The 72,089-nt window shown below is 40.1% G+C and overlaps 2 long non-coding RNA genes across 2 annotated transcripts; one reads left to right on the top strand and one right to left on the bottom strand.

The window, feature by feature from the left end:
- The first annotated feature begins 40,314 nt into the window (after positions 1-40,314).
- On the top strand, positions 40,315-68,910 carry LOC118213721. The gene is made up of 4 exons (XR_004762500.1): positions 40,315-40,339; positions 45,474-45,498; positions 48,472-48,515; positions 68,700-68,910. It is a non-coding gene; the product is annotated as an uncharacterized LOC118213721 (long non-coding RNA).
- Positions 59,704-71,189, bottom strand: LOC118213720. The gene is made up of 4 exons (XR_004762499.1): positions 69,552-71,189; positions 69,095-69,143; positions 67,202-67,320; positions 59,704-60,698 (listed from the first exon to the last, which is right to left on the bottom strand). It is a non-coding gene; the product is annotated as an uncharacterized LOC118213720 (long non-coding RNA).
- Positions 71,190-72,089: the final 900 nt, after the last annotated feature.

Here is a 72,089-nt window from a genome sequence, read left to right as displayed (position 1 = left end):
TTTTATTTCTGATGGCACCTGCTCATCATTCTCTAGTAGCCTTGTCTTACAGCTCTTTTACTGTACATCATACATCATTCATCACACATACTGTTTGTAGGTTTCCCATGAAGCCCCTGTGATATACCTCCAGATAAAAGCAACCGGAAAAAAGAAATTAATCAGAATAAATAGGAAACAAAAAATTCTAATTCTAAACATACCAGCTGAATGCACTTTTCTGAAAGTTGAAAAAGATAAATTTTTTAGTAACGTGTTGATGAAATCAGTGATTGGCTAACATTGTGAGTATAATTAAGACCGCACATAACTCAAAGTGCCAGCCAGCTTGTTACAATGATGGGACAGACTAATGGCTGCAATTGTCCATTCCAAATGGAAAAAATGTGATAAAATAGTATTGTAGTAGCATTAGCAGTTCCAGCATGTCTGTGCCTCCAAGGCGTCCAAAATGACTAAATCAATACTACCCTGACCTTGGTCAAATACTTTATTTGAAATACTGTAGACATTGCATGTACAATACTCTTTAGACACCAGTAAAATTCCAGCAGGTTACTGACAATTTTAGAAAAAACATTTCCACCAGTATTAAGAAAAAAGTTATTTCATTCCTCTCGGTTGAGAACATGGCTTGTTCAATTCTCAGGGATCTGCAGGAATATCCTGAATTTTTTCACCCATCAGGGTAAACTGACGGCTTCGCCTTTTCTGTGACAATTATCCTCTGAGCAGACCCTCCAACCTGAAAGAGAGGGACCAGGTGAAGGACAGACCCATCTCCCAGGAGGACGATGCTCCACACCACCACGGCCCCGTGCTGCATGTGACTGAACAGACTGACCAACTCCCCTGGGAACCGGTAAGTCTCACGTGGGTCTTGCTGATGTTGCAGGAGTGGGAGGAGCCAGGGGAGAGAGCCCAGGCGGCAGTGGGAGGAAAGTACCAGGCCGAGTCAGGAACGCAGATCTCAGGCCATTTTAATACCAGTTTAGGGGAAGGCAGCACCTACACGGAGTTTCAGACTTATGTATAGGTCCTTACTTACATTTTATATTTAAAATGTCTCATTAGGTGGGAAAAATGCAGCTCTTTACTGGCAAGCTGCATCGGTTATCTCTCGTACTCTCTTCTCCTTCCTGTTCAAGGCCTGCAGGGGTGGGAGATAGGACACAGAAACAGCTGGGCACAGATGCCCCGGTAATGAGCAATGGAAAAGAATGAGAAGCGAAAAGATGGGAGAAAGAAGGGCATTGCCATAGAACTGCAAAAACTATCCAATTAGTGCAATAAAATGGGGTTAAAATCATGTGTATGTATGCATTACTAAAGGAAGAGAGATCATTGATTAGCAAAGTGAATGTTCAATAGCATGCATTTGTGTATGGCTGGTTGCTTAAGTTTCTCCTCTGCTTGCACCTGCATGTGAGAAGGAATGTATTCAGCGACAACCTCTCGCACCGCAGTTCAGTAGCTCTCCTGTCAGGAACCAAGCTGGAGTGCAGACTTATACATCATAAATCCAGTATTTAAGTTGAAGCATACAGCATTGCATGCTTGTATGAGCAATGGTGAAGGGCTAATATGTGCCATTCACACAGACATGCATACCATGAGGTACTTAATACAAATACCTGTGAGTGGTGGATAGATATTAGAAAACACAGTGAAATATCATGAATTAATATATATAAGAAGGGAAACAGAAGCTGGCATTCTAGTCACAGACACAAAATCACATTTAGGTTGTTTATGAATGCATTTGAGATTTTTTCTGGTTCCTCTTTGGCTGTTGAATGCACCAGGCATATATTTTAATGCAATCACTGTGATGTGAAGGGATATACAAATGTAGGTCAGATACAGTACAAATATATGATGTACTTGCACTGTATAGGACTCACCTATGGAACAGTGCCACAGAGGTCCTCTCCTGTTTATCCACAAACTGAGGACTGGAAGGGTAAAAGTTATAACTATGGTGAACAGGCAATTTTCCCCTTTTCTCTCCAAATGAGCAATTCATCATCTATTTACAAGCCTTTTTACAGTCAACATTTTGATTCAAACCTCCACCCCCTAGTCACTTTCATAGTGTATGCGAGCAGCCAATTAAATAAAAGTACGTTCATTTGAATAAACAAAAGCTGTGGTTGAATGACCTTTTTCACATTAATGGCACGGTGACCAATTAGCTGTGGTCTGGTCAATTAATTATGTTTTCTTTTCACTCTGCAGTAATACAGTTGTTTGCTTATCAATGCCATATTTTGCTGTTGTTTTGTTTATTAACTTGTTTTGCATTAGATTTATTGGATTAACAGAATCGGGGAACTTTGGGAAATGTTATTCATAGCCGTGACAGGGTACCAGCTTGTTGCTTTCTACTGTCACTCCGAGACTGCTTATGCAGTATTAAGCAGGCTTTCCTTACTGTGACCCTCGTAGCTTCAAGCTCTCTCTCTCTCTCTCTCTATATATATACATACACATACACATACACATACATATCTCAGTCTCTGGGTGACCTTGGGCAGAGACTGAAGCTGAGATAAAGGCATAGCTCTGTAGTGTAACAGAAGGGGGAAAAAGTGCCGTATTATTATTAACCTTTCCTCACAGCGATACCTATTTATCTATTTACATTGCGTTTTTTTTCTGTTCAGATGTAACCGTACTCCATCTGACACTCATTTTGCATCATGCCTTCATGTGCTCATTGAACACTCACTCTCACAGTCCTCCTTATGTGGTGCAAATGTCCTCAGAGAGATACCAAAATTTAGATAAGCTCTAAGTTATGATAGTGTGACATCTATTAAAAATAAATGTTACCCCCCAGCCCCCAGCGAAAAAAAAGTTTTGACTTATTTTATTTGCTACAAGACTTATTGTCCTCATTGCCTGGCTGTCTGGCAGCACACAACAGCGGAACTGGAGAGCATGAAGAATGTGCAAGTATTGTATTGTTAATGATACAATAGCTACAAGGGTGTTAATGACATCAGCTTAAAGCACTCTTCTCCTGAATAGATTATGTGATTGGGCTGTTTCAATGATCTGCTGCTGATTCAGAGTTCCTTAAAGACACTCGAAGGCTTACAGTTGACTGATTGGGTAGACACACACACACACACACACACACATAAACACGGTTGGATTCAATAGTTAAGCAATGCATTATTATTATCAGTTAATCATAACACACAGTGCAAGAAGAAATGATATCGCAACAAAAAAAAACAAACATTTTCAACGTACTACAATGCCCAGTTACTCACACACACAGAGCACTTTATCAAGTCATTACTTCGTATGGCAGGCATGCCTTGGCAGGGTGGCATGCCCCATACCTATACAGCACCGAGAGTTTGCCAATATTCAGGGTTTATCCTACAGAAATAACCACAATGACTACAGACACTCAGCCCTAAAGAAAATGATCTGCACTTTCAGACCTTGTATATATTCTGTACACACAGAATTCAGCTACAGCTTCATGCGTCCACACAATGAAGCTCCAAACCTGTGTTATTTAGCATTTTCTCCTTATTTTCCCTGCCAATTTCCTCATCACAAATGCTCCGGTGCTACATTCAGTAATTCTTCCCTTTGGACATTTAGCTGGATCTTCTGCCAATAATGCCATCTGATGAAATTAGGCTGATCAGAGTAACCAGTTGTAGGATACTCAGATACACTGGCAAAACGGACAAATGCTGCCTGCCCTGAACTGGTCGTCTACCTTCTTTCAAATAAAGAGCAAACGACGACATTAAAGAACATATTTTTTAATGCAATAGGCTAAGTTATTATTATAATTTACTCATAACAAATATGGTACAAAAAGAAACGATATGTCTGAACAAAAAACATTTTCAACATACAAAAATGCCAAGTTGGGGCGACATGGTGGTGCAGTGGGTCGCACAGTCGCCTCACAGCAAGAAGTTTGTGGGTCCTGCGCCTTTCTGTGCGGAGTTTGCATGTTCTCCCCATTTTCGTGTGGGTTTCCTCTGGGTACTCCGGTTTCCTCCCACAATCCAAAGACATGCAAGTAGGCTAACTGGAGACTCTAAATTCTCCATAGGTATGAGCGTGTGAGTGAATGGTGTGTGAACCCTGCAATAAATAGATTGCCGACCTGTCCATGGTATGTTTCTGCCTCTCGCCCAATGCACGCTGGGATAGGCTCCAGCACCCCCTGCGGCCCTGCCCAAGATTAGCAGAAGTAGATAATGGATGGACGGAAAAATGCCAAGTTACATACAGAGCATTGTCTGTAAGATATAACAGTATATTTAACTTGATAAATATGGGCCTGCATTTAAAAGTATTTATATCAAAATGAGGGGTCTATTCCAAAGCTGTGCTACCCAATGTTTCCTAAATTATTTCTCATAACTTGGCCCACACACCATTCACTCACATACTCATACCTATGGGCAATTTTGAGTCTCCAATCGGTCTTTGGACTGTGCAAACCCACGACCTTCTTGCTGTGAGGCGACAGTGCTACCCACTGTACCACCGTGCCGCCCTACCATCTGAAATGAATGTGGTCATTCAAATGTTTTTTGTTGAAATATGATTATGCTTAGTGGAAATGTGTTTTTATTGAAGGTCATGTACCTACTTCCTACCCATTTTATGTTTCAATTACTGTTTTATTTCAAATCCACTGTGCTCGAGTACAGAACCAAAGCAACAAAAATTGTGTCACTGTCAAAATATACACTGCACAATATTTGTGTTCTGTGTGTGTTTGTGTGTAATCTATTTGTCCAGAAGAAATGTTTTTATTGTAAATCATTCCAACAGGTTAAGAGAAAAACAGTATGCAATATATACTGGCTGTTTTTTAAAAGGCTTCAAACCGTGGGATTGAAAATAAATAGAGCAGGAGATTAGTGTACAAACACCAGCTCGATTTTCATCTTTCTGATCCAGGCTCTCTGACCCTTGCTGCTTCCTCATCAAAGTACATTTTATATTCTGCAAACTGTTTCTGCAGGATTGCCTGTGGAGATGCAATATCTCCTTCACAGGAACTGTGTCAATATCAGCATGCTACAAGAAAACAAATGCAAATTAATAGCGGAATATATTAATATTTTCCAGTGAGAGGCTTATCCGTATGGCCAGGCGAGCCAGTTTCTTAACAGCACAGTATGTGGGCATCGGCATTGGTCAGAAGCAGCTCTCTTTGTCTATCTCTCTCTCTGCCTGTCTCTGTCTCCCTCTTTCTCTCTCTCTCTCTTTCTGCCTGTCTCTCTCTCTGTCCCCCTCTCCCCTCTCTCTTCTTTCTCTCTCACTCACTCCCTCTCTCTCTCTGCTCTCTCACTCACTCCCTCTCACTCTCTCACTCTCTCCCTCTCCCAGTTCTCTCTCTGTCTCTCACTCACTCACTCTCTCTCCCCCCCTCCCAGTCGCCCTCTCTCTCCCCCCCTCTCCCCCCCTCTCTTTCCTTGTCTCTCTCCGTCTCTCTCTCTCTCTCTCTGTTCCCCCCCCCCTCTCTCTCTTGCGCAGGCCAGTCTGTCGTTTTGGAGATGCGACAGCCCGCGAGGCAGCTGCCTCCGTGGGCCCCGGTCGTTCCGACGGGAGGCTGGAGCATCTTTTCTGAGGGCTGCCTGCTGAAATCTCACCTGCTGTTGCATCCCGCCGCTCCACATTCGCATTCCTCGCGCGGTGATCAGGAGTAAGCCCGCTGCCTCCTGCTGTTTGGACGGGACCCCACCATGTCCAACTCTGCTGCCTGCGGAACTCAAGCTGTTAAGTCTCATTTTGCTGTCCGTCCACTCTTTGAACTCTGGACTGCAGGTATTCAGGACACAAAGGTGAGCAGCTTCTTCTGTTCACCGGAGCTGGAGGAAGCACCGGAAAGCACAAAGGCTCCAATTCTGGCCATGTCCTGCAAGTGCAAACACACACACACTTGGGGAGGCATTTATCTGTCCTCTTCCAAAATGAATGAATATATAAAAAACTGTTCCTCCTTTAACCTAGGGAGCATATGCATTCTGGACTGCACTCTGAATCAATAATTAATACAAATGAATTAATACTAGCTCACCCGTTTTACTTTACAGGTCTCCCATGTTGTGGCTTCATTCACTCACACTGGATATTAAGCTGTGTCTGAATATCCCCACTGTGAGTGTCACTGTGAGTGTAGCTGTGAGTGTCACTGTGACTGCCACACATCACACCAGGGCCAGTGAGATCAGTCTGGTTTGTGCCCAGAATGAGCATGCTGACTCTCATGTCAAGGCTTGGCCAATCACTGAGCAGATTCGGTAGATGATGTGTCGTGTGTGAGATGCTCCTAAAACACGTCTGCAGAAACTCCCTCCAGTGATTCCCCATTTTCCTGATACAAACAAATTTACTTTCTGGGTTTAAAAAAAAAAAATTTTCAGTTGGCTCAGACTGTTTTTAGGTGCAGTGAAGGATATATAGATACTTTTTGAGAAGTTTCTGATGACCAGCCAGCTTTCAAGTGAGTAGTATAGCTTATACAGTGCCTGTACTAGGTGCAATACAGGCCATTCTCCAGGCTATAGTCATCATAATCCCCTCTGTTGATTTCGGTGGAACGCCTGCGACCATAGAAACAAGCTGCTACCTCTGGGTGTCACGCTGACACCTCTTGGCTGTTGGATTTTTTTCTTCTCAACTTTTGCCACTTATTGGTCGCTTGACCTAACAATACACCACAAGATTACTCTATCAGATGTAACTGCAAAACCATCTTAAAGACTCAAATTCTACCCTTCCTGTTAATGTTAGCTAACTTTACAAAACAAATATTAAGAGGTCATGAACGAAAATTGACTCTGTCATTTGTTTAGGATTTTAAGATAGTGGTCAACCAGCACAATTGCAAAGGCTTTTAATTCTCTCAAATGTTTTCACAGTCATCTGTTGGGGATGTCCTGCTGGTATCATCACCATAGAAAAGCTTTCGGAAGCTATTTGAGAACACCTCCTTGGAGTTAATTGAAGTGTATCGTCATTCTTTTGACCACAAACCCCCAAATGACCCTAGGCTAGCCATTGTAAAGCAGGCAGATTATCAATGTTTAATTTTGGATTCATATTTATCTGATAATTTGGAGGGTATATTATGGAAATATTGTTACTCTTAATTAACATTGAAAGACACTGCTTGTTCAGTCTAACAATACAGTCATAACACACCAAAGTATCACCCCAGATAATTATCTGTTTTATTGAGATAGAAACACAACACAAATTCAATTCACTAATAATAATAATTTTTGTATTATTATTATTAATCGGTTGAACTATAAACTATCATAGCTGGAGACATTATGAAGGGAGAGAGCGCTTTAATGTGCTGGGCTATGATGTAACTAATGTGGCGGTAACAGCGGGAGCTGGAGCTGGAAGGCCGCAGCAGTGGTGCTTCAGGGAAAGAGGAGAGTGATGGTCTTGGAGGCAGGGGGTCCACAGTGGACCACTTACTGGTGAAATCAGCCCTGCAGATGCAAGCACCTCTTTTCTCTCTTCTTTATTTGCTTTGGGCACCATACTAGAAAGGTGTGGCAACAACTACATATATATATATATATATAAACACACACACACTGTACTACTTATATTATTAGGATAATTATAGTAATTACTGTGAAATACTGTTATGGCCTTTCACAGTGTTTTTCTACATTGACTTTTCTTAGACTTTTGCCAGATCGCAGTCTTCTGTGCCGTATAGTCTTTAATTGTGAAATCTCAGGTTGACATGGGGATTTACTGGTTAAAACCCCCCTCTGTTCCCTCTGTTGTATTAAAACATCCCAGAACATTTGCTTTATGTGTTGAATCGCAAATTCACATTGACCAGATAACAATGGGTGGGATATGGGGTGGTGGTTTTGGTAGATGACTCCTTGTCAGTCACTTTCTAGTGAATTCTGGAAACCTTTGGGAGTAGGTGTAGGCCTCATATTGCCATCATGGTGTCCCATCGGGGCATTTCAACCACATAGATAAACACACAACTATTGCGCTTTACTATGTTAGATATTTTGAATATACGTACTTCAAGATAATAGATCTGAAATCCAATTGTTTTAGAAAGGAAACAATTAGTAATAAAGGGAAAACAGCATTTATAATCTCCCCTTGTTTAAAAAAGCTAAACAGAAGTTCCTGGCCAAAGGCAAATCTCCACCCAGAGATAGGATTTTGGGCAGTGCTACAAAGTGAGGAATGTTCCGGTAATCCATAAGAGATTAAATGGGATCACCAAACGATGTGGTAATCACATTTTATGCTGTTTTAAGTGCAATCAATACTTAGGATCTTGGCACTCAATGATTTTTGTTTTCAGGCTTAACATAAAGCAGTTCTCGCGGTAGCTTCTTCTGGTGCTACCAGTGTGGTTCGCTTGTTGATGACCCGTCGGGTCAGGCATCTGGACACAGTCCAGAGGAACCAGGAAGAACTTTGATGCCAAGTCAAACAAACAAGCAGTGCGTGGCAGCTCAGGTAGTGCTTCCTTTCGACCATACGTCTGTGAAGAGATGTCTTTCAGCACAAACAAACAGGGTGCTTCCTGTTTTATAAAGGCACTTAAAAAGGGTATCATTATCAAGTTATCTGCAGAACTCTCCGGAGGGATGGAATGTTTGCGTTACACACTTCCCTTTGTCTCTCTGCACGGCATTGTTCCTTCTTCCTTGCACGGAGACACCTTTTCCTGTTTGGGGCAGGGCGTGCAGGTTCATTTCCTGACTGTCATCATTCGGCACACTTGCTTTCAGGTCCGCATTGTTTGGCCAGCATTCCTAATTCCTCCCCAGTTGCTCCCCTCCCCTCCTCCCCCCATCACCAGACCGTGACTCATTTGGTATTCATGTAAATGGCATTCCTGCTGCTTTGACTCCTCCGGTTTCAGAGGGAATATTATCGGCTTGAACGGATGACAGTGTTTCTGCTGAACCATCCGGGAAAAAACATTTTCCCTTCATATGTCCACAAGGCTGAGATCCTGTATCAGGCTCCCCCCACCCCCCCGCCCAAAGAATCATGCTTTGTTTCAAACGTTGACTAATGCTATTGCTTTCATGTAACATCTCAAGCAGCTCTGTCAGGTATGTTTTTTTCTTATTCTTTTGTTCAGTCAGTTTTCATTTTTGAAACTGTCACTGTAAAATATTTAGCTGCCACAATTACAGGAGTTACATTACATTACATTTTATTTGACAGATGCTTTTATCTGAAGTGACATACAATGAGTGCATACCGAAGGTCACTGGGACAAATACAAACACAGATCAGATAAAGTAGAATTCCATCACAAAATAACAGCTATCATAGCCTTGAACATAAAGTCTAGTCCAGGCAGTTAAGCCATGACTACGTCTTAGGCTAAAAGTGAGGCACGGTTATAAGAGATACAATAAAAGAATTAGAATGTCAAGAATTACAAGGGGTTCTAATTAAAGCAGAATGCCCATTTGCCCAAGGCCTCATATCATCACCGGTCAGCACCGCTTCAGAACAGGCTCGTGAGAGCTGCACTGTGCGACGGAAAGCTAGACCCATATCTTGGTGGTCTAATTACCGAACTACTACATGTGACAGTTTTTTCCTCTGCTCTTCAGACACTATTAAGCGACTGAGGACATTTGTACCAGGCAACTCCTGTTAACCTCACAGACAGTTCTGCAAGAATTGGAAAGAGATAGTTTGTATGGTCATAGTGTTCTCCCCTGTTCATTCTTTTGCCTGTGTTTTTTTTCTCTCTCTTCCTCCCTTTCTCTTTTCTCATTTTTTCTATTTTCTTGGCTCTCTCCTCTCTGAGTTCTCTTCGATTTCAGAACACAATTGTTCAACTACTCTCATTTCACTTTGAACCACAATAAATGCTGCATGTTGTTGCCCTAGAAACCCCTGTTCTCCTCTCCTCCTACCATAGCCCCCTCCACCTCCCCACGCCCCCTCCCCATCCCCTTCGTCCCCCCCTTGGCATGTGTAGGTATGCTCATAAACTAATGCGCTAATCTAATCAACAAAAGAGAGCGCTGCCTTTCCCATAATCCTGTGAAACGAGCGCGGCTGAGCAACGGCAATGTCAATGTCGCCGTGACTACGGGCGGAGCGCCATTCGGTTTAAAAGTCATTTGTTCGCAGGGGACGTTTAGAAACACCGGCACCTGTGATAGAGACATTAATCCAGCCGGCAGCCCCGGAACATTCTGCGCCGCCCCCCCCCCCCCTCCCCCTTTCTTGTGCAGGTTGCCAAATGCGCTCACGGAGAGGCTCTTCCTCGGGTTACAATAGAGGCCCCAGCTGCGGGTCTCAGAGGTGAGGGAACATGACGCGCTGCCTGTGTGCCGCCCCCCCCGGGGGCTGCCTGAGGAGCCGAAGCCACCGCTGATTATGAATTAATGAAGCGCACAGCGCCTCGCCACTCGAGGGGAATTCATTACGGAGGTGATGGCATATCATGTTGCGTACAGACAAGAGGTGACTTAACAACAATCTCGGCGGGAAGCAAACACTGCTTGTTTTTTTTTTTTGGTTTGTTTTCTGCTACAGCTTGTATTCTCAATGTTCTCTTCCTCTCTGCCTCTCTGTTTTTCTCACTCTCAACCGCTATCTGTCTCTTTTTTTTCTCTGATACCACTTTCTCTCTCTCTCTCTCTCTCTCTCTCTTTCTATCTCCCTCCCTCCCTCCCTCCCTGTCTCTTCATATCCATGTGAGAAATGAATGTGTGATATTGGCGGATTTGTCTGCCCAGTCCTGGTCCTCTCATTGTGGATTTTCACACTTAACTCCATATGTATCGATCTGTATTACATCAGGTTAGCGATTCGGCTCCCAGCCTCAGACTGGTTCAAGGTTGGCGCGTTCACAATTAAAGGAAGAGGTGGGATTTTGAAATGCTCTTTGAATGTAATTAAAAATCTAGGCTACCCCCCTCCCTCCAAACTGCGTCTAGGGGAAGGGGTTTGAGGGGGGGGGGGCATTTTATCTGAAATAAATAAGCAGAAGATTATTATGACGGGCCAGATTGTACGACCTGCATTGGATTTAACCACTTGTCAAATCCCCTGCTTTTACAGAAGAACGGGAGAAAAACTCAATAGGATTATTTAATAGTGTGATCGGGCAGAGAAGATCAGCTTAATATCTGAGGGAAAGGAGGATGTGTGGATGTTGGAATTAGCTTGGCATCTCTGCCTTTGCTGATATTTCATATTTGTGTTATTTACATTAATTAAAAAGTGCTTGCTGTTTCTTCAAGTGCGTATATAGTGTTTATACACATTTACGGATCTGCAGGTGGTACACATATTTATGGATAACACCAATGTGAAGTCGCTTGAGAGGGCCACCCTTTTAAGACACACAGACAAAGACACACACACACACACACACACACACACACACACACTATTGCTGGGTGCAACTGGGCTATCCTTTCCACACTCTTATAACCACAATAAATAGATCTTAACAGCTTAAGGTTTTGTGAGTAATAGCAACGCCTGCCAGATGTTACTCCGTAGACTGATTTTTCTCTTCCCCAGGAGAATGTTTACACCTGTTTACAAGAGGCTCTTCACGTGATTGTTTTGCTGTTGCCACATGATTTGTATGGTTGATTCATGATTTGTAAGATTACAGCTGGAATGAGGGTCACTCACCCTTAACACGCGAGCGAAACCCATCGTATTATCGAGCTGGAGTGTCTGCCACTACTGAAGGACCGCCTTGGTGACCCTTGAGGCTCCCTGTGATTGGCTGGTTTTTGGAGTCTTTTGGAGATCTGGCAGTGACAGGTTGAGACTTCACCTTTCTGCTGTTACTGGTCCTGGTCCTGTAAGACCTTAGCCTTGTTATTGTTGTCGAACGTAATAGTAAATGGTTTTCATGACTTTAAGAAAATAATACTTAGAGAACAGACTCCCCAAACTGATATTATTTCCTACTCTGATTATTGGGTATAACACCAAAAATAGTACAGCAAATCAAAGTAAAAAAGAATAACATCCACACTTACAGCTTAAGCTTTGCCCACAATGTGTAAGATGACCCTGGTGCTACTGAAGACAATGAAGTGAATGTTTGAAGGAATTGGTGTTGCTTGGCCAGCAGTCAAACCTGGTCTAATCTGAGATGGGATCTCTTTTCGTTTTAGACAGATAGAGCAGTGGGCAGACAGACAGACATAGAGACAGACAAACAAACAGCAATTTTATTAATCCATAAGAAGACATTAAGTTGCAATGTAACAAATTAAAGTAAATATTAAATACATTTTTTAAAGTTTAACATTTTTTTTAAATAGGTACAGAAAGAGAAAAAAGAAAATATATATATAATAGATATTAAAAATATAGATATATGCCATTAATGTTCTTGTAATGATGGCACCACCTGGGAGCACGGTGACATCAATTGCCGCCTCCACAGCACCTTGGTGAGTAAATTCCCAGGTTCAGGTCTCGAGGTGTAACTTTGGGGAGGTTATGAGAGGACATAAAAGTGAAAGGTCACTATGAAGCTAATGATAGAAAACAGTGGAGGGACATTCTCGCAGGTACAGAAAAAACAACAAGAAGAAAGAATGGTATCAGATGTCACCATAGAACCAGGTGAAATATGACAAGTGTTTAAACCATCATAATAAATTTAAACGTGCAAATTGAAATTTATATAAAAGCCACCTGTCTAATGAGGTATGACTTCAGGGTCTAGAGCAGAGGGCTAATATTATCTGTGTGCTATTCTATTGAGATATGTTTCAGATTTAAATTTTGAGATATGTTGCATAAAAACAAGCATAAACAGAGGATCTTAATCACTATACTCAGACAAAATGTATACAACATCTACACTTTTAAATGGCTTCAATTTCCTTGGGAAGAAGCCTTTTCTGTCAAGAAAGGATTAAAGTGCATTCAACAGCAGTGAATTGCGCAATGGCTGAGATAAAATAAACTGAACGGAAGACCACTATAGCGGATGACTGAAGAATACTTTCAGTTGTGAAGAAAAACCCCTTTTTAACTGTCGAACAGATCAGGAACACTCTCCAGGATGTAGGCATAGATGTGTCAAAGACTAAAATAAAGAGAAGACTACACCAGCCTCAGAGGTTCACTGCTAGATGCAAACCACTGGTAAGCCTCAGAATGACCAGGTTGGTCTGTACATAAAAAACTCACCTTTGAAACATGGTGGAGATTAGGGCTTGAGCAAGTATGGCTGCACTTGGAATGGGCTCACTTGTCTTTATTGACGACGTGACTGCTGACAGCAACAGCAAGATGAATTCTGAAGTGTGCAGATCTGCTCAGATCCAACCTAATGCCTCAAAACTCATTGGGTGGCTCTTCAACTTACAGCAGGCCAATGAGCCCACACACAGGCTGCTAATGCAGCCAATGAGTTTTTCCAGGGCCAAAAACATGTAATGTCATTGGCCAAGTCAGTCATATGACCAAAATCCATGATTTTTTTTTTTGATTGATGAACAGAGGACTGAAGACAAAAATCCTCTAAAACAAACAGGAACTGAAAATGGCTGCAGTACAGGCATGCAGTGTTTCCTAAATATTATGACTTTATTTATTCCAATTACTTTTGGACCCCTAAAATTTGGAGAAAAGTGGCTATAAATCCTACATGGATTCCTGGATACAATGTTTTGCCAATCTCCAGTGATCCAATTTTGGTGACCCCATGCCCACTGTACCCTCATCTTTCCATTCTTACCTGAGAGGAGTGGAACCCGGCATGGTCTTCTGCTGCTGTAGCCCATCCGCTTCAAGGTGCGACATGTTGTGCACACCGCTGTTGTAAACTGCTGTTACAGTATTTCATCTGTGGCCTTTTTGTTAGCTTGAACGAATCTGCCCATTCTCCACTGACTTATTTTCACCCATGTAATGGATGTTTTTTGTGCCCTGAAATGGGGGGCTATGTACAAAAAGTGTTGTAATTTCTACATGGTGAAAACAAAATGTATAAAAATACCATTTAATGAAAGCTGAGAATCTGCACATTAACCAGATGTGAATTTATTAATTACGAATCTAAAATTGCAGAGTACACACACACACACAAATGCAAAAAATGGGCATTAGTGGGCAGTAGAGTAGATGACAATCCCGTGATACATTTTACCCTTCTCTGGTTTTGTCAGCTGCTATGTGCTTTCCCTCCATCACATGTTGACACGTTATTTACTCTCTGATGGTCTCTCTCTCTCTCTCTCTCTCTCTCTCTCTCTCTCTCTCTCTCTCTCTCTCTCTCTCTGTCTCTCTCTCTGAAGATGGACTATGTTGGTGCAGTTCTCTCCATTATGGCCATCTTTCTGCTGTCAGTCTCACAGCTGTGATAGCATTTCATGCATTGACAGCATTGTAACTCACAGAGGTTAATTACACATTCTTAGAAAACACTTATTGTGTGCGTGCGTGCGTGCACAGAATTTTGATGGAGTGAAGGCAGTTAGAGAGGAAGCTGAGGTTTGGGGTCAGAACGTCCCCCTTTGTTCTGGCTTTTGGGGCAATGGGGCAGGATAATGTGCTCAGGGTGCTAGATTGCCATGCCAGTCGCCATGGCAGCCGGTGTGGGTGCCTAGGCGATGGGAAGAGAATGGAACAGTCAGTCAGCGTTTTATATCACATCAAGGACTAAAGCTCCTAAAGGTCTGGGCCTCTAGAATACTCCCCGCTTTGGGGAAGACCTAGTTAATTCATTAAAAGAGAAAAAAGAGAGGAGGATTTCCTCTACTGATGAGGAGGAAGGGGCCGGTGAGTGAGACGAAGATGAAGGGTAGATAGATGCAGCTGGATTGAAAACACATTGGCGGTGGATCGATGACAAAGTCCTTTCTCCCCTTTATCCAACAGTAAGGGGAGAGGAATGAAGTCTGCCATGCAGGCGATTGGAGTATGGCTTTTAGGAGTCGCACATCGGAGCCCGGGGGGCTTGCTGTGGCATTTCCAACCAGGTCGGTCTCAGAGGTGCGTTCCAGGGTCGTTGGCCAGGGCCAGAATCATCGAGCGCTTTGCGGCTGGTCAGAAGCGTAATGGGGGAGACATACCGTGCTCTGATGGATGACTCGTCCACACACAGGAGAGCAGGCTCTTGGCTCCTTTTGTTTTTTTGTTGTTATTGATGATGGACGCATGTACAGTCCATATGCCTTGTCTAAGAATTTAAATGTTTAGTGGTTTTGTTTGACTTTACAGCTGTATCTTTGTTGGTTCTTGCAGCAGGACTTGTTCTGTAGTGGCACTGGAAGAAAGGATTTATTTTGTTATGTTTGCAGCACTGGAGCACCAACAAACAAACAAATTGACTGCCCTATAATAGCTCCAATGCATGCATAACTGCATGCCACATAAGTGTAGTCTTCAGAAGAGTGCATTCACCCTGAAATTCCTATTTCTCAAAAAATGAGAAATACAGTGAGAGAGAGAGGCAGGCAGAGAGCTCTACTAAATTCAAACAGTGATTTCCCTGGTTACAGAAGTAAAAACTGGGTGTAAATGTGAAATGCTCTCTTACTGATATGAGATGGCAGCTGAAGGAACTTCACATCACGGAGTGAATAGTTGATTGCACAGCACATGGTGCCACTACAGCACTCTTCAGAATTACACAAGATTGCGTTAAGCACCTTTGGCTCAACATGTGGACTGCCATTTTCAAGGAATCCACTTTGAGCTTCTGCTTACTGCATATTTCAGTCAGAGATCAGATTTGTGGGAAACGGCTAGGACTGCTAAGGCTCTCAGCACAGAGACAGGCTGGCTCTGGATCACAGGCTCAAGGCTTAGTCTGGGCTATGTCTTCAGTTGACTGCAACCGTCAGCCAACAGCAGCAGGGTAAAATTGGCCTTGTCCTGCCAGAGGTGGGGTGAGATTTAATCAATCAGAGTGTCTCGGGTTACTACAATAATTCTTCAAAGCAACATGATAGGTGCCCACAGTGTACCAGATTTCATCAGTGGAAGACACACCTCTTACGACTGTCACTAGCCCTCCCCTGTAGTACTATGTGGACTGTAGGGTATACATAGTCACTGGCTTTCCTGTAGTACTATGTGGACTGTAGGGTATAAATTGTCACTGGCTCTCCTGTAGTACTGTGTGGACTGTTGGGTGTGAAATAGTCACTGGCTCTCCTGTAGTACTGTGTGGACTGCAGAGTGTAAGCAGTCACCGGCTTGCTGGTGAGTGTGTCAGAGGAGTGCTCATGCTTCAGCTGCAGTGTTCCTGGTGTGGATGCAGGAGGAATAGCAGTAAACAGGTGCAACTGCAGATTACAATCTCTGAATAGTCCATGACTGAGATATAAATCTGAGGTTCTACTGTACAACATACTCATACACATTCAGACATTGTACAGTAGAACTGTACATGAGAACTGCGTCACCAGTTTACATGGATGTTTTTACATGTACCCAGCTACAGATTAATTCATTGTTGTTCTGTAAACACAATGCACAGTACATATCCATTTGTATATCCATTTATTTGCATGTACACAATCTACAGTTAATGCAAATGCAATTAAATATGCACAAATATTTTTTAAAAGACCTCTAAAGGTTTGTGCAAACAGTATCCATGAATATCCCAAGTAATTCTTCAAACAGCTTGTGCTATGATTATTATTTTTAATCTGCATCTATTTACATAAATCAGAACTCTGGTATGCAAAGTCACATATGATAAAAGTAATTGGCTCTCTCTTTCCATGCCACTGTGCTTTTGTCTAAGAGTACTTTCCAAAGTGCTGTTTTTTTCTCCCTCCCCCTCCCACAGTTTTGTCGTTCTTTATTCTTTTGTGTTTCTTTCCCATGTGGTTCTCGTGAGAGGCTCAGCGGAGCAACACTAGTGCCACGGCACATTACTGCCACCCCCCCCCCCCCTCACTTCCTCCATAAGCCTGTCTTCATGACTTAGCGCAGCTCCATATAAGCTTCCCCCACCCCCATCATTACATTCAAAAACAAAACTGAGTGGCTGGGAACTGGGGGAGGAGCGGTGGGGTGGGAGGGTTGAGTCTGCTTTTTTGACAATCCCCCCTCCAATTTGAAAACACTCAGACGGGTGCCTAGTCATCCCAAATGGACTCAGACTTGTTTGTGGGGGTGCAGGGTGTGTGTGTGTGTGTGTGTGTGTGTGTCTGTGTGCGTGTGTGAACACAGGTGGTTTTTACTTCCAGCTGAAAGAGTGAGTTACGAGGTTGTCTCCAAAGGAATAAATAACAGCTCACTCAGCTCCATAGTTTTTATTTTTCATTTCAAGAACAATTTCATAACCCCCCCCTTCACTCCTGCTTTGGAATGTCCAGTTGTACTCGTAGGCCCATCTCATTGTTGTCATCCAAAGATTCTACACAGCACAGAAGTTCACACTCACACCAAAAACTGCATGTGCAACCGACCAACAAGCCAGAGGCAACTTATCACTACCAGCCAAGAAGAGGACGAAACGATACACAGAACGATACCCACCCACCATGGTTTTTACCACAGGCAATTATTTGCAGCAGGGTTCAAATTGGATTTGAAATTCACTTCATGAAAAAATCCTATAATGTTGGGCTATGTTAATTTTTCAATTAACTAATTGAATTTCAGTTAATTTCCTTAATTGACTAAATTGAAATTGAAATGACCTCAGCTCTGATGTGCTGCCCTAAGGGTGTGCCAGTTAACATAAAACTAAAATGGAATTTAAAAGCCCTAAATGAGAACCAAAAGGATGGTTTAAAATAGGACACTGCCTCAGGTGTAACTGTCATGCCATTGTGCCCACCTTTAGTGCGTAGGGTGTACTTTTTGCATTCATTCTGTGGATCAAATAAGCTCCTCTGACAAAAAGCAGATGGCAAGTTCTTAATGAATGGTCTCACATACATATTCAAATTCTTTCTCAATTCAATTAATTTCAAAGTACTTTATTGGCCTGACAATTACTTATACAATTTACTTAGTTTTGGAGACCATATGATGCTGCAGAGGGAGTCTTCTGTACATCTATACCTCTCTTATGTTGTGGCGTTTGGTCATATTTCTGGCTGCTAGTGGGGCTGTTGACCCTTCTGTAATTATTGCTGACTTTTCTCGCTGTGTAGTATTTGGTAAGTAGGGGAGAACAGTGGTTCATCATGGAAGATGATTTCCTCTTCCTGGAAGCCTTTATTGCATTGTAACAGGAAGTGAATCCCTGTCTCAGCTTCTTCTTTCACAGTGATCTCATAGTCTGGCCTCTTGGGGCAGCCAGCTTTGCCTGTGTCAGCCCTTTTCAATGGCCAGGCTGTGATCTGTGTGGTGGTATTTGGGTAGAATCTTTGCACTATATTTTTCTCTTTCTGTCTCGATCTCTGACAGCTTGCGTCTGTAAAGCCAAGGAGATAGTGTGTTAAGGATCTGTAATGAAAAAATTGTTTTAAGAAAAACTTGAATTCACAAAATCCAAGTGATACAAAGAGGAATCAATGTTGGGAGTGGGTGGGGCTTATGTCTGCTCGGATGTAGAGCTGAATCCTCCCCTTGGCGACGGCGCATGGAGCCTGTGCAGACACACATGGAGAGGTGTTGCCATCTGAAAAGGCACTTTGCCTCCTCTCCTAACGCAAACTCCAGCGAGGAAACGGCAAGCCAAAATGCCCAACGGAGCCAGTATGGTGTTAAAACCGATCTCTAGGCTTTTACAAAATGTCAGAAAAAAGACAAAGGCAGAGAAGACAGGGATGGGGACGGCGGCGATGGAAACACACTGCTTCTCCCTATGGGCTTTACATAGTAATGAAGTAGCACTGAAGTAGGCAGGGATGAAGGGGCTAAGAGTGCCGTGATGGAGAACCATGTCTTCCCTGTTGCCACAGAGACTGTTACTCATCACAGCTCTTAGAATATCATTACACCGCTGCTGTGACATTTTCTAGCAGTGTTGTTATCAAAAGTGGAGGGAGGGAGAGGGGGGGATGCTCAGCTCTGCATTCACAGTGATGTTATGCACCCCCCCATACCCACCCCCCCACCCCCCCACCCCCTCGCCACTGCATCAATACGTGATATCAAAGGTCTTATATTTACAAATGGTTTCTCTCCCCCCATCCCTTTCATAACAATTCTTGCTGTTCGTTAAAAACATTATGCTAATGTACTTAGCAGGTAGCAAACAATATGGTAGGAAACACCTGGGTACATGAGTACACTCTTTGTAGAACTCATTTAAACAATTTTCAGCTGAACTGAGTAAAATTTAGTGTGATCATTACAAAGACATCATATTCTGACTTTGCTTGTAAATTGCATGATTGGCTGCACAACCTAGAGCCCGAAATGCAAGAAAATGCTACTTATTTTGTTAAAAGTTATGTTAAAAATTGTTAAAAATGAAAATATGACTCATAAGACTTATGAGATATATTTAAGTGTGTGCCTGTGTCTATTGTTTCTTATGAGCTGCATTTTCATTTGGAGATTATGATGAATGATGGAGATATGGAAAAAAAAAAAACTTTTAATTTATTTACTAATGTCTATTTCATAATTAATTCATCCATGCCTTGTAACACTGAATAATGTTTTTTTAAATTTTATTTTATTTTTAAAGGGAAAGGTAGTGGAATGGGAAATCTAGGTAAATTCTTATGTTCACTGCGGGCGTGGGTTGGGATGAGCTAATTTAATCATATTCGGTGCAACTCAGCATGGTTCACCCATTTCAGAGTAAAGCAACTGGGTATATCAAGTGACGATGATCGTATCTCAGAAGTCCTGCCTAGCTGGGAGTGCGTTAAAACCACTTCCATTGCTCAAACAGGATCAGGCCCATTATGAAGAAGACGGGGCTAATTGGTGATATGTGAAGTGCATCCTCAAACTGAAAATGATTAATTTTAACAGGCAGAGAAAACTCACTACAGTGAGATAATCTGCATGTACTATAGGATAATTCAATTTTACCCCTATTTCTTTTGGCACCACACATGGTTACACATACATGGATACAAATACACTTGCACATATATAATAAAACAGGGCATGCACACACGCCCGCGCATGCATGCATGCGCGCAAACTTGTACGCACCAATGCACATAAGGACCCACATAAGCATACACACACTTTCACTTTCACACACACACACACACACACACACTTTCACTTTAACACACTTTCATGTTCACACACACACTTTCACTTTCACACACTTTCATGTTCACATTCACACACACACACACACTTTCACTTTCACACACACACACACACACACACACACTCGCACGTCAGTCATCAGCTTTTCTAATGGCAAAGCTCTTTATTTTTCCCCTTCAGAGCCAGACTGGAAATTAAGGTGCCTTTCTTTTAACTTCAAAAGAAGGTCAGACGGTGGTTGGATGGATGCTCTTCAAAACATCACATTCTTATGCAAGAAAGAAAGTAAGAGAAAGGAAATGGAAGAGAAAGAGAGTGAGAGAGAAAAAGAACCTTTCCAAGTGCTGGTCTCCAGCTGACCTCTCATAGCGAATTGTCTCCCCTGTCAGGGCTGTCATGTTTCCCAAATCATATGCCTTCTGCCACTGCCAAAAAGGGCTTAAAACAGAGCGCTATAACTGAGGCTATTTCTTTGCCTCATGCTGTGACAACAACTTAAAAAACCACAGTCAAATTTGCCTTCTCTTCAGCAGATATAATGTCACCAGTATTCCTACACAGAAGGGAAAAGAAATGCACGATGAAGGCAGTCAAATTTTTTGTGTTTACATTGTGAGAAGGAAAAAATGAAAACTGGAACATTTTTATAATTAAAAATAATTGAGATGCTAGCTGGTTTTATAATTCAATATTTCTGATGGGCTAATTCTCCGCACTGAACAGAGGAAAAAAATTTAAAGCAAGTCAGGAATGCTGAATGGGATGTGTGCAGAAGTTTGTACTATGTCATGAAAAACTTAACTGAAACAAAGACAAATTAATTGAATTGATTTATCTGTTGTCTCAATATTCAGTCCCTGAAAAACCCCAGGACTTCAGGCAAGAAATATAAGTGTTTTCTTCCACACAACTTACAGAATATATTCAAGATAGCACTGCTAAATAAATCTCAATTAATAGCAACAAGAGTCCAAGTACATGCGGAACACTTTCTTTTAATAGTTACTATAAAATAGAGCAACAGGAAAAATATATTATGGGCAATATTCCTTTAGAATGGTAATTGTTGTATAATGTCACAATCCCTAATATTTATCTCTGAAGCAACGGTATAATGAGCCAGGTTTTCTGCTTTACAGTAGGAAGGAGGTATCATGAGCCAGCCTGGTTCAGTTCTACAGTGGGAAAGGGGTATAATGAGCCAGCCTGGTTCAGTTCTACAGTGGGAAAGGGGTATAATGAGCCAGCCTGGTTCGGCTCTACAGTGGGAAAGGGGTATAATGAGCCAACCTGGTTCAGCTCTACAGTGGGAAAGGGGTATAATGAGCCAGCCTGGTTCAGTTCTACAGTGGGAAAGGGGTATAATGAGCCAGCCTGGTTCAGCTCTACAGTGGGAAAGGGGAATAATGAGCCAGCCTGGTCCAGCTCTACAGTGGAAAAGGGGTATAATGAGCCAGCCTGGTTCAGCTTTACAGTGGGAAAGGGGAATAATGAGCCAGCCTGGTCCAGCTCTACAATGAGAAAGGGATATAAGGAACCGGGGTATAAAGTATGATTCAAATCTGTTGTGGTAAAAGGGGTATAATAAATCAGCCTAGTTCCTACTCTACGGTGGGAAAGGGAAATCATGAACCAGCTTGGTTTATCTCTACAGTGAAAATGGTGAATTAGTGTTAAGAGGTGCAGGGTTTGTGAACTAACATCTGGTGACTCTACTCCTGTAATTTCCAACAAATTATTGCTGAATGCGGCACTCCTGTCTTAAAATGAAGACACTAATCAGCAGACAGAGACACACTTGAGCTTTAACCTCATCTCAAATTATAAATGAATTTATATCTAAATCTGAGTACCAATTAATTACTACTTCCTCTAAAAGAGAGGATCTCTTGAAAATGATAATTTGTTTGGGTCTAAATGCTGAGGCAGGAAAGTTCTGCGTGTTTAACCATTCTGAATGTGACTGACATAGCTGCCCACAGAGCTCGCGGAGGCAGGCTGCTAAATGGCAATTAATTACCTTTGACAATATTTAAGGATTAAGGAGGAATACATCACTGTCGTAAACATGTGTGTTGTATTCAGTAGTTACAAATTGGATTGATCAGCCCACACAAAATATGTCAACCAAAAAAAGAACATTGCTAACAAACAACAACTTGGTTATAGAATGCACGGTCGCAGTTCTAAGAAAAATGGTGACAGGAAATTCAAATGACATCTTAAGAAACTGGCCAAACAATGCATTATTTCAAAATGAATTCTGATGAAAAAATGAAGTCAAAGGGTAATTGTAGCGCAAAGGTATTTTCACATTGGTATCAGGGTCTTGGTGCAAATGAGTCAAATGTTTTATATAGAAACCTGAATCTGAAAAAAATCAATATTTGTCCTTAGGTTTTAGTTACAAATAAATGTAATGTATTTTTCTCTCACAAACAAGAAGTTTGGCTAATTCAGTAATCTCCAAAATGAATATAACTTTAAAACAATTAATAACACAAGTCTTTGAAATTAAATGTTAAGAATGAAATGTTCTTGTACAGTTAAATGCAGAAGTATTAGGACAGTTCAGTCAGATTGTTTTTGCTCTTTACTAAGAAAATGAAGCGATGACAATGAAGAAATTCACAATGTCTGCATTTATTTCATGTGTGCATTTAGTAGACGTTCCCATCCAGAGCAACACAGCTTACATTCTTTTTATGTACAATCCATTTATACAGGCAGATATGTATTGAATCCGTCCAGAATCTAAGCGGTCAGATACACATTCATTGACCTGAGGCCTCACCTTTCGCTCAGCTGTAGGCAGTCATCAACACCTCTGTTCATAAAGTGTACGGCAGGAGTGCTCATGGTCCAGGATCAGTTATGTCTTTGAGCTCTTAATGGAAAAGGTTATGATACTGGCAGGGGACATCTAATCTTAGATCATTACTCCTACTCTGAGATGTTTTTTTGGAATACAGGCCCCTGATCTAGGATCAGTTTCGCTTTGTTGCTCAGAATAGATAAGGTTAGGATATGCACGGGGGAAACCTGATTCTAGATCAGCACTCATACGCTGAGGTTCTGATTTCTTTAACAGCTGAACTGTTGGATGCCCTGTAGTTTGCTTACAAAGTGTGCATTGGAATGGAAGCCATCCCTCTGACCTTGCAGAATACAAACTCCCAAAATGCCCTTGCTCATGTCTTATTTACACTTATATTAGATATCAGTTTTATATTTTAGTTCAGCATTTTTGGACTCTTTTTTTTTTTGGTTTCACCATCTCAAGTAATCAAAGAAGCCTGTTTGGATCACATATTTTCTCACCAATTTACAAAAAAGGTGTTTTTTTCCCCCAAACATCATCTTTGTACATGCACTTGCATTAAACACAGGCTGTATCCCAAGCATGAGCCATGTTTTTAAAGTAGTCCTCTGTCTGGATAGAAAAAAAAAAAACTTCCTGCATACTTACTCTGTTTCTCACAAGGAGTGCCCCTGGAAGTGGCACTTTGAAGCAACGCTAACATTTTGGTCGGTAGACCTAGCGTCAGAGCAGAGTTCTCCATCTGCACACACCACAGACTCAGGGCGATGCTCGTTTGTGACGGCTGTCTGACTGAGTGAAATAACACGACTTCAAGACGGTCACGGCTCTGCAGGAACTGCTGTGGGTGAAGTGCTCTGGAAATGAAATGTCTGAGAAGGGGGAAGATCTGGTTATTGCACGCACACCATCGGCTTCAGCCCAGATGCGTTTCAGCCAGAGAGCACACTGGCTGACTGATAAGATGTTCGGATATTAAGCACAGTTATAAACAACACACTATGTTTCACAGATAACACCACATACAGATAACGCTGACTACATTACGGATATAAATAAATAAACCGTATGGAAAACAACAGTTTTGTAGTGAGCCAAGTAAATTTGACAAAAGGTCTTATGGGTGTGCTCTCTTTCAATATGTTGCCATAGCATGGTTGTTTACGGAAAATTAAAACAAACTAAATGATAAATAAGTCTCTGACTTGCTAGAGAAACCACCTACCCCTTAAATCTCAGTCCTGACTATTACTAAAGACATGCTTACCACCTCAGATCTCAGCCCTGAATGTTGCCATAGAAACCTCCAACCCCTTAAACCTCAGCCATGACTGTTACCAGAGAAACCTTCCCCTTAAACCTCTGCCCCGTTTGCTACCAAATAAATCTCCTACCCTCAAATCTCAGCCCTGACTGTTTCCAGAGAAACTCCTACCTGAATCTGGCTGAAATCCTACTCCTTAAATTTCAGCCTTGTTACAGCAGATGCCTACATCCTAAAATCTCAGGCAAGATACTACTCTGCCAACTCTGAAAAAGGTCCCCTGAGGTACTGCTATAAACAAATAAGTATGAAAATAAGTAAATAAAAGTTGACATCCAGTCTTTCTCTTCTTTTAAAAAAAACAAACATTTTCTACGCCTCTGTATTTGAGTTTTGAGCAGGTTGTTTTAATGTAAGTAGATGTCAGTGATTTTTGATGTTTTAATTAATTAAGGTTTCTGATTTATGTTCTAATGTTGAACTTGTTTTCTCAAAGATATTGTGAACAATTTTTATGCATTTTTCTTAATTATCACTCCATTATATGAAATCATATTTTATTCTATATTTAAATGGTAACTGTATAAACAGTTTAGTTTCAAATGGCAGTACCATTATTCATGTATTGAACACAGAGCTTTATTTAAGCTCCATATTCAATACTAGCTCCTACTGAAACAGGCAGTGTAGATATTAATTCAATTTGTTTGGCTGATACACAAGAACACTGCTTGGGCAAACTGGAACTATCCTACACAATGGTAACACCTGTGAATGGTCCTTCATAAGCTGTACATAGACATTCATAAATGCTTATCCAGATAACCACAAATAGGCCCAGGGTGAGTCTATCGTAATGTCACTTGCTATTCAGGTATGACATAATATGCTATACACATTATGAATGTCTGTGTAATGCTTAAGATGGGGCTGTTTAGAGCTTATTGTGAAGTTACATACTATAGCTCGTATGAAGGACCATTCATAGAAAGTTGGCTACAGCCGTTGCCTTTTCCAGTTTAGCTACAAGTTGCAATTCACGTATTTAAGCATTCAGTACGAGCCCCGTTGGAGACTCAAGCATCAAATTCAGAAATTAAGTTGCACTTGTGCTAAAGACACAGACCAGGCATTCACTGAATTATTGTGAGTGTGTGTGTGTGTGTGTGTGTGTGTGCGAGCAATTCTTACAGTGAGCTCAGGTAAATTGTGTACATGTGCGTTTGTTGAATGTGTGAAACTGCAGTGTGGTGGGGTTTGTACAAACAACTGAGAAAACAACAAATTTTTAAAATACTTTTCTTAATTATTGATAAATGTTATATTCACTGTTTCACATGATTTACACATTACATTACACAAGCTAACATACAGCTAAAATACCACACACACATGCACAAAGTTGTACTCTGTTTATATATTTATTCTGTTTGTTGTACTCATGCTTTGCCAATATGTATATATATGTCATGCCAATAGAGCCCATTTGAATTTGAGAGAGAGGGAGAAAGAGAGAGAATGAGACTGAAAAAGACAGAGAGAGAGACTGAGAGGAAGAGGGAAGAGAAACCTGACACACCATTTACTTTGTTGAAGGATCTTATCAAACTAAAAACAAGCCAAACAGATATAAAATCACTGCTTCCTTAACAACACTGCTGCCAACTGCAAAAAGCAATACATACAGTAGATCTGTATCTGATGTTTGCTTTGAGCTGCTCAGTCAGAACACGGAGGGGAACAGGATGAGCAGAAAAACAAAAAAAAATCATCCCAAAAAGTTATCTAAACCTGATCAGAGACTGCTATAGGTTTAAGACATCACTGAAAACATTTTTTGAGCAACAGGATAGTCTCCTGCCTGCTCCATTGATACTTATTGAAGTACTCCTTTGCCCCTGTGATGGCTAAATAAGAGTGGATTGTAATGGATTGGAATGTTGGCTCCCCCACCTCAGTCCTCCCTCGCTGCAGATGACTTTGCAGTTTTCTTCAATGAGAAGATTGCAGACATCGCAGCTCCTTTGCGACCACCCCCCTCTCTGTGCCCTCCCCACTCTCCGTGCCCTCCCCCTGTTTCTCCACATTCTCTCACCTCACAAAGTCTGATGTTTCCCAGCTCCTGCTCTCCCACCACCCTACCACCTGTGCTCTTTGACCCTATCCCCTCACCTCTCCTCCAAGCAATCACACCAAATATCCTCTCATTTGTCACCTCCCTCGTGAACTCCTTGTCTTCTGGATGTTTCCCCTCATCCTTCAAGCGGGCCCACATCACCCTGCTGCTGAATCCAGAACTACCGCCTGGTATCTCTCCTTCCTTTTTTATCCAAAATGCTTGAACGAGCTGCATCTAACCAACTCTCTACTTTCTTCTCACAGAATAACCTGCCTGACCCCCACCCCCCACTCCGGTTTCAGGCCTGGCCACTCGACACAGACTGCACTCCTCTCTGTCAGTGAGTCACTTCATGCCACATGAGCAGCCTCCCTCTCCTCTGTCTTGATTCTGTTAGATCTCTCGGCTGCCTTCAAAACTGTTGAGCACTCCATCCTCCTGTCCTCCCTGGCAGCAACAGGGATCCGTGGCACAGCTCTTGACTGGATTGAGTCCTACCTCTCCGGTCGCTCCTTCCAGGTTGCCTGGGCTGGTAGAGTATCACCGCCTCGTCCCCTTGCCATGGGAGTTCCCCAGGGCTCAGTCCTTGGTCCCCTTCTCTTCTTCCTGTACACTAGATCCCTTAATCTCTGCCCATGGTTTGTCTTATCACTGCTATGCTGACGACACGCAACTCTTTCTCTCCTTCGCCCCATCGGACATACAGGTCTCTCCTTGCATCTCTGCGTGCCTGAGGGACATCCAGAGCTGAATGGACAATCACCACCTAAAGCTCAACCCAGGTAAGACGGAGCTAATCTTCATTCCTGCTCTAACCTCTCCCCTCCTTGATTTCTCCATTTCCCTAGGGGACACCTTGGTGACCCTGTGCTATGAATCTCGGAGTGGTGATGGACAACAGGCTGTCCCTCTCCAAGAACATCACAACGGTAAGCTGGGCGTGCAGATTCTTCCTGCATAACATCCGGAGAATCCATCCCTTTCTCACCACCTACTCAACCCAGCTTCTGGTCTAAGCAATGGTACTGTCCCGCCTGGACTACTGCAGCTCTCTTCTGGCTAGCCTTCCGGCATCTGCCATCAGACCCCTGCAACTCATCCAGAATGCTGCAGCTCGTCTGGTCTTCAACCATCCCAGACACAGACCAGTCACCCCCCTGCTCACTACCCTCCACTGGCTGCCTGTTATGTCTCACATCAAATTCAAAACATTGGACCTAGCATACCAGGCATTCAAGGGGTCAGCCCCAGCATACCTCCATAAGATCTTCAAACCCGACATGCCAGCCAGACCACTCCATTCTGCTACCTCAGGACACCTGGCACCTCCCCCTCTTCGCACTTGCGCTTCCTGGTCACGTCTCCTGTCTGTTCTGGCTCCACGATGGTGGAATGACCTTCCCGTGAAGGTCAGAACAGTGGAGACCCTGATCACCTTCAAATGACGACTGAAGACTCACCTCTTCAGGTTGCACCCCTCCCCACCCCTCCCTACCTCCCTGTAGTCTCTAATTGGCTATGTAAGCTTAGGTATGTAGCTTAGTTATTGTACTAGTGCCTACTTGTTTAATTATTGCCTGTATTATTTGCATAGACTGCTTTGTTGCTGCTTTTGTTTGTGTTCAACAGATTAAACTACAGGGTCCAAATTAAACTATGTGGTCGCTCCCTGCACTTGGAACTGTACTTCCCTCTAGGGTTTTCAACACACTTGTCCCTGGTTATGGTTATACACTTTGTTGTACGTCGCTCTGGATAAGAGCGTCTGCCGAATGCCTGTAATGTAATGTAATGTACCATGAACCACAGTAACATACTAGAAGCCAACATCAATGTCCATTATGAGCCAGGATATTGGGTTGCAGTCCTGAAGCCAAACCTCTTATGAAATAGTCTGTCAGCACGCTGTGTGCGAGTTATTTGCGAGAGAACTGTCTACTTTCTGTGAGAGGGAAAAAAAATAGAATTTTGGGTAGTCATTCTTTCAGACCCAGAGGATGGCTAAAAATAAAAACCTAAAAGAAAACAAAAGCCATTCCCCTTGTTTTTGGATACTGGCTTGCTCTGGGAACTTTCAACATTATTGACTTACCTCAAGGAGTGATATTGGTGTCATTTTTAAGCAAATTTTAATACCTTGAATGCTATGCTTACGTTGATGATGCCACTTCCTTTCCTTTTCTGGTTTCCCTTAAGGTGCCCTAGATCCTTATTAACTACTTTAATTAGCTTCAAAACAAATGCAGAGGCATTTAACCCTGTGAACCCTTCAATGCATCAGCAATTGTTTAAAATAGTGGTAATGCACACCTACGCTAGCTTCTAAGCCATACAGTAATTATTATGATGTTTACAGTCTGAATGCACAGCAAAGCAAATGTATGACACTGACTCCTGGTTCATAGGAATGCATTGACATCTGTCTGATTCAGTTATTATATACTTTCTGCTCTGCATTTTTCCCTCCCACTTTGGAACTTCATCTCTGGAACCTTGGTTATCAATTCACGAGAATGCAGAAAAGCACATGGTTTCTAATGCGGTCATGAATAGACATGAGCTGGAGGAAGACTCTGTACGTGCTGCTTTGTGCAGACTGCAGGAATCCCTTCGGCCAGCAGGGGTCTCTGATGAGCAATGAGAAATGGCCGTTCCACCAACTGAATCCCTCCCATCCCTGGGTGTCACAACAACCAATTTTATGTGATCCAGCCATAGTCGGCACTGGCATGGTCTGAATTCGATACCAGACTGTATGGCTCACCCATACCCTGGAAAAGTGCCTGAACGCAAACAGGATAAGTCACCCAGCAGCCCTGCACCTGATTTTTAAAAATTAATCACAGAAGCTAAAGAAAAAGCAGTAGCACAACAGTATCACATTCTCCAGGCCTACTGAAACAATACAAGAGATTGCTGGACCCCTGCTGAATAGCAGTCGGCCTCTCTGTCAGGGATATGGGTGAACTGGCTGGGAGTTTCCAAGGTCAGTCAGAGAGGGCTCATGGCTCACAGATTCTGTTGGATGCTTCTCATTACCAGAGAAGACCTATCCGTTAATGTCAGGTTATGAAGCCAAACTACTGCTGCTTCTAGGTTGGGATCCCTCCAGAGACTATTCATGCCAATTAAAACTATTCACAGGACTCATCTGAAATTTTGGTGCAAAATTATAATTGATATCAAAAAATGACCCCGGTTATCCCCCCTCCCCCACCACTGATTCTTTCTCTGCTTATTGGGTGAATGAGGGCCTACGGAGCCCCCAAAGGGACAGGAGTGAGTAAAAAATGAAAATAATTTGACTCGCAAAACTCTGTTTTCTTGAGAAATTAATATGGAGTATTAAAGTCTCGCCTACAGCAAAAAGGTGACTGGATATAGGAATTGGTTTAAAACAATGGGATTTCCCATAGAGGAAAACTGAAAAAATAGTGTCTTCTCATAGGCCAAAAATTACACAAGCTTGCAGCAGCATTCTACGATGTTGGCTAGCGAGAGCTCGATGACATAAACGTCTGTTGTGTAGCTTTCCTGCCGTACTTAAATACCAACTCGGCTGCGGCTGTGCTCAGTGACATAACCAGTATTACCCCGCCAAATATGCGCCGATGCATAATTTTGTGGCACTGACAGTAATTTGTGGCATGCTTATTAAATATGACCCTAAGTCTCATTTTTATTAACTTTTCGGGGTTATTTTAGGGGTGGTTTTTGCAAAAATACCCCCCAGACCCCTCCTTTTGAATCCCCCCACTGTCTTTTTTGTGTGAGGAGGCTAGAGCAAAACATTTCCCATGCAGGCTCTCAGTGCCCAATTGGTAAGGAGGAAAGTTCATCTGATAGGATTTCAGTTCACTCCGCCACTCTCAAAAGTCATTTTTAAATAGCAGACAGGCACAGATACAGCCAGTACTAAATCAGGAGTTGCCTCCATTAAGGTGCGTTCGTGTTACACGTTATCGTAAAACAAGATCTTAGAAAATTATAATATTTCTCACAGACAGGGATTTATGCTGATTGTTTTACAGTTTGAGGCAAGGTGGAACAGAAAAACAAAGTCAAAATGTAACCACAAGCCTGTCCCATGCTTTAGCTATTTTTAAGGTACTATACCATGATTGAGCATATCCTAGTGTATAGAGGTGATACAATGAAATATGAATCCTTTAAATCCTTTCATATATGTGACGGATGCCAAAAGCTAAAGTGCTCACACATATTTCAGATTTTTCCTTTAATTTGTCACCCATCTGTACATATGTATGTATATATATATATATATATACATATATACATATATAATATCGAGAGATATGGGTTTATTTATTAAAATGCAGCTACAATTTCTAATCCCTTTGAGACATTACTGTAGTCTGTAAAACATTTGAAGTGCAAGAGTGAATGTTAAATCTTGCAAAAGATTCATTTAACAGAATACTACTTTGAGATGTCTGCATGGCAAGCGAAAAGTCTGTATTCCAAAGGTTGGGTAAATGATAGCTTTGCAGTATTAATAGTATAAACTATTATTATTTTCATCAATTATTAATATGGCCCTGAATGGCTGGCATCACATTAGTCTTCTTTTTAAAGCCCTGAAGTCTTCTCACGGCTGTCTTTCTGTCCTCAATAAGCAAACCAATTCAGAGAATATATGGAGGAAAGCACATCACTGACAACTTTTGTGGTCTGACCAATTTGAGCATTTATTGGATGGCATCGCTGTAAATAATTTCAGCATTTTGTAGCCTGTTCTTTCCTCGTGAAGTGCAAAACGAAGGTCATTCTGAGATAAACTACTCCCTAGACACGATGTCCTCCCAACCTGATCTCAGAATTCAAGCAGCAGTGATTCAGAAGGACATTAAACCCATTCTGATGCCTTACAACTGGGGTTCCTAACCCTGGTCCCGGAGAGTCACAAGGCTTGCTGGCTTTCATTGTTACTCACCACTTTATTCATCTTGTAAAACAGTGCGGATTTCTTGCAGATATCTTATCTCACCTGGTTTATTGGATTTAAATTTGTTGTTCTGATGTGAAAACACAAACCAGGAGACCCATTATGTTTTTCAAATATTTTCATTTCAAGATCTTCAAAAAATGTTTTAACCCTCTCACTGAAGTCCTCCTCCCCAGATAAATAAAAGGGTCCGTGTATTTGTATTAATGCAATATATCCCAAAGCTATCTAGAACCATGCATAAGCTATTACCGGCTCCACATGAGCTACTTCATATTCATTTTCTGTTTCAATTATGAAATGCTTCAATTACTGTAGTCTATGTGGCCAGGTCCATTTTATAATTAGCACCAACATTATCAAAGACATGATAAACTAAACCATGTTTATGTTGTCTGAAAGTTGAGGGCCTTAATTTATGAGGGCCTAAATTCTAAAATATGAAAACATAAGTTATCCTGTTCAGTTTTCCTTTGTCGCCATATGCCACAGTACTATGGTAGTATGGTAGTATTAGGGATTTTAAGCATCAACGGCTGCGGGTACAGTTACGGTGACTGGAAATAGATCTGTGCTCTTTTGCACATGCGTGAACCTGACTTGCTCTTGTCTGCTGTCATAGCCTGCAAATCTACTATGTGAAAGTAGTGTTTTCCCTGTAATAGATCTGGCAGACAAGAGCAAGTCAAGTTCACACATGTGCAAAAGAGCACAGGTTGGTGTCTGTGTGAGTGTGCTTGTTGGGGGCATATATTTCAAGCATTATCATTTTTATGGAAGTACACAGTAGGGGCTGTAATGACTCTTGTAAATATTGTCAACTACAATTGTTGGTGTGCTGTACATTGAAATAAAAATGAAATTGTTAAAACGGTATTTTTTTCAGAATTCAAACTTGCTCAAAAATCCAGCCCAAAGTGATCAGACATAGTAGATTGAACAAGCTCAATATCTATAAATAATGTAATAACAAGAACTAGAAAATATTCAATCAATGTTACTGAATTGACAGAACATATTCATTTTTGAAACAAAAGTTCAGAAAACATTCTCATTGCTGCTTTTCATGGAGAAGGCAAAGGCATTGAAACTTCAAATAGCTTTCATTTTGGAATTCATTTATACACATTTATTTACCTCTGACAAAAAAATAAATAAATACACAAATCCCCAGTACAGATTGCCTATAGTAGTACATCATCAATTCAATCCTGAACCTGAACTCATAGCCCTGCAGTCACAACCACCTGTCAGAGACTAAAATACTTCACACGGCTTATAAATATGAATGAATATAATACAGAACAGCGTCGCAGCACCCTGCACACAGCAAATAAGAAATGGTACACGAGCAGAATGCGCTCAGGCTTCTCTGCAGTCCGCCACAAACCGCTCGTTCGTTTTGGACCATTCAGTGCAATCAAGCTTCCCCAGAACCTCAGGTGCTCGTCGAAAGAAGACCAGCCGCACTAATAGAGGTGCGCGCTGGCTTACGTCCTCAGCCAGTAACGAAGCAATCTAATATTTATGGAAAATATTAATGATTCACTGGCATTAACGTGTCAGTTTTGTCTTGGAGGTGAAGTCTCTAAGCAGCTCGGCATCGCTTCTGACACTGATTCCATCCTGCATTTTCAATATTTTAATAATCACAACACAGCGCAAATTCTCCAGGGAGACGCGGCCGCACGAGCATCGTCTCTCTTTAAATAGTTCTGGGGAGATCAAGGGCTGCTCGCAGCATTTTCTATTCAGTCAGGCGTAATTGCAATCTGAATTTCACAAAGATGTACTGTGGGCTTGTGCTAAAAAAACATGCTTTCCACAAACCACGGTCGAAGGGAGTCGGATTATAGTTTAAAATCATTTTTATGTGCAGACCAAGGGGATTTTGCATAGCTGCATTGAGTGTTGGTCTCTTTGGCCTCCAAATAGAAATATCGGACATTTGAGTGTGACATTGTCCCACTGAGGCGCACATCCGACTCTCAAGTATATTCTGATAATTACCCAATATGCATTATCCTTCACTGAGAAAAATAGAATTACTGTGCTGTTTATATGCTGAGTTGTGTGCTATAGTAATGTAGTGGTACTACTAAAACTCTGACGTTGTATATTCAAATGTCCCTTTTTTCTATTTTTATTTTATTAGCTGAGTTATAAGAGCTGATTCAGCAGTCGTCTGTCCCATCTCTCCGACTCCATCAACAGGCCAAGACTCCATGCCAAGTTCTACAACCCTGCTGCAAGCATCAGTCAATTCATCCTGTGCAGGAAAGTGCACTTAGTGTATAAAAACAATACTTAAACCTGCGTCTTTGGTGTGTCCGCTCCTTTGTGAGGGCATAAATGTTTTATTTCTGAGACGTGGCAGAGCTGCAGTCACCTATTGTTTATGTTTGGCTCTCCCCTGTAAACGGGCAGACGCTGAGACCGGGTTTGTGGCTTTATTGTCATTGGCAGGTTGCGCTGCTTTGATATGCATAATGAAGTTGCGCTTTGTTAATGATGTTTGGGCTTGTTAAGAAAACCCGCCACGGGCGCCTCTGGTGATGGCCTTGCGGTCCGCACACTTCTGCGTAACGAAGGCTCAAGTCACCCCGAGGCCTGAAAATAAAACTCCTCATGCTCCCACGTTAATTAGGTACCAGACGAAAAGATAAATAGAAACATTGCATTTCACTCTTCATTTAGCCAATGGCGGTATGAATAGACACACGCACGCGCACACACGCACTCACACACGCACACGCACTCACACGCTAAACTCAAACCAAAATGAGATCAAGTATGTTTTGAATTTATGTCAAGTATGAATTTAAACGAACTGTGGGTACGTCGTGTGTTTTATTTATCCTCAATTTGGAAACTTCAATTACACTCCCCAGCAAGCAAGCACCCATCAGATCGCCGTTGGCTCCAGCTGTCGGTCCACCAGCATTTTACAAATCGGCACTGCAGTGGTCCGTCGGTGGCAGGACCATTCACCAACGATTTAGAATTCGCTTAATAGCCGATGCTGGCCATGACTGCCTCCGCTCATCTGCGTGCGAGCAGACTGTTGTAGTGCTGATTTGCAGAATGCCAGCAGGCTAACAGCTGTGCCGGTGGCAGGCTGCTAGTGCGCACTGTATGTTTGCTGGCTGTGTACGTGACATTGCATTACATCACTGCCGTACAGCTGACACTTTTATCGAGACTGACTAACAACACACGCCCGAGTACGGAGATTAACAAATAATTGAATTGACCGGAAACACCACAAGCAAATCAAGACAGAACAAAAACTTGGCAAGACGATATTTCATGGTGGAACATTATCTCATATAGATAGAAAGCATAAGCCCAGAAGAATAAATGATTTTCTTAGGTCCTGGAAAGAACACAGACCTTTATCATCAAATATATCTTCTAAAATAGGAATGTTCTATTTTGACCACTGTGAAGAAGTGAAGTGCGTAGGGTTTAGCAGAAATGGTTTATTTTTCCTATTTTGGAGAGTGCTTGTGAAATTTACACAAAATAGGCAAATAATTACTTCTTTTATTCCATTCCTCTAGTGTTGTAGTTATGTAGTTGTGTTAGTAAAAGGATTTTCACCCAGCATGCAAGACCCTTCTTTGTGATACCTGAGAAATTATGGTCTTGGTTTGATTAATGAAACTTCTAAAGCTTGCCAAAACACTTGAGATGATGATGGTCAAATTATTGGGAACGTCAACCGAAAGATCCAGTAGTACTTAAAATGAAGTCATTAAAGACCTCCCGTTTTTTTACTTGTCAAAATGAATATTCTTTACAGTACATTCTGTCAAAGTCTTTAAAAAACATGGGGGGGGGGGTATAGGAAAGTGTAGAAGGATGGAAGGATGTGCATTTGTCCATGGAGGACAGGGGCTCTTGACCCTTTAATGTATTTGTAGGATGAATGTGATGGAATGTCCTGGAGAGGCACAGAGTGTGCTTGTTGTCATAAAGCGCTTAATTGATCCGTTTAGGCGGTTGATTACAGAGTTATCTAGCCTTGCCTGGTCTCCCAGGTTTAACCTGGTTGGTGAAGTCAAAAAGCAGCCCCCCTGTGGCCCTGCAGACCTGGGGCAGGCCCGTACAGTCCAGGCTGTACTGTACGGGCCAGCCTGCGTCATGGCTGGCAGGCAGCCTGGTGAATGAGCCGCGCGGGCGTCCGGCTTCCTGCAGTGATGTGAGTGTCCTTGTCACTTCAAGTAGTCTCAGCTGGAATCTGGAGGAAAGGGAGTCTGGCACCGTGCCCCTTCAGGGCCCGAGATGAGCTCCCCTGCACTTGTGTTTACTGTTCAGCATCCCTCTCTCTGTCTGTCTCTCTCCCTCCCTCCCTCCACCCCTCCACCCCTCTGTCCTTCTCACCATCCCCCTCTCTTTCTTCCCCTCTCAGCAGCCAAATTGTCATGTTGAATTTCAATGACAGTTTGTAAACCATTAACCTTGTGAGGCAGCGATGCGGACTACATTGCTCATATTTTTTCCTTGCTGCTCACATGACAAGATTAAAATATTTAAAAAATGATCAGGGAGCAGTGTTTAATACTGCAAGATAAACCTAAATTCAATTCATTCCATTTGTCTGCAACTGGATTTTTACACTAACTACAGCTCATCTAACTCACACACACATGCACATATGCACACACACACACACACACACACACAAACACACCTATATATTTACTCCCACAAAGACACAAATATATATGATACAATATATGTAATATATAGGGATTAAAACAGTAAATGTATGTTTGTTAAACTAAATTGATTTAGCTTAACATTGACTCCATTTCAGCTCCTTGTGAATTTTCATTCAAGCCCTAACTTGCAGTGGTATTATTTTGTTTGACTGATACCATATGCTGCAAACATAATGAAGCATAACGTTTTGACTGATTTGTGTGGCACCTTCAGAAATTAATAAGGAGAGGACCATCAAATAACCCATCAAAATGGCTGAACAGAGCCCTTCTGAAGCCAATTCAACATAAGGTTCTTTTTCATGCTAAATACCGTTCTCATCAAAATGTGTGTGTGTGTGTGTGGCTCTGGGTGTGCGTGCATGTGTGTGGGCGTGTGTGTAGCTCTTTGTGTTCATGTGTGCTTGTGCGTGTGTGTGTGTGTGTGTTTACGTTTTACGCGTGCGTGTGTGTGTGTTGGCGCTTTTCCAGCCATTTGTCAGGTGGGAATGTTAAAAATGTTTGTTACCCTGTAGCCTGACACATTCTGTCCTTTCACGATTTTCAGAAATTACTTTTTATTCCAGCTTTGTTTTTACCAAATTCAGCTCTTTATGAGACTATGGCTTATAAAACCAGATATTTCAAATTTATTTAGTATTACACTGTTCCCAGAAACAGTGGGTGGCAGCGTAGCACAGTGGGTAAGGAACTGGGCTTGTAACCGAAAGGTCAAAGGTTCAATTCCTGGATAGGACACTGCCGTTGTATCCTCGAGCAAGGTACTTAACCTCAATTGCTTCAGTATATGTCCAGCTGTATAAATGGATGCAATGTAAAAAGTTGTGTAAGTCGCTCTGGATAAGAGCGTCTGCTAAATGCCTGTAATGTAATGTAATAATGGTATAGGCCTTTTCTTCAGAAATTACTATTTTATTTCTTCATAGAATTTAATCTATATAATGTTTCCATGTGTGTATGTATGTGAATCCCCATAGGGAAATACAACAAGATTGACATTTTGCATTTAAACACAGGCGGTTATGCTTGAAACATGAAAAAGTGTGGAAAAATGAATTAACCACCTGCTGTTTTATCCAGAGAATAAATAGTGTAGAGACTTCTTAATACATGCATACAGTAAGCTGCAAACAGTTTGGGACCTATTTTGTCTTGATTTGACTCCGTACGCCACAATTTTGTATTTGCAATCAAACAATTCACTTGTACAATTCACAATCAAACAACACCCCCACCACATTTCACAGATGGGAGAATGCGTGCTTTGGGCAATTCCTTTTGGCCTCCACACTATGCGCTTGCCATCATTCTGTTACAACTGAATCTTGGGCTCATCTGTCCGAAACATCTTTTTCCAGAACTCTGAAAGATTCTGTAGAGGTCTTCCTTGGCATACCAGGCCGTTTGAGATAACTGAGCTCACCAGTGCTCTCTTTCTACTTAATGATGTTCCAAACAGCCTCATAATGGCTTCCTTGACTTTCATTGACTTTTCCTTCCTCAACTTTGGTCCTCAGGTTGACAAATGCCTATAACAGTGTGTGTGTGTGTGTGTGTGTGTGTGAAAGAAATTTGTCTAGATTGTACGTACTAGAATTATTCCATTCTGAATTTTAGTACAAATTTGATTTGTGTGATTTCTGTAAATCTTCAAGTATATTTTTCCAAAAAAAAAACAAAAAAAATGTGCCCAGACAGAACTGGACGTGGAGTAACTGATCTATGTCATGCAGCCTGTGCAGTATTCTCAGAAGATTTTTTCAGAACAAATGGAGAGACAGAAGATGCGTAGATTTGGAATCTAGTTCTATGAGCTAATTCTCCCAGGCTCTGAAGCTGAAGACAGATGACAGAAAGATATTTTTGTTCTGCCTCCCGATTGAATTTGTTCTTCAAGCAAAATGGGATGTGCATGGAAATAAAATGGAACGTATTTTACGGTAGTTCTGAAATGAAAACCAGTACAGTATGTGACAAAATAAATAAAATCACTGGACACAATAATTCTATTGTTCTGTTGTAACTAAATACAGTTAGAAACTATTCTTTTAAAAATGGATTCCCGGGTCAAAATGTTTTAAATTGACCATTAGTACAGGGGTGTCCAAAAGGGCCAGTGTGGGTTCAGGTTTTTGTTTTAGCTCCTGATTCAACTAATTAACTAATCATAGTCTTCACTCAAGACCTTGACAGGTAGAATCAGGTATCTTAGTGCTGAAACAAAAACACGCACACTGGCCCTTTCGGAAAAGATTGGACACCCCTGCACCAGTAACTAGTAATCAGAATACCCAAACCAGTATTTACTTGTTAAGATGACCAGCCACCTGAAAGCCTCTACGTTTGATTTCCTTTAAAAAGCACCAGCTCTGACACCAACATCTCAGACTGGGAACAAATCTTTTAGTGACAAGTTCTTTTACAAGATGTCAAGCTAAGTTAGACTATTTTAAGTTTGCATGCTTAGTTTTATTTTGGGAAAATGATGCATGTAACTTAGAGCATCTCAGAGCAAGTCCAGAACAGGTGGCTTATTCCAAAGCCTTAAAATGGACAAGTATACAATTCAATCGTTCTGACGACACTTTTAGCCAAAGTGACTTACAGAAGTACAACTCAGATGGTAAACAAACACCACTAGAACTATATATACAAAATGTCAAGGGACATGCCTGAATTCCTGTGAGATAAAGGTAGAGATGGGATTTTAAAAACAGAAACATAGGGGCATAGTTTGAAAAGGTGTGTTTGAGGAAAACAGCTTGTGAATCTACCTTCCTGACTGATAGGGGAAGGTTGCTCCACCATTGTGAGACAAGGACAGGAAATGAGCAGCTGCTGGGAGCCAGGAGCAGTGATACAGCCTTGCTGGATGCTGAATGGAGAGGTCTGGTCGGGGTGTAATCATTATCTGAGGATAGAAGGTCCAGTACTATTTGCAGCTTTGTATGGCTCTGCGAGTGATTTGAATTGAATGCCGGTTGCTGTCGGCAACCGGTGAACAGTGCTGAAGAGTGGTGTGCCATGTGTGAAGAGATCGTTCCGGAATAAGAAAGCTGGAGGGTGAAAGTGACTGGAATTCTGTAAAACTTCATTCAAGATTCATACATGTATTTAGCAAAAGAAGTGTCTGTTTGAGACTTTCTGCATCTTTCATTTACTCGATTAATGGACACAGGGTTATTTGCAACAACTTGCACAGCTTACATTTTTATCATTTGTACAGCAACTCAAGTTAAGCATCTTGATGAAAGTTGAAAATTAATCGCTCAATTCCCAACTGGGAATCAAACCTGCACCCCCTGATTACAAACCCTGATTCCTAACTGTTCTGCCTCGCTATGCTCCCGTTACTTGCATGGGATCAGCTCTGTGTGGAAGCCACACAGCACTGGGGTAGAGGCACGTTATGACTTTGATATGATTGTGTTACAGTACGTACAGTACCTGTTGGAGGTAAATCATGCTTTGATTCTTGTGTCAGTCAAAGCGTGTCAATGCTGTGTGAGCACCCTTTGTTCCACTCTCTGTGTTCTGTCACATACAGTAACTTCTGGAGGGAGGAGACACACCTTCCTGTAATGCCCTATGAGATATTCAGGATAAAACAGAGAAGAACACCGTCCCTCTGCTTGTGTGCAGCTGGAGATGTAGATTGTGGGCCTGCCGTACGAAGAGCTGCAGAGAAATCTGAAGCTCAGTGGGTCGACCTCTCACACCCCCTCACCCCCCTTTGGATGAGCTGCATGTGGGGAGAAGGTAAGGATGCTGTGGTACTAGAGACAGGGGAAGCATGGACAAACAGTAAATTTAGACACCCGTGCAACCCAGGAGGATGACTGTCTGTCTGTCTAAAACTTTGTTTTATCAATAATTTGACTGCCCAACTCAATTGCAAACCTAAAAGCATTGTGCCCAAGGATGCTGACACCACAAGCAAATGCAAATAACATTTGCAGTTTGGTAATTTGGTACATATCTCTATGATGTCATTGATTTTATTATAGATTTACATATATCTTGCTATAGTAGTGATTTTCTGGAGTAGCTGAAGACCATATAATTAAAAGCATATGTAGCCCGGTAGAAAATATAGGTAACTAATATTTTTTTAGTTAAAAAAAGAGTGAAGTCAATTTAACCCTCTCCTAGCCTATCAGAAGTGAAAAATAAGGAAGTCCCACCTTTAATTGATTTTGAGTGACACTCCTTGCATACGTGCACTACGTGATCAGCAGAGCAGTGTGACCACAAATGCAACAAACATTCCGTGAGTAGATCGTGCACGTATAAGTTCGTAATTTGGTCACAACATGATATAAATTACTAAAACTTATCAGATTCATTATAGGATGGTTTATGCCCACAGTTGAGCTACTGGGACTGTGCATGTAGTCCAATATATACATTATTTTGTTCTTGAGTGAGTTCGCTTTTAGCTTGCTAACATGTTTACTCTTTAATTTGAAAGAGGCTAGCCCCGGTTGGCGGCGCTACTTTAAATTCATGCTCAATTCATGAACTAGGTAAATTAAGTTGTTGATTTGAGCTGCTACTGTAAAAATATTGGTACATGTATTCATCAGACCCTTTGTTATGTTTACCATTCAATCATTGCGTTGAATTAACAGAGCCGTTGTTCATGGTTTTTTAATTAAAAAGTTAAAGTTATGCTAAGCGAACGCCACATTAAAAATAGTCAGTACTGCATTTATTTGGTTGAAACCTAAACGTTTCATGATGGTGACTAACTTCTGTGATAATATAAATTGAGTTGAAACTCTTAATATAGCTGAATAAGCTAATTGAGTTTAACCACTTATTCCAGCTACAGTACATAAGCTATAGCCTAATGTTATTCAGTTTTATTTCTTGTGTTAAAATGAACTGCCAATTCATTTTACAGTTGAATATTATACTGTAGTGTTAAAAGAGATGATATTTTGAGTTGATACTTGAAATGATTGAATTAGACTATAGAACTACGGTATAACAGATTAAGGGCCTATACTGTTATTACCCTAGTATTATGTTGTATACAACAAGCCCTGTTTCGTAATACAGGTCAGGTCTTTTGGGGACCCCAATCTTTTTGGAGACCCTGGTCTTTGGAGGAGACCCTGGTCTTTGTGATCCCGTGATTGTGATGACCCGATCTTTTGAGGAGGGTACGGAGTCCAGCGTTAAAGAACTCGGTCTATGACTGATCCGCGATTAGCGATGGCAAGCCACCCCACACTGCAGTAGTGTTTGTAAATTATCGCCGTAGTTTCTTCATGCACTAATTGTAAGTTGCTCTTGATGCGACCGTCAGCTAAATGCCATGCAAATGTGAATGATGCATGATGCTAATTTTGCCTTTGTCAGTCTGCAGTGCATAGGAATCTCGTCTGCCCCACCCCTATTTAATTTGGAGTTCCCCAGCTCAGTGGTGTGTGGGGTGGCATTTAAAAAAAAAAAAAAAGAAGCTTATTTCCCCCCACCTCTACAAAATGTCTCGCTAGTTTTATCGCCCGAAAAATGCGAGACATGACCATCTGGGTCTGGGCTGCGTGGGATGGGGAAGCCGGAAAGAGTTATGCCCCCCCGCCGCGGTCTCTTCAGATGAAGAAAGTGCAAGACTCCTATCAGGGCTTATTTTTGCGGTGATAATTGGCCGCCTTGCTGCTTGTTATCCGTTCGGGGACCCCGATGAGCCAGTGACAGCTCGGTTTCCCTGCCAACACCCCCTCCACCTGCACCCCCTCTGCAACCGCTCACCCTGCGCTAGCACTCCTGAGTGACAGGTGGAGAAGGCTTTGATAGGAAAGGTGAAGCTGATTCCATTCACCTGCTAATGGTTACTAAGGGGGACAGAGATGAGGTAGGGAGTGAGGTTGCTCTGTTGGAGACATTCTTCATGTGAGCAACAAAGTTCTCATTGTGTCTCTCCCTGTCTCTCTCGCTCTCACTCTGTATTTCTTTCTCTGCTGACTCTCCCTCTTCAGCTTGATACAGCTTTAAGATTCAACAAAACAGGATTTGGCGGTGGTAGTGGGGGTGGGAATGTTTATACCTCATCAGAACCGCCTCATACCTCATTGAACAACACACCTGTCAACACTAAGGTCACCACTAAGACAGGTGACAGGTGTGTCCCCCTCCCCACCCCACATTTATATTTAAGGGAATGTGGACACGTCAGGTCGCAACGTGCACAGGGACTCCTACGCTTCCTGACAGTTCTATTCAGCCCCACAATGCACCACAGTGGCAGCTGTCACAGGAGCTCTCTTTACCTGTGTTTGTACATGTCAGAGGGGCTTTTTATTTTCTTACAGTCCTTCAATGGAAAGGGCCTTTTCATACATGCTAACAAGGATGCCTGTTAAACAAACCAAGGTTACACAGCCTCTGAAATACGATTCCCTGGCCTTCACAGCTGAATGGGTCCATGCACTGGCCTCCCGAGTCATATTTATATTTTAGGGGTTTGTTTCTACTGTTGTAAATCCGATCAGATGGCACTTATGATTGATTAAAGATCATATATTTTAGAAGCTGATTAGGACACTTGAAATAAGCAGTGGGTATATGGGCTGTTGAAGTACATCATATGTGAACGTATACATAAACTTATATATTTTCATGAATTAAGTTTTAAACACGTTCTAACAAAATTTTGTGATGGGTTGTATCTTTGTTGCCTGTTGGGCTTATTCTTATAAACTATTTTGAAAAATTTTAATGGACTGTTTTATGACAGTATAAACTGTCTCTTGAAGTAAACCATGGCTGTATAACCATCCCATCAAATGTGTACCCATGTCTATTGATATTTAACTTCAGGCATGAGACAAAAAAGAAAAAAAACTTTTAGAAAAGATTTTTAATGGAAAGCCATCCATGACACCATCACAGCATTTAATGAATACAATAAAGCCAACATGTGTAGCTCATTCTAAAATATTCTGCAATCTTCTAAATGTTTTAACTTTGAAATAGTTTTATTTGTAAATAACTGTTTGTGCTCTGCCAGTGGACAATGTATTAAAGAGCATTTAACCAAGCTTTAGATTGGGATTTATACTGACTAATTTATTTTCAGGCATACCACTACCTGGCATACGACTGTCTAATTTTTCAGGACCTGAAATGACATATTCCCACAGAACTCTGTTGTATTCAAATGAATCCAATTGAACATTGAGAAATATCTCACATGATTACACTCTACAAATGACCTTTGAAAATATCAATATTGTGAGCAAAAAACCGAAGTACCAAAAGACTGCTGCCTGATAGCCGGTGTAGTACATTTTACTGCTATCTCATCGTTGATGAAGGCCCTTAAAGTTAAATATACAAGGTGGGTGGATTTTTCAGAAAAATTCCCACCTTGCATTCATGCCTTTCTGTGTTTAACTTCAGTTCTCACAATATATATATATTTTTTTGCATTGTTGGAGAAAAAATGTCTTTATTAATTTTAGTGCAAATAATTCTCCTCGTTTTTGATCATCGAATTTGTGTGCGCATTATTGTATGTAGGCCTATAGCAGAGCTGTTGCATTAAATGAAAACAAGCCATTCAAAAATGTATTCATATAAACAAAAATGAGAAACAAGCCTGTCCAATGAACTAAAATTAACGTGAAACTAGAATTAAATAAAAACCAACATTATTTTTTATCAAATTAATTTTTCAAACAAAAGTGAAAAATAAAGAAAATGCTCTGTCTGTTGGACTCCTAGTAGTCGTGGCCACTAAGTGGTGATATGTTACATTGTCATCCCTGTAACCATGGCATTTTCAAATTTTGACAAAAAAGCGATGAAACATTGATAAGTATCATGGCAGAGGCGCATGCCAGTATGGGGCCAAAAAAGAGATCTGCCTGGTATTACTTTGAGTACATTATTGACAGTGTACTGTACCTTTTATTTTGAGAGCCCTTTTTTGACAGTCTGCAAAATATTTTTTTTAGGTACATAAAATTACTTGACAGTTAGAAGCTTATAACCTAGCCATTTGTGGGTGATGTGTCTTACCTGTACTTAAGCATACCTCGGTTTTAAACTGAGGTTCTTATAATTATTCATTTGAGCAAATGAATATACTGTATATATGCTGTAAAACTGATGTGTTTAAGTTATTTGCTGTTGATGTTTCCACACTGTTTCTGTTCAGGTGTTTGAATCTTACAGCACTTTAACTGAAAAATAGTCTTCCCCTCAATCTAAATCTAAAATTAAAACTAAAACTGAATGGCATGGGTCTCCAAAATAAAAATCCAATAAAGGTTATGATAAGCTTAAAAAATGTAAAAAGCTAAACTGAAAACGAAACTGAATTGAAATGAAATTCAAAAATAATGTAAAATAAAAAAAGTAATGGAAAAGACAAAACTATAATAACCTTGCAAAAACCCTGAGAATGTGGTTTATAAATGAATGCATCACAGACAGAGGCTTGGAATAGAGACCTTAATTTTCAGATAAGATAGAGCCAATTAAAGCTGACTCAGAGGTCACATGACCAGAAACCTTCTTTTCAGATGCGTTAGTGCCAATTAATGCTGACTTAGGGGTCACCTGACAGTTCTTGCTTCAGGGTAGGTTGTATCAGAAGACAAATGTTACATGTATCTTTGTGTGTGTGTGTGTGTGCGTGCGTGCGTGCGTGCGCGCGCGCGTGCGTGTGTGTATGTGGACATATCAGCATATACATTTATTATATTTAATATATTTCATGTAATGCATGTCATGCATTTTCCCAGGTTTAAAATCACATAGCCTGGTCCAACACTACCTGATTTATCTCTTTTCACTTCTCTGTATGAACCTTTGTAAGGGTTGATGCATGCATGCTGAAATTGTCTCTCAGCTGGCCAATCTGTCAGTTCTCAGGAAGTGGGAATAAACTACCAACTTCCAATGGGAAAAAACCCCAAAATTGACACTTTGTTCAAAAATTGATGAGTAGATTTAAAATTAAAATGGGCAAAATATAAATCCCAATAACAAGTCACAAATGGTCATACTGTACAAAAGTATCAGTATGTTAACAACAAATAGCTTGTAGAAACAGAAAGATAATAGCAAATATAGGAAATAAGTATCTCAATAAAATAGGACAAATAATATTTAACAAAATGTAACTTGTAAATTCTGTTAAATAATGTAATTTAATATGACATACATATTAGAATTGGTACAAAGCACTATTTATAATTAAAGTCAAAATATTAGGGAATTAGAGAACATGCATGCTGGGGATTTGCAATGTCACTGCTGATAGATGTTGCTACAAAATTGCACTGGAATGAATGAGGATGTTGAAATTCATACGGAAACTCTCCTCTGTTCTTTTTTCCTTGTGACCTTTCCTCCGTCCCTTTGATGTTTCCTTGTGATGTGTTCAGAAGGAATTAAGGAAAGCTAGCAAGGGTGAGTAAACCTGGAAACCATTAAAGTATTTTAACACAGTGCGCTTTTATGGAACCATGTCTATGTTCACCCATGCCTATGTTGCATATTGCTCATCCTATTTATAAGCTTATTGGTTGTAGATTTGTAGTGTGGTATCGGGCTTCTGGTTGCTCAGACTTTGAGAGAAGGAGAGGGCAAAGGAGTGAGAGAAAGCCAGACATGGATCGTTTCCATAGCTGGCATGGAAAACCGAGTGAAAGCATTACTGTATTAGATTTGGTGGCCAGATGACATCAGTAAATATTTGTGCTCTGCTCATGCCAATTCCCTGAAGGGGTGCCTGGTACACAAAGTGCTGTGCAGTGCAGTGCAGCTAATGCTAACAGGTCAGAGGGGTGTTATCATAAATACTGGGGAAGATTTTGAATGTTATAAAGCCCTCTTCAGCGCATAATTTTCCCTTTATCTTTGAGTCAACACCATTGTGAAGCTCTAATATTGAGCCACAGGATGTAATTCCAACCTTTTGGTATGATTCTGCTGGAGGAAAAGTTCTGAAAGCCGTTGGAAAACTTAGTACAAGCAAGAATGCAAAAAGAAGAAAAAAAAGGTGAAGAAAACTTTCAAAGACATCTTTGATTTAATGTTCTTGGAAACTGTTTATGTGGAGTTGGGTGACTTGGATATTTTAATCATTAACGAGTCTGAAAGATGAACGGGAGTTAAATTATTCATCGGTTTAATTTTGCGTTCCCCCCTCCTCCTTTTGCATTCATTTCAAGCCACCGTCTCTCTCAATTCCTACGTGGTGCATACCATGAACTTTACTTTCAGATGAAGCCCAGTCAATCTGAAACTTTTAATTAGCTTTAACAAGCCTGAATGATTTCAGCATCATTGAGCAAATACACCCAATAACCTCCCCATCTGGTTTACAGCATTTATATCATTGACTGATGAAGTTGGTCTAAAGTTCCTTCTCCCTGATTGTTGATTTTTCAAATCTACGCCATTGATTGCTTTCCTTTAAAATTATTACATTGAAATGGAGGGTAGTTAAACAATGAGCTGAACTCAACTCATGAGGAATTCTAAATGTTTCTCTGGATAATGATGCATGAATGTGAGTGAATGCTCAGTCAGTGTGCATTCACTGTCAACTTTGAAGAGCATCAAAGAGTCCTCTGGATAACAAGACTTGCTTTATGAGTATTCAGCAACAAAATCTTTATTTTTTTAGCTGCTGACAGCAGTGTGACCATACGCCAGGCATTAAGTGGAATTATACAGGAATTAAACAGCACTTGCCTCTCCCCTAGTAAAGCACACAGTCCTATTGTCCTCCTTAACTAATTTGTAAACAGTATCATCTGCAAGCGAATAGACTACTGAGGTCATGGACATGGCTCAGAGTCAGACCAGTGAGACTGCGGATATGGCCCAAAGGACAGACCAATAAGATTGTTGATGCGGCTCAGCGTAATACCAATGAGATTGAGGGCATGGCTCAAAGGGCAGACCAATTAGACTGTGGGCATGGCTCAGACAGCAGACCAACAAAACTGTGTGCTTAGCTCAAACAACCTAATGAGGTAGTCGGTGTCGCACGTATAACAGCCCAATGAGTTCATAGGCATGGCACTGATCACAGACAGTAAGACTGTGGGCTCAGAGAATAGGCCAATGAAACTGTGGCTGAGATAACTCAATGAGATTGGGGGCATGGCTCAGATAACAGCTCATTGAAATTCTGGACGTGGCCATGAAAACATTTGAAGTTATTGACATGGCAGAACGGCAGTCTATTACAATTTATAAAATGGGTTGGTTCCAGTACCGTTTGCAGGTTGGTCAAACAGCGTTTGAAGCCATGATAAAATCGGTAGTACAGGAACAGTTATGATGCTGGACGCTTCTTCACCTTACTAATGAGAGAGAACTGACAACATTATGTTGCCTTCTGCTTGGGTTACCTGTCTAGCTAACAATCAGAAATGCAGTGTTTAAAGTGACTTTTGACCCACTGCTTGATGGTGGTGAATTACCTCCACAGCACCTCGCCAAAGAAATTGCCAGGCTGAGGTCTGGAGGCGTTTCGTTAGCGAGATGTGAGTGGGCAAAGCAGTGAAAGCTCAGTCCGAAGCTACAGGAAGCAAAACTTACATCCTAGCATTAGAAAACGCCGGAGTGACGTTCTTGTCAGCACAGAGAACAGCAACTTACTCCACCACAAGAAAAAACAATATCTGATATCACCAAAGAACCAGAAGAAATATCTTTAATACATGTACAATAAACTTAAATGTTTATATGAATAATAATAAGTAGCACTTCTAACTAGCTTGCTGTCATCAATACCGGCTGCAATGTAAGCTTTTAATACTAGCATAACGACCCAGTCTTGTTTATATACATTACGTTATTTACATCCAGCGATTATATCCTGTGATGTGCCATAGGCATTGATAAATCGCTTCTAAAAATAACAGCTGAAAATGAATCATTTAAAAAAAAAAAAAAGAATGCAATGCCCATTTTCTAAAGCAATAAGGCATGTGAGACTGTGCATTATTGTGAATATGGCCTCCGTTAAAGGGCTGCAGGCACTGCTGTGTGCCCTAGCAGTATTTTTTCTTCTTTTGAGCTGCTGAGCACAGCTCAAAATGGCTAAAGGGTAGGCATTAAGTGCATATCAATAGGTAATGAAACTAAAGCCATTTTTCCTGCCTCGTCCACTCAAGAGGGAAATACCTTCCAGGTGTGAGACACACACACCAGGGTGCCGTACAACTGTGGTATGTTTGAAAGTATCCACCAGAACTCAAGTGTAGTATATAAGAGTGGGTGAAAATAATGAATATTATAATATTAGTATTATAAACTGGACCTGGGTCGGACAATCCCTTTAAATATTTTATACTGTTAGGCAGGTTACTAACAATTTTTAAAGAAATGTACATATTTTGTTAACTTTTTTTTTTATACTCTCAGGTATATTCGTATACAAGAGAATCTGTGAATACCTAACTTAAAATGTAAGTATTTTCAAATTTTGCTAGCAGAGTTATATAGCTTTTTATCTAGTATTTCAAGTATGCATTGGCTTGCTTTGTATTTAATATGTAGAATTACAAATTCAGTAAAGCATATTAGCTGCATTATCATTTACTTAAAGAAATGCTAAAAAGTAAAAAAATAAAAATAAACAATAAAAAACTACAATGCAAGTATAATTATCATGTATCATTCTCATGTGACATTGTGTTTAAAATATGCTGGCAAACTTGAAATGTGTGATTAATGGAGTCAACTAATTCCACGTAATTTAATTATGTAAACTACTAATTAATCTAAAAGTGTTATATTTGGAATATGGTTATGACATGCTTTTCCAACCTCTGCAAATTTAAAGCAAAGCAGATGTTCACCTCTGTATGTGTGTCAGTCTGTCAGTCCGGGAACTGGATGAGTTAATATAATAATGTAAGGATTCAGATGAAATGAAAAAATGATTGGTATTAGGGGAAGGCAGGAAGGCTTTAGGCTTTATGGCTGCTACTGTGTGGCAGATGTACAGGGTGCATGGGCTATGATTGGCTCTTATTAACATGAGGACTAGATGTGAGAAAGGAAAACTGCCATTGGTGGATTAGCACATTTCAGATGCCAAGAGTTTTTTTTCTCCCAACATTCTGTGTAGTTGTAGTAGTCTGTTGTGTGTGTGTGTGTCTGCGTGTGTGAGAAAGAAAGAAAGAATGATTTGGCTAATCTTTGATTTCTGATAGAACTGGTCTGAATATTCCAAATAGAACAGTATGATTTCTTTTTGGTCCAGAAAATGCAAAAGGCTCACTCAATTCTGATGCTACCACATGTCTAGCATTTCCAAATTGTTCTTCTTGTCCAGTTTAAGTTGGTTAAAAACATGAGGTGGAGCCATTTTCTGATGCCATGGAGGATTAATTAACCAAATTCAAAGTATGGTCATTGCACCAGGCTGATGTGCAGGTAAAACACTTGTATAAGTACCAGTCAGTCAGTTATTCTACCAAAACATGTTGGTTAGTTATATTTTTGCAATTGGATTGCCACAATGCACGGTGGGGAGTATGCATTTCAGAGATAATAGAAAGAAGAGAGCCCAGAGACTTTGTAGAGGAAGGTGTGAGGGGGACTGTGAATGCATTCTTCCCTGATTCCAGGGAAAGGTTATTGAGAAAACTCCTAGAAATTGAAATGAAGGCTTGAGAATGGAAAATAGCCTTATGCAACAGAATCTTTTCCCCATATATGGCGATCCACTTTATTGGAGTCTCTGGGATATATCTGAATATATTAAACAGTTCACCAAAATAAGTTTTTCTATTATTTTGGTGAACTGTATATTATTGTGTATTATTTAGCAAAAAATGTATTGGCATGCTTAGAATACATTTGGAGTGTTTCCATATATTACAAAATGGAATGGAATTATATATGTATTTATTATTCAGTCTGTTACAGCATTTCTTTCAGTTATTGCATACACAAACATCATTCAAATTGTTACACAAATTCAGAAATCCAGAGATTGTGAAACGGTTGGTCATTGATTGGGGAATGAAGGGGAACCCCCACCCCCTCCCCATTTGCAGCATGCTTAGTAAATATGACCTTAAATTTTGAGATGTTGGTAAAATATTTAACTTCTCTGGCAAATCCCTGTAAAAAATGTAAATGAACAATAATATCTGAGACTTGTTCTGAATATTAGTGATGTTCTATTAAAAATGTCAGTAATCTGCAGCCATTTTTCCGTTACCGGATTTGGGTCTGGCTGTAACTATGAACAAAATGACAAAACCCCTTTATTAAAAAAGTTATTTTTGTGAAATAATGGCTGGTGCTCAGAGGTGTCTTTGCAGAGAGTTGTGTGATGCTACGTTGTCACAGATATGCTATGTTCCTCATATCCACACTTGAGTAAACTAGGCCTGAACCCTACTTTAAGCGTGAACTTTTAAGTGCGTAAATCACATTTCAGTGGGATTTTTAGAAGAGACTTTTAAATATGAAATCAGATTTTTTTTTTGAAGATATCTTGTGGGGAATTATGAATATCAAGCCCTGAAGGATTCTGGAACATTGTGTAATGCTGTTAAGAATCCGTTTTAACATGTTCATCATATCATAGAACTCAATAAGCAGATGCTTAACTCATTGCATTTATGCAGAATGCAAATGGAAATATGTTTTTGTTGCATATGGATGCACTCATCTACATCTATTAATTATATATTGGAATTACTATAACCTTAATAACATTCTGTATTATCTGTTTTTGTTTGGAGGCGGGGGAAAACATGTGTTTTCATGCGTGTCAGAAACTTAAATTACATCACTGCGAGAATAAAAATAAATAAATAAAACACACACATTTAAATGAACTTGAATTTTGGAAAAAGAAAGCATTATGCAAAAGTTATTCTTCCTTCATAAATTATTATGCATTAGTCATTGTTTATATTACACCTAGGAAACATTGCTAAAATCTGTAGGGAAATTATGTTTACTATTTGTACTTGTAATAGTCATTGTGTTGATTGCAGTACTGCAGTCCTGTTGAACCAGTTGTTTCTTTCTATGCTCATATTCAGTGCACATGAGATCTTTGTGAGCTTGAATTTCTCCTTGAAATGAAGGTGCAACACTTGAGTTAACATACAGAATGACCCAAAGCAATGTAATTACATACACTGAGATTTACACTTCAGTCTGTACTTCCAGCCAAATTCATCATTCACACTTAATTCACATTATGCACTGAGCGTGGACTTATGCTTGTGAAGATCCACCCCCATTGCTGTACTGTAGTTCATCGTGTGCATCTACATGAAAGCTTTTTCCATACAGTGGATAAACATGCTGTGTGCATGGGTCTGGAGATCTCATTAAAGAATGGAAATCCATGCTCTCTGCCTTTCACTATCTTTGTCTGTTATTAAGAGTGCGGGCAGTAATCGTGTTTTTAAAATCTCGAAATATGATTCATTTCATTTTCTTTGTTTTTTTTGTCTCAAGCTCTCTACAAATCACAATAAACCAGTCAGATATGAAGATAATCTTTCTCTATCAGATAAAAAAAAAAAGGAAAAAAAAGAACTTGAAGTGATAAACTCATAAATCCATCCCAATAAAACAGTATTAAGGAAGGCGCAGACGCCTGAAGAACTGGATCAAAGAGCACGCTCTAATCTCCGGGGCACATAGAGCATCTGCTTGCTTTCTGCCTGTTTGCAGACTTAATACAATGTACTGTCATTTACATGGTACATGGTTTGTTACAGACAGGCAGATGTTGATCACCCAGCTCCGATGGCTTTAGATAATAATTTATGAGTTAGCTTTTGTGATTGCGTTTCTTTTCAAGTTGGAGCAGAAAATAGAAGTATGGAGCTGGTTATGCATTCGATCTCATTTCCCTGGCAAATATTTTTTTTAAGTCACTGAACTGATATTCAAGCTTGACATGCTAAGCATAGATAAACCCTGCTTCTGATACTGGCGAAGTTGAAAATTCACTTCACATTACAGATTTTTACTCTCTCTAATCAAATTTACCCTCATTTGTATCTTTCCAATTTCAAGAAGTTTCAACTGTGCCTTTGTCCAACTGAATAAAACGAATAGTCGCTGCAGACATAAAACACCATAAGCTACGTAAAATGACATAGGAGGAACACAGTAAGTACATCCTGCAGGCCACACGGTACTACAGGAGGGCCAGTGTTGATTGAAGGAGAGGCATAGCTCTAACCAATGAGAAATTATAGCATGCTATTTGGACGATCTAATGAAGTGATAATGCTGACAGTGGGGCCCAGCCTGCACTTGTGGTGAAAGCCTTTACTGACTCAGTCAATCTATAGGGCCCAGACTGTGCTCATGGTGAAAGCCTTTGCTGTCTGAATAAATCTGTAGGGCCCAGACTGTGCTCAATGTGAAAGCATTTGTTGTCTGAATAAATCTATAGGGCCCAGACTGTGCTCATGGTGAAAGCCTTTACTCTGTGAATAAATCTATAGGGCCCAGACTGTGCTCTTGGTGAAAACCTTTGCTGTCTGATTAAATCTACAGGGCCCAGACTGTGCTCTTGGTGAAAGCCTTTACTGTGTGAATAAATCTATAGGACCCAGACTGTGCTCTTGGTGAACACCTTTGCTGTCTGATTAAATCTGTAGGGCCCAGACTGTGCTCATGGTGAAAGCCTTTGCTGTCTGAATAAATCTGTAGGGCCCAGACTGTGCTCAATGTGAAAGCCTTTGCTGTCTGAATAAATCTATAGGGCCCAGACTGTGCTCATGGTGAAAGCCTTTACTCTGTGAATAAATCTATAGGGCCCAGACTGTGCTCTTGGTGAAAACCTTTGCTGTCTGATTAAATCTATAGGGCCCAGACTGTGCTCATGGTGAAAGCCTTTACTGTGTGATTAAATCTACAGGGCCCAGACTGTGCTCTTGGTGAAAGCCTTTACTGTGTGAATAAATCTATAGGACCCAGACTGTGCTCTTGGTGAAAACCTTTGCTGTCTGATTAAATCTATAGAGCCCAGACTGTGCTCTTGGTGAACACCTTTGCTGTCTGAATAAATCTGTAGGGCCCAGACTGTGCTCAATGTGAAAGCCTTTGTTGTCTGAATAAATCTGTAGGGCCCAGACTGTGCTCTTGGTGAAAGCCTTTACTCTGTGAATAAATCTATAGGGCCCAGACTGTGCTCTTGGTGAAAACCTTTGCTGTCTGATTAAATCTATAGGGCCCAGACTGTGCTCATGGTGAAAGCCTTTGCTGTCTGAATACATCTTTAGGGCCCAGACTGTATTTTTGGTGTAACCATGCAGATGAGCCAATGGTTCCTGCTCTCTGTATTCCTTGGGTGAGACAACTGAAAGAACTTTGATCCTTTTCTAGTCATCATATTTTCTTACCTTCCGACACAAGGCCGTGTAAGGCTCTAAAATAGATTTTAATTATGATCTCTGAATCAGCCTGCCTGTGCTGCGCTCTGAGACTGTGATTAATAAAAAGTGAATTAAAGCCTAATTGCTCATGTTGAGGATGAACGGTGCATGGCGAAGACGGGTGGCCAAACTCGCCTCAGCTGGTCTGTTATGGTCTGCGTCAGGTCCAGCTCTGCCCCCCTGGGCTTTGCCTTTCCGTGCAGACGGTCTTTGGAATCTGAAATGAAATAATCTTCAGTCCAACGTGACGTGCGAAACGTGAAGCGTCAAGGAGAGTGCCAGCCCCTGCCTGAGAGGTGCTCCATCTGTAAAGCTGGAAGCGACAAACTGTCTCACCCACAGGCCGTGTCTTCAGCTTCCGCTCGGGCGTGTCCGCCTCTTCTGCTCTTCCCCTGTACGTTTGTTTGGCCAGACAGTGAGATGGAAGATCAGCCACCCAGGTGAAACAAAGTCCAACACGTTTGCGGCCGGACTGTCCTGAGACAATGGGTGCAGCTGAAATCTTGTCCTTGGAAGCACACATTTGGATTCATACCCATTTGGATTACTGGTTTCTGAAGCAGGAGAGATGGATGAATGCGGGCAGAAAATAAAAAGGACACAACTGGCCTAGTTTGTGCGAACACACTGCTTTGAAAGGACGGCATTCATACCAATTTTTTGTAGCGATTATTTCAGTTACATCTTCATAATTGCATTACAAATTTGGGGTCTTGTTGTAAATGTATTTCTGTATGTATTTATTTTCTTAGAATTCCCATCTTCTAATTAACTGTACATATTTTTACACAGATTTCTCCTTGACTGCTTTGAAAATAGTAAATAGTGAATTAATGTGACGTGAATATTTTGAAATCCTTTTTTAGTCCTTCTATCCCTTGTGCTAATAGCTGAACTTTTTTCCTGACACATACATCCAAAAATAAATAAATTATAAATAATAATTATCATGGAATTCAAGCTAAGTTCTCTAAAAATTAAATCAATCAAAATACTTTATTTTTTTTAATTGAGCTGAAGGAATTGATAATGTTGGAAATGATAATTCCTTTCATAATGCTGAGGAGATATTATTGATTATGTTGAAGTAAAGTTTGCTTTCCATTAGCCTAAACCCAAAGACAGGCATGTCAGGCTAATTGGAGACCCTGAATTGCCCCTAGGTATGGATGTGTGAGTGAATGGCGGGTATGCCCTGCGACGGACCTGTCCAGGATATATACCTACCTCTTGCCCAATTCATGCAGGGATAGGCTCCAACACCCCGTGACCCTGACCAGGAATAAGTGGGTGTAGATAATGGATGGATGGATTGCTATTTATAGCAAATCACTTTCTTTTCAAATTTAGACATTTGTAGAGCTTTTATGGAAAAAAAAAAAAACAACAAAATCACATTCTAACCAGCCTGGAGCATGAAAGTTGTGTTGAATAATGATGGCATTTTTTCTTCAGTTAATTCCAGATCGATATCTATGCCTTTGCTATTAGATCTCATGCTGGACAATTTCAATTCAGTAAACATTCACATGGGCAACAGTGTAGTGTAATGATTAGGGAACTGGGCTTGTACCTTAAAGGTTATGGGTTTAATCTCGAGGTAGGGGACTGGCGTTGTACCCTTGAGCATGGTACTTATCCTGAATTGCTTCAGGTAAAAATGTCCAGCTGTATAAATGGATTGTAATAAAAATGTAATATGTGTAAGTCGCTCTGGATAAGAGCATCTGCTAAAACCCAAAATATAAATGTAACATGCTGTGATTGCAGGAAGACCTGATTAAATCTGATATTATTGGGTCACGTACAGAGGAATGCTCAGATGGAACTGACACAGAGTCGCTACACAGAGATATGGATTTTTATGAAAATGACAGTAATTTAAATAAGGTAAAAAGAAAAAAACTACCTGGGGATTTTTATTTCAGGAATTTGAATTCCAGGAGAGTTTCTTTGTTAGTAAAGTTAGCACAAATCATTGCAGATGACAAACTACGACAAAGGTCATGCTCTTGTGAAAGGCCAATGTCATTTATAATCTGTACACATCATCAGAAAATCATAAGAAACACAGCATTTACTATTTATCATAATCCTGGTCATTTTTCTCCCTAATACAGTCTCCTTGTCCTCATGCCTCATACAAGCCACTATGGTTTGTCAAAAGCAGCATGGCACACAGAGCCATGATACGACCACTTTCTGATTAGCATCTTGTCAACACTGAGGGCCTTCCAGGCAAGAGCCCACCGCCTTTGTCATGGGCGACAGTATCTCCTCCAGATGATGCGGAACTGATCTGAACCCGTTTGTCTGTTCCCCTGTGAGTGATTCCTGTTGGATTCTGCATACGTGTCTGCATATAATATTATTATTATTGTTGTTGTTATTGTTATTGTTATTATTGCTATTAAGCACACTCAAACTGCCTATTTTATCCACACACATTTTACACACAAAAAAGGTATTGGTTATGCGACTGAATTGTAGTACTGTTGGGCTGAGTGATTGAATGTATTATTGTTGTGCGGTATGATTGAGTTGTTTTACTGTTGAGCTGTATTATTGCTACCCACCGCACTGCCTGATTTTATCATTTAATATTCCAGATTTTCAATATACATTGTGTTTTTGATAAGAAAAAATAATTATTGAAATTTATATTTATTTTTAAAAAAATTAAAAAAAAAATTAAAATCTAAGAAGGTTTTGCTTTTCCAAACAGGGTTCTGGTCTTGTTTAGGATATTTCAAAGAGCACGTTCCCTGTTTTCTTCGTGTTGTGACTATAATGGCTTTTGTGTGTATGTAATTAAGCCAAGTTAGGGAACTGTACCAAGATTTTCCCATTTTGACGCAAATGGAACAAAACACAGGAAAGTGGGAGGAGAGAGGTGCAATATGCAGGTCGGAGAGAAATGTAACAAAACCCTGAACATTTCCACCGTATAATTTAAAGGCCTTTTACATGTACATATGATTAATAATACATTTTATTCATGTCACACTCAATATGCACAATACAGCCATTAAAAAGGAAAAAAACTGTAAACAAATGGAACCGTAACTAAATGATACAATCTGGTGATAAAAACGGTTCATAAAAAATACAACACAACCTACTGGAAATAAAGCAATGGTGCAAATGGATGACGGTAATCTAAAGAGACATAATTTAAAGGTCCAGGAAACTGGATTCAAATTGTGGTTTATACTCCCCAGAAGAGACAATTGATTGTCTTAATATTTATTTAAAGTTTTTAACCAAATTATAACCATTAAATCATAATAAATATGATTCGATTACCATGACCTGTTCAGCAGACAAGGACAGGCACTGCACCATGTACCAGAGCAAGGTTTTTTAGTAAAGCCACATTGTTTTTGTAGATAGTTGTTGAAGTCCTCCTTGTAAAAATGGGCATTACAAATTTAACTGTTGGGGTTAGTGCAATGTTGCCGTGTCTGTGGGCCTCTAGAAATGAAACACATTTCTTGTAATTCTCCATTTCCATTTTTCAAAAGGAAAAATTGTAATGGTTTTTCTGCATCCAGAGAATGCACGATACAGTAATAAGCCATTTCCAACTTCGCTTGCATGCACAAAAGTGGCAAGAGCATCATTTTCATATTACAAGTAGAAAGGATTTCACTGGTCTTCATGTTTTAGTGATGTGCATTGTTCCCACATAACCCCACCCACTGAAAACCTGGTGCTTAGCAAAGGGGGAAAGCATGCCAATCTCAGCATAGGTTTTTTTTCCCCCAAGAATTATTTACAAATATTTCTGGGCCATTTGTGAATGCAAAAATGGTATAAAACAATACATCGGCAAAAAAATGGGCATTTAAAGTTGAAAACAAAATTAACTGATTAAAAGACTGTTTTCACTCACAAGGTACCCTATAAAATGGAAGCTCCATAAACATGAGGCTGAATATTTTAAGTGGACAGGGGGGAAGGAGATTAATATCACAGCCAATCAGAATGACTGTGAAAGGGCTGGGGCTCAACATCAGCCAAACAGAGGGGACCATGAGGGGAACAGGAGGGGTGTGGAGGAGCTCAACAATATATGATAGGGCTATGCAATTACATGCATCGAGTGTGAGAGCCAAGATGTCGTAATCTGACCCACTCTTGATAGCCAAGTAGTTGTGGTGAACAGTGAGCTAGGGTGCTTTAGGGCTATATTTTAACGATCTAAGCGCACGGTCTAAAGCGCATGGGACAAGTGCATTTAGGGCGTGTCCAAATCCACTTTTGCTAGTTTAACGGCGGATAATCTGAGCGCAAATTAAGGTGCATGGTTCAAGGGGGTTGTACTTAGTCTCTTAATTAATCATAGGTGTGTTTTGGGCATAACATGAAATAAACCAGAGTGTCATCTCCCATTCCCATTTGGTGGATTGCTATTATAATGGCGGATTTGCCAAGTAGTAGGAAAGAACGCTTCTCTGCCAATTTCATTCCTCATTACTGTGATTAGCTAATTCTGATAAATATTATAACTAAACATGATGACGTATTTTAAAAAAATATTGCGTGTCCACTTATTTAAAGGCGTATAGGACACTGTTTGGGAGAAAAGATAAAACATTAAAGAATAATAAACCAGTAGCACAGAAAAGAAGAAATGGAAAGCCGGTAACTTTGTCTGCATATTAGATTTCTCTTTCTATTTCTAAATAATACATGAAACATGTAATTATTCCCATGAAATGTGTTGAATGATCAAAGTTTTAACAGGGTGCATTAGTTCCAGCTAGAACCTTTAAAGGCAAAAAATGTTGGCCCATTATTTCACTTATATTTAGACCTGCTTTAGAGCTTACATTATTATTATTCCATTTTTAAGAGAAGAGATCCTAATTGCATGAACAGAACCGTTTATCAGAGTCCTTTAATGTAGTTCCTCTATCCATAATAGAGCCTCACCACCGTAATCTTCGTCAAACCCACAAGAAAGGTTTAAATAGCATTTGGTTGAAGCTGTTTAATCACACTTAAACATCTTTAATGTCCTGTCCAGTTGGACTTGGTTCATAAAAGAGTGTGTCTGCTAATCTTTAAATCAGCTTTCACACGATGAACCTTGAAGGTGAAAAATATCCATGGAAAACGGACAACCTGGTGCTCCCGAATAAGCACATTATCGATGCGCCTTTTCCTCAGGTGTTATTCAACATCCAGTGTTTTTGAAAACAGAAGGTTTTATATGCAGTTACACACTCACATGGGAAGCAAATGGAGGGAGTGTGTGTAGGGTGGGCATGTTGGCTTTTCTTATGCCCTGTTTCACTACCAGTTTCAAGTTCACTTGGAATGCAGTGGCTTCTGGAATGATACATTGTTTGTCTTTTTATGACACAACAAATGCCCATCTCCACAGGTAATGCAAGTCCTTGTGCATTGTGGGTAAAGGTCTCCTATGGGTTGTCAATCATGGCCCTCATCATATATCTATCACCGGGTCATTTCTAGCTTTTTGGGGGCCCACCCTTGACATCAAGCACTCCTGAACACACGCTGAATCTCTGCATTGAGACAAATGCCATATTCATAAGAATGAGATGATATGCTACACAATTTTAAAAAGTCTATAGTCACATGTCCAAAATATGTAATTTTCTCATTCAGATGTGGGGAATCATGTTTATTCAACAACAATGAATAAATATATATATATATATATATATATATATATATATGAATAAAAAGGTGTTTGAAGCCTTGATGAAAAATGTATTTATGTGGAAAGTCAGCAAAATACATAAGCCTATAGGCTTATGTCCTGAATGTGAGAAAACCGCAAAAATTCTAAACGGTATTTTTTCATTCACACAAGAGGTGAATCGTGTATTCAACAATGGTCACAGAAATTAATAGAATTAATAGACTTTATTTTGTTTGTCAGTTTTTTTTCCCTCTTCCTTTCTCCTGTAAGAAAATGACACCGTAGGCCCAATATTAAGAGTTTTCAGACTCAGTCCTGAGAACAAATGGTTTATGCTGGTTTTCATTCCAGTCATAATTGCAACCTCTGAATTGCAATGAGCTGTTATAGGCATTCTGGCATGCTGTGCACTAAGAAAAAAGTAATTTACCTTTAAATAATTTCCACCTTTGTCCCCATAATGGAAGAAATAAAAGCAAGCCATTGAAGAATGACACAGGAGGAAAGCAAGTGACCATTTTATTTTAGCACTCAGATGCTTAGCATTTGCCATATTTGAGACCACATCAGAAAGGCATCTATTCTTTATTTTAGGGAACCATTCTTTATTTTATGCTGATTATATATTATACAATTACATCAGACCCAATGTCTCTCTGCCTGACTCCCAGTATTTCCAACGGAATTCCCTTGCAAACATTAAGAATATTGCAGTAAATAGAAATATTCCTTTAACAGGCCGTCCATTTTGTAATTACACATCGACTCATGACTAAATGCATGCGATGTAAGTGTTTTTAGAAACAATGAGTTTGTGCTTGGCTATATTTTTACCATACCAAAAGCTATTAGAACTGATTTATGAACAGCTATGCAATTATCATTGATCCTATAATTGCCAGGATAACTTCACAGAAGACATACGTGGCAATATATCGCTATTCACTTATGTGCAGTTTATCTGTGATTTTATTGTATCTGCCATATGTGATGGCAATAATAACATTTTTTAAATATTTAACCATCTGAAAATCACGATAGTATAGATGTAGATTGGAGTGTACATTTAAATAAATAAAAATAAGCAAAACATGTATTTTGAACATGATGAACATTATGAAACACCCATTAAATGTTTTTCCTTACAAGTTGTTTTTTTACATGAATATCTGTCAACCCCCAAAAGGCTGCATGTTTATGACAATACTTTTACATAACATCTTATTAGACACGACTGCTGTTCATTAATATATTTTTGTTTGTAATGTAATACCCGAGGACGTACAGAAGCAGTACTTAAGGGTGGGAGAAATAAAAGGAAGCACATTAAGCGCAAAATCAAAGCAGATTTATCTATTTTTGTCCTGAACTGTGCCTCAAAGTTTAGTCAAGGTGACAAAGAATATATTTGTGCTATTCAAATGAGTGCTTTTTGTTTGTTTTCCGCCACCCGCCTGCTCTAAATGAGCGCTCCTCAGACTCTCTCTGCAGTGATCCGAGGGCTAATTGTCCATGAAGGTGAGCAGCACGGCAAAACTGTGGAGCTGCAGAGAAAACAAACAATTTAGAAAGAATGAAAATGAAAAAAACCATTTCATACACAATGTACAGTCTGCAACAAACACTGGTTCAAAAGCATACCTTGAATATAAACATATCATTAGCGCAGTATGTACACACACACCCCTGCACACACACACACACACACACACATAAGCACAAGTCACAATACATTTGCACGTGGAATGTGGAAAAATAAATATCTGATAATCACTTGAACATGTACATGTTACTTTTCATCTTAACAATAGTAAGAGTTAAGATGTTCATCACTGTGTCTGTAAAGACACGTGTTGTCAGCCACGCTTAAATACGTGGATAAAAAGTGAATATTCTAGTTGCAACATGTTACATCTAGGTAAGCATTATTTAGGTCAGGGGTGCAGTATGTAAGTTTGAAAATACCAGTATCAGAAAAATCAAACTACCCTAGTGCATGGCCCAGAAAGAGGAGAAACACCTGAACTGCCATCAAACCATCAAGACAGAAAATGCAATTACTCAGAAATGCTGTTTAGTTGGGAATCAAGTGGAGGAGCCACTCATCCATAGAGACACCAAGCATTCACATCCTTCAGGAAGTTCTTAGGTAAATAATCCCACCATGGCACAAACATAAAAAACCGTGGTTCTTTCCAGCACTGTCTATTTTGAAAACTTAATTTCAGACTGCTGTTGACATGCAGCTCAGATTGAAATGGTCTAAAACATTTCCATCACTAGGACAAGAAATCTGGGCCTGGGTGTTGGCAGGCAAGTTACATTTCTTTATAAAGCAGAACAGTGCCATGCAAGAAGGCTCTCATGTAAGATTCTCAAACATGTCTGAAATGCAATCTTATTCAAAGTGCTGGACAGGCAGGCCTTGTTTTTATGACAGAGAAATACCCAGACAAAATGAAGAGTTATAAACACAGGGAATGAAAAGGAGAAGGAAAGCGGTTTACCCTATCTGATTGATCCGTAGGATGTACAATTGATATTTTTAGAAAAATCAACATTATTTTGGCTTCAGTCAGTGGAACTGTGCACACAACTACAACAACAATACTCATCATGAATTAATTCAACTAATGTGTTTTCAGCATTAAAGAAACACATTAATTAATTTAATAAACGTTCCAATTCAATAGTGCCAATAGTCATCACTGCAAAAGGAAACCAAATTCTCAGTTAGCAGATAACAAACTGGGTGGATAACAAATGTTAAAAAATGGCATAGCTTAGGCAATATAAATGGCAGGGCTTCAATGACATTGCTTCAACCAGTGACCATAGGGCCCATTTGGCAGTTTAGTCGATGGGGTTTACAAGCTGATCTGCTCAGGTGGCCTTCTACACTACGATTTTTGAAATCAATAGAAATGAGAGAGCATTGCCACTCTGAAAGGTGAGAGCGATTTGTTCAGCTAAATCCCAAATGTCGGTGGGTAAGACATATGTGCACAGGAGGTATTAGACATGGATTTTTGGACATGGACCTCCAGAACATCCCACGACTGCGAATGAGAGCAATGCTAAGTGTGCTGGTCCCTTTCTGAAATGGAAATGTCAGACTTCTCCCAGAAACATTTTGAAATATATTTTTATTTTAACCCATCAACCCCATTGCCATTTCCCACTAAAAAGAAACCAATACAAAAAAGAGAATATTATGAAAGAGATAAAAGATATAACTCTCATAAGGAATAGCATTCCTGCTAAGACTATTATGATAATTTTAAATGAACTACAACACATATCTGTCCAAGAGCATGGTTGATTAACAGAAATAACAGCTGTCACTCAGACTTACAACCAAGTCCTCACACCTGAACAGTTCGCCTTGGTAGCCCACTGTTACATAGAATTAGTCAACATAGTACAGTTTATACAGAGTTAAGTTTACTGTGACATGCAAAACAAAAAATCAGTCATGTGTCTCCACTGAAATGATGGAAAAGGAACATGTAGTTATTAAAAATAACCATATCATATTTTAAAATATGAAATGCATGCTGATAGCAGAAGAATTATACAGAGTAATTATATAATAGTATACAGAGGCATCTTATCTGCTCAAGTAACACTTATATGTCCAAAACATTATGGTGCCCTGAAATGGTGGCTATGCATTAAAACTGCTGTAATTTCCACATGGTGATGCCAAAGTGTATACAAATAAACTTAAATAAAAGCTGAGAATGCAGTTTATCCACATGTGAATTTGTTTACCAATCTAATATTGTGGAGCCCAGGGCCAAATCAATGTTTTCCCCAAACATTATGGAGCTCATTGTATGTATGTGTGCGTCTATAAACAATAAAAACAAACAAATAAAACAAACCGAATCTACAGGACACACTGGTCTGATTATGTTCCCAAAAGTTCTGACTATAGCAACATAATCATACAGTACACAACTGAAATACAACTGGGACATAAAGCAAACTGAAGACCTTTTTCCATTATACTCAGATTGTTTTTACCCAAAAGACAAAAAAGAATCACACATTATTTGCAATAAAAATGGTAAGAAGGACTGCTATTGTTGAATTTACTCATGTCCCATGACAAATACGGCACCAAAGCTACAACCTAATCACCACTGCATGACAACAAAATGCTCTGTCAGTTAATATTATTGTCATTGGTAAGGACCAACTAAAAATGGACATACATTAATTATGTTTGATGTGACAACTGATAAGAATTGTAGTCTTTACAAATTGCCACAAAGCCATATCTGTCAGGTGATCTGTATGTAAAATCCTATTACATATGTAAAGCAAAGAGATAAGCTGTCAATTTTAGTTTCCACATTTTTGTCAATTATGAATCTTCGTACCAGATTTTCACTGCATAAGTCTTTTCTGTTGGTAGTCTCCTTGATTAGGTATGACAATTACATTATATTACTCACAACATTTTGAAAGCAGGATGTAAGAAGTAAAAATACCTTAACAAACCTTGGCAACAATGGGGCTAATTATTAATTTACTCATCCAGTGCAATTGGTTTGTCCCAAATATTAATACAAATAACTTGACACATTATTGGCCAGTGGTTCCCTACCTCTGTCCTGGGGACCAATTGTGTATGCTGGTTTTTGTTCCAACCACACTTGCAATCCCAGAGTTTTAACAAGCTGTTAATTTTTCTTAATTCGGTGCTTTTCAAGTTTACAGGGATTCTTTACCCTCTTAAAACACATTATGCCACAAATAGCTATGCATGCCATGAAAAATAAAAAATCCCATTTTCACATTGTGCTTTTTGTGCTATATTGCAGACAGTTCCATAAAAAGTTTAACTGATCAAATTAAAGAGGTGAATCAATAAGCTCCTAATTAGGTTGTTGAGCACGCATTTATGTTCTTTCATAATTTTAAACTTATTAACACAATGTAGGTTTGGCTCATTATCATTTTCTTTGGCTATAAATTCTTCCTTATCTACAAAATGATTAGTTTTAGTAGCCATGTGTCCACACTATTTCTGTCCTAATGTGAATTAAGAGGGAAAACAATCCCTATAGACTTGAAAAACATCAAACGTAATTTAGAAAAATTAACAGTTTTACTCAAATTCTGGGAGTGCAGCTGGGGTTAGAATGAAAACCAGTATACACAACGGGTCTCCAGCACAGAGGTTGGGAAGTACTGACCTATAGGCTAATGTGAGTAGCAAAAAAAGGAAACGGCCCATTTCCTAAGACATCTTTTCACCAGTACTTAGTTAAAGTATATCCCAAAATAAATAATTTCAGAGCAACAACAACAAAATGTTGAGAATAATTCTCAAATTTCAGAACAGGCTGACAAATCCACAGCATTTTAACTGAAACTAAATGCAACTAAAAACTATTGTACTGCTGAAGTAGGAAGGGTCATAGTTTCTTGACAGTGGTTGAAGTTATGTTCCTATGCATTTAACCCAGGGCTGATTCCTGCTGAGCTGTGGGGGACCATGTGCTGAACAAAACCATACAAATGTGTGAAACAGCATTTAAAAAATAAATCTTTTATTTTTTTATTTTTATTAAATTCTAAAATATAATTTGTCTTGCTGTAAAGTATGAGAGGTGAGTGTTGCTGATGCATAAAGAACTGTGCCAAAGATACACAACTTCTATTAATTTAATTTGTCCTAAGAAAATGTTTCTTCTACATGTCTAAAAAAAATCCACTTTTATTGAATCAGTTTAGCAGTTCAAGTAGATTTGCAGGTTCAAAATATGTTCTGACAACCACTGCCCAACTTGACATTTCAGAAATAGATTACATCTTGAAAATGTGGATTAGCAATTAACCCAAGGACTCACTGGGTAATGTAATTTACCTGTATATTTCAGTCAACTGTTTACAACTCAGGCAAACATTTCATTTACTATTTTAAAAAATTATAGAGGATATTTGATTCATTATCTCTTGACCTTGAAAATCAAGTTCAATGACTGACCTGATTCAATGAAAGCAGATGGTTAAGACCTGAAACAAACCTTAAATTAGTGGGAATATGAAAAAATAGAAGTCTATTAATGGCAGTAAGTGTGGTATGTGTTTCATCTTTTTTCTCATTGTGGTGAATTTATATACTTTGCACAGAGTATCATACTGGTTGATACAGATACAAAGTGTTATTTTATTGTGAGACAGCTCTGAAAAAATAAATGCTAAATTAATGATAGATTAAATAATTTCCAATGCAGTCCCTCAGGATTAAATGTTTGGCCAAATTAGAACAAATTAATGTCAGTGTAACATTATTATTATTATTATTATTATTATTATTATTATTATTATCAGATCATCCCAAAAGCAATGTTTGTAATTATGTTTTAGAGTTTAGAGTTTTACTTGCATGCTTCAAAGTGGTAATATCTCACTATTTGATGATGCCATGAACAAATAAAAAAAAAAGTAGTCAATAAAGATGAATACTAGGACACTGATGCTGCAGTTTTGGTGAGGTTAGTACCCCCTCCCCAATAAAGGAAGCCCAAACTGGCAAACCCCAGGTAACTGGAACGGTAACATGGATAACCCCTTTCTTGAGGCGTCAGAAAAACAGCGGGCTGCCAAGCACACGTCTCCTTCACAGGATTTACGAGGCCACGTGCGCATCCTGTTACGCAAGTGTGCAGGTCATGGGTCGTCTCCATGGGGATGAGAATGCTCAGGAAGATGAGGAAACAGTTCTCCCACCGGGGGGAAGAAGTGGACCAGCAGGAACGTGCTCTGGGAAGTTCCGGGGTCATGACCTTTGGAGGAGGTCCGGTTCCCTTTTTGTAATTAAAAAAATGTCATGGGTGTCTTTAGCCCGTTCAAATCAAATATCCTCATTTGTATCAAGAGCCTCATTTGTGTTTTTTTTTTTTCAGGAGAAAGCCAGCAAGGCCCTTGATGCAAATGAGGATATTGAACGGGCTAAAGACAGCCGTGGTATTTTTTTAATTATAAAAAAGAAACTGCAGCTATGAGAGGCCTCCGGCAGCTCAGATGCTGTAGATGTCAAAGAGGTTAATTTCCACATGTTCCTCGCGGGCAGTCAGAGGGAAGCAGCCAGCTTTCAATGACAAACGTCATCTTCTGTCAGCCATCCCCTTCCCCAGAGAAACCCAGGGCCATTTCAATCACTTAGAGCATTGCACTCACTATAGCTCATCTGTACTCTGTGACTGTTCAGTGAGTACACTCCGCTCGGCCACTGTGCGGTCTAGCCTGTGCTCAGTGGACATCTCGGGTCTCATTGACTATGTTGATGCACGATACACACTATTTAGTGACTTTCATGGTGGAGCATTATTGTTAACATGTTCAGTGGTTGTGCTGTGCTCTGAGAAATATATTCGGTAGTTTTGCAGTGTTCAGTGAATGTACTGTATATTGTGTTGCTTGGTAACTGTGATGTAGAGTCTGCATTCTGTGGATGTGCCAAAGATAGTATGTGCTCAGTGGATGTGCTGTACTCTATGGCAATGCTAGTGGATAAGCTGGGCTCAGTAAATGGCCTCTACTTTGTAGATGTGCTGACTCCTCCTCCGACTCCTTTGTCAGTCATTAAAATACAGGTTCCTGATGACTGGGACTCCAACAGGTTTCCCTTTCTATCCATGAGCACAGAAGTAAAGGTTTAAAATGGACAGCAGGTAAAAGGTCTAGCTGAAGGGTTTGCAAGGCTGAATTTAAGGGGTACTGATCTAGGTGATTGGACACTGGGATAAAGTTAAGAGCCAACTGGGCAATCAGCAGAAAACGGCTGGATAAAACACAGGAAGCGAAGCGCCTCAGGTACAGGTAGAGAAGTATCTTTAAAAATGCAAGATGGAGGTCATGGTCTAAGTGCAGAGGTTCAAAGGTCAGGATGTCAGAGGGCTGGAGGCCAGTGTGCCGAACACGATGTTAAAGGAAAGAAATTACACATGGCTGAATGGTTGTAATAATGACTCTTTTTGAGATGAAGGATCCCCTGCGGCAAGTTAGTCTCTCTCATCTATATACGTACCGTTTCCACTGGAGAATGGCAGCTTCACTGCTCAATGAGGTCACCTTAGTCCGACTGGGATTTTCTGAGCCTTTCCAGCAGTTGTTCCCTGGTTCCATTCCTGCTGTAGCCTTCTCTCCCTAATGACAGGGACAATGAAGCAGATGATGCCGCTTGAACAAGACAATTGATTATGACTAAGAGGGACTCTTGACACAAGAGTGAGTATTTTTAGGCACATCAATGACCCAGAATAAAAAAATGTATGCGCCTGGGATCGGACATCAGGAGCTGCAAGGGAAAGGACAGTGTTTTTCTTTCTTCAAAAACAAATTGCTTAATGTGCTTCAAGTCGATTTATTGTGGGTAAGAGGCCCACACTACATTACATCTTTACAATTTCAGGGATGAATTTCACCTCCAATCGGTCAAGATATATTGGTTGTTGCACTAGTAGTCGATTTCTAGAGTAGGAAGTAGATTTTTTTTATTCCAGGATGATGCCTTGACCAAGATTAAGTTAAGACAGGCTCTTGAAACACAAAGACATCCATCAGTTGGACTGATAATCTCCATTTTGATTGGGCTCTGTAAACCAAACTGCTGAATATGCAACATTTCCACTGAAATGTTGGTGCCTTCCAGGTAATTTAGCAAGTTTTGAAAATGTGTGGTGAAAACAGATTTAAATGACAACATAAGATAAGGATAGATGTTTTTGGTTTTTTTCTCTCGATAAATGCAACTGCTCTCAAAACAGCTTGCAGCTCGTCAACGCATACCTTGCACATTTTCCTGTTCATACATCTTCAAGATCAATGGGCAGACAATGACAACATTAAACAACTACAGCCTAAATGTGCTCCAAAAGCTGATATTCACTGACAGTCTGTTGTATCTAACTCAATTGACTACAAATGAGTCTACTGCATACTCTAAGCCCTAAATCATTACACGCTGTAATGTAAATTGACTGTCAGAGGATCAAATAAAAGTGATAAACAGTTTATCTGAAGGAAGTTTAACTGTTTTGCAAAAGGCTGCTGTTTCACAGAAATACAATGCAACACCATAAAATGTGTGTGTGTGTGTATTGACTATATTTGGGTAAAATATCGAAGCAGTTTTTTTAACACATTCTTCGAAGAGTAAGGAGGTAGTTCCTTAACATTAATTGTGGAAGTAAAAGTGAGGAAGCTAAAGTTTGTTACTGTTAAGGAAAAAACACGCTTGGGTGAAAATAACGCATATCATATGTAGCAATTTTTACATTATTAATACATCATAAAAATGCACTATATGAGAAAAAGTGTGTACCAGGGTACTTAAATTTTTTATGACTTGTAAAATAATTCTACATTATTAATTCTTATTCCCCCCAATTTCTATTAAGACCCCCACCCCACCCACCCACACACACACACACACACACACACACACACACTCACCCTTATAGGATGAATAAAAACAGAGATTCAAACCGTAGGCCGTATAATTGAAATTGTATTGTTTTTTACAGCTATCGAGAGGCAGCCAACAACTGCGGTACCTGTAGGGCCAGAGAGATACCGCAGATACAGCACCATTCTGCAGACGTAGCAAATGGGCAGAGCAATTAACACCAGAGCCTCTGGAGGAATCCTGATCACGCTCAGTACACCTCACTGATGCTGTCCGCCTGGAATTACACCCAGCCACCCCCCACCCCCACACACCTGCTATATAAAGAAGTAAGTGCTGATCTACACTTTATAAAGATAACAAACACAAATCACCTGACACAGAGAGACCGCTGCACATAAAGGAAGTTGACCAAAAAAAAGTAATGAAAGGCAATTATGTTCAGGGGGGTCAGACAGGGTAACTGGCCTCTGTGCACCTTACAGTAAGCGTTGTGTGGTGTACGGTATTTACCTCTTAAAGTGGGGCCAAAGGAGCTCCTTGAGGGTGAGAAATGGGGCGCCTGTGGGGTAGATTTGTATACACCATTATCGAATGCCAGCAGGCAGAGAATTTTAAACACAACAGGGAATGTCTGAATTTGTAGGAATCTGTGGAAGACAATCAATTATAATATGGGATTTATTTTAAAAATGAATAAAACATGTGCCATAGGGTTTGGATGGAATCCCACCCCACCATGGTACCATTACATGATCACAGAAAGTCAAAGGAGAACAATCGCCTCATAGGTCTTTATTAATTTAGTATATATGAATGATATAAATGGCCCTGTATTGTATGTTTAAGGAAATGCACATTTTCCTTTATACATTTGGAAAATAGGCAAATAGTATTGCAGGGCATTCATTCTTATTAGATGATTAAACATAACAGTCCATTTATATATTTAAACAGCTCAAAATGTTACCTGAGAAATTTCAGTCAGGTTCCTTTCTCAAGGCAGTGCTTCACCAAGGATTTGAACTGGCAATCTCTGTCTTCCCAGCCTGGGGCTTTGCCCACTGTGCTGTAGCAGTTTGTGAGGGCAAAATACACAACAAATGCAAACCCTGGCTGCTTTTATCAAACAACACCGTGACTGAAAATAATTCTGCAAAAGCACAGTTAGCCCAAAGCCAATCCCCTGACAAACTGTACCTGGAATTATCTCACCTCTGATTTTCTGCATGTCTGAGAGAGGAAGGAGTGAGTTATTGGCAGAAATACATATTTTGAAACAACAAAACATCCACTGCTGCAGATGGTATCTGTAGACTCAGACAAAGAATACATCTCAAAGCAGTCCGAGGTGTCTCTGCGCTGACTGCACTTCTAAAGTATTGTTTTCAGTCAGTGCTGCCGGCTCAACTGGCTGTACCCTGGGTTATGGTGTGGGGATTTGCCCCAACGGCATGGTATGCAAATGTGCATAAAATGCGACGCAGTTACTACGCAGCTCAGCTGGTGGACTGCAGTGTAAAAACAAGTGGCTACAGCAGAGTGTGCTTGTCCACACTCTCCCAGACTGAATCAGAACACTGAAACATATAATAGGCTTTGACATTACAAATTGGAGGAAAATGAATGGTTTAAAAAAAAAAAAACTGATTTCAGTATAGCCTATATGAAAACAAAGACATTTATATATAGACGTGTATACTGTATATACATTTTACACAATAAGTCAATCTGCAGATTTCTGAATTCCCACTTTGCAGGGATGGCTGATCATGTCATGCCAGATGAATAAATGATGGGTAGAATATGCAGTGTTTTTCTTCCAACGCACTGAAACAGACATCCATCCTCAGTCTCTGAAACCCTTTCACTGTCACCACTAATTTTCCACTGCCATTCTGTGGGCTTATTTGCACACGTAGATGATGGACTTAATGGAGCCGATTACACACAAGCTGTGTGCTATTAGAAAGCCCAATCAACTGGAGAGGGAAAAATATATATGTTCATAATTGACAGTAAAATCTTAGATGATATGTGCACAGTGAAGAGACTCTCGAGAGACTTATCAAAAGGTTGCACATTTCCCGTAGTACAGTCAGAATTCTGCTCTCATCCTACACCATACAGATGGATACATGAGACTCGGGCAAGAATCGACTGCACTCTTTCACTGGGGCCAGAGTTATTTTGGGTGCATGTAATATTGGAAGATGAATTTGTATTGGCATTAGAAACTTGATGCACAAAAGCTCTCCATTTGTCCTTAACTTTGACCCACAATTCAATGTAATTTGAATTCAGTCAGTAACCACCAAAACTGTTTTTAGGTAGAAAAAAGGACTCTTCATTTTTCAAAGTTAAACTCAAATGCTGATTTATTTCTGGCTACAGTCTCGCCACAATGTGTTCTGCTCTTAACTTTCAGATAAAAATATGACAGAGTATTTACTGAACACTCCTCAGTAGTCAGTGAAATGACTGATGAATGTTTCAAAAGAATCAAAAAAGGTGACCACTTTAAAAGTATCTCTCAGAAGTAGAGACAAAGTGCTTTGCGGTCATACCCAATGTCCTCTCATAGAACAGACACCACATGATTTTCAGATTATGATTACAGATATTATAGCTAAATTCAATGTATTGGGGCAGTAACACAATTTTTGTTGTTTTGGTTCTGCACCCCAGTACATTGGATTTGAAATAAAACAATGACTATGAGGTTCAAGTAGACTGTCTGCTTTAATTTGAGGGTATTTACTCCCATATTTAGAAGATTTTAAAGTTGTCGTGTTTGGTACATCTATTGTTCATTGATTTGTCTGCAGGGTATGCCATTAAGTAGCCTAAAAATAAAGTTCACGTGTGGGTCATGCTATCCGCGTAGCCAGTAGGCTATTCATTCCAAATGGAGAAGCCAAGAAAAACTAACTGCACCGCTCCTCAGGAGTACAATTTGGAAATGTTACGGGTTCTATGACATTGGAGACAATAATATCAAAGGAGAAAGCTGTCTGCAATGTATGCAAGTAGCTACTGCCCTGCTATATCTCCAAAGCCTGATACCTTTTTCCCCTCCAAAGGAGTTTGGTTAATTCAGTTTAAGTAAGCAATGCCATTGTGAATTAACGATGGACTCATGCATTATAATATTTTATTTTGTCTAAACAACAGTTGATCTACAGAGTAATTTTATTGCGGTGACCAGCATCATTGGCATCATTATGATCTCCTCTGGGTTTATTTTGTTTAATAAAACATCAATATATAGTTGTCATTATTTCTAAGTTATATTTCATTATTTCTTAGTTATATTTCTTAGTGCATCTTAGTCATTATTTCTCAGTGCATTTGGCTGTTCAGCTACAGGTTTAATGGGAAAATAAAACTGGGCCATAATAATTATACATTTAGATAATGTTTTATTGATGGTAGAAAATTTGAACGAATTTATCTTATTTAGGAGATTCAGGTCTGAAAAAAGTGACAGCCCTACTCTGCACCTCCG

This window comes from Anguilla anguilla, chromosome 15 (genome assembly GCF_013347855.1).
Source record: "Anguilla anguilla isolate fAngAng1 chromosome 15, fAngAng1.pri, whole genome shotgun sequence".
Taxonomy (NCBI): Eukaryota; Metazoa; Chordata; class Actinopteri; order Anguilliformes; family Anguillidae; genus Anguilla; species Anguilla anguilla.
The sequence above is the reverse complement of the archived record's forward strand: the minus strand, read 5'-3'. Positions and strand labels throughout refer to the sequence as shown.